The sequence below is a fragment of the Zootoca vivipara genome, chromosome 2 (genome assembly GCF_963506605.1).
Source record: "Zootoca vivipara chromosome 2, rZooViv1.1, whole genome shotgun sequence".
Taxonomy (NCBI): domain Eukaryota; kingdom Metazoa; phylum Chordata; class Lepidosauria; order Squamata; family Lacertidae; genus Zootoca; species Zootoca vivipara.
The window spans coordinates 4,375,499-4,434,102 of record NC_083277.1 but is presented as its reverse complement, the minus strand read 5'-3'; the positions used below and the strand labels follow the sequence as shown (position 1 = coordinate 4,434,102).

Sequence of the window (58,604 nt, the reverse complement as noted above, 5' to 3'; positions counted from 1 at the left end):
ACTCCTGTCTTCCACTGCCTCTCGCAGTTTGGTCAGACTCATGTTGGTAGCTTTGAGAACACTGTCCAACCATCTCGTCCTCTGTTGTCCCCTTCTTGTGCCCTCCATCTTTCCCAACATCAGGTCAGGGGACCTCCGTACAGGGAGCCTCCACCTCTCCTTCTGACTAGCACTTCGCGTAGCAGCAGCAGGTCAGGAGGGGGGAATGAGGAAGTCAGCGAGGTGGTGGAGGAAGGGCTCAGCGATGCTAGAGAGCCCATGGCTTGCAGGTAGAGGAGGCAAGACAGCCCCTTCTGGTGCCCGAAACGCTGTGAGCACCAAAACGCAGGGTCGGGGGGCGACGTTTTGGGGTGCCCTAAGCGGAGTCCATTGCCAGATTCTGCGAGTGACTAAGAAGGTCATGTTTTCAGATCTCTCTGCACTGTAAATACTATACACAATAAAACTGTTAAAGACAGCACGAACTGAAGGGTCGTTACTCGAGAGTAGTCGCAACAACACCCTGACACATGGGAAAAGTGAACTATTTCTGGATAAGTGGTTCCTTCTGTTAGGTGAGGGTAGAAAAAAAGACACTCATTTTTGTGGTCCCCCTTCCTTTTCTTTTGCCTTTCTTGGCCTCTGTGGATTGGAAGGTAGGGCAAGGCACAATGGTAATTTACATGCACCATCTTCCTTGTGCCATTCTTGCAAGAGTGGGGGAACTGGTAGCCTGATCTCACCTCTGATACAGCAGCTCCACTACTGAGGATAGCCAGAGAGCAGCAATACCATCTCTAGCACAGCTCTAGAATGTCTATGGCAGGCATCCCCAAACTGCGGCCCTCCAGATGTTTTGGCCTACAACTCCCATGATCCCTAGTTAACAGGACCAGTGGTCAGGGATGATGGGAATTGTAGTCCAAAACATCTGGAGGGCTGAAGTTCGGGGGTGCCTGGTCTATAGCTTGCTGGTAGATGCCATGTCTAGTCCCCAGAACCTCGAGGAAGGGCTGGGAAAGTTTCCTTGCCTGAAAGTCTGGAGAGCCATTGCTAGTTAATTTGCTAGACAATACTAAGCTACGTGCGGCAGTTTACAGACTCCGTATAAGGCAGCTTCATAGCTTCCAGCAGGGAATAAAAAATCTCAAGGAGCCATTGGCCCTGTTGAGCTGCCAGCGCCAGTCTGGATTGTCTTGGAAGGTGATTTGTGTAAATTGAGCTTCTTCATCATCAGCTCAGGTGTAAGAGAAACCAGCCGTTTTGCCTCAAGGCCATCAGTTTTTCCTCCAAATACGTTTTCTTCACGTTGGGGTGTACATCAAATCCAGTTCTTAAAAGAAAACATCATTTGGTGTAATTCTGTTCCTGCCAAAGACAGAGAACGCCACCCTCTTTGTTCTTTCAAAACTGCAAACTTTGTTACTTCAGCCCAGTTGTCGCATTTGCATTGTCCTGCCTTTTAGGCTTACCTTCCAAGTCCCGGACTGCAGAATCTGGGACCGGCAGCCATGTGACACCGGAAGTTGCGTCGACGTAACTTCCGGTGTCGCTTTGCACTTCTATGGGCACCAAAAATGGCCGCCGCCGGCTTCAAAAGTAGCTTCTACGCATGACCGGAAGTGTGTCGACGCAACTTCCGGTCTCGCCCCGCCCATCTATGGGCACCAAAAATGGCCGCCGCTGACACCGGAAGTCATGTCTACGTACTTCTGGTCATGCGTAGATGCGACTTTTGAAGCCGGCGGTGGCCATTTTTGTGCCCATAGAAGGGCAAATCAGGGGGGGGGGGAAGGCCGCCGGCAGGAGAAAATAACGAGAAAAATGGGAGGCGAAGTGATACGGGGGACCACCGGGAAAAGGTAAGTAAAAACAGGGGTTTCCCGGGGAAAACGGGGTACTTGGCAGCTATGCTTTTAGGGCACAGAGAAATATCTTTTTGTAGATGCCTAGGAATTGTGAATTAGTTGAAACATACTTGATTTACAAAATAAAAACAGAGTTCATTTAATGTATTTGTTTTATACATATATCTTTGCTCATTGCTCAGTGATTCACTAAGGGGGCAAACAACACACGATTGCTTTTAAAGTTAACTGCAATTCCTTTAACAGAAATGAGTGTCTTTTTATTTTTTAAATGCTTTATTGGTTTTGAAAGAAAAAAACATAGCACAATAAAGGAAAAACCAAATCAAATATGCAGTACCCAACAAAAAGCAATCTGTAAAAAAGTTGCATTTCTTACATCCAGAACTGAGTTAATTCTTCACTAATTCTACGTAACAGATTGGATAGATCACAGCATGATCTAGTCTCCTCGCCACCCTTTCCCTCCATTGCAAAGCTTTCCTGTGTACACGCTTTCTCTCCTCCCCACCCCTTACAGTGGTACCTCGGTTTTCGAACTGAATCCATTCTGGAAGAACGTTCGAGTTCCGAAACGTTCAAAAACCGAAAATTCTATACAGAAAAGTCAAACAGAAGTTCAACTTTGGAGACTGTTCGAAAACGGAAGCACAGTGGTCCCTCGGGTTAAGAACTTAATTCGTTCTGGAGGTCCGTTCTTAACCTGAAATTGTTCTTAACCTGAGACACCACTTTAGCTAATGGGGCCTCCTGCTGCCACCACACGATTTCTGTTCTCATCCTGAAGCAAAGTTCTTTTTTTTTTTAATTAAATAATTTTTATTGGATTTTACACAAAAAAGAATACAAAAAAGAAAATAATGCAATAGTCTGATTTCTTCAATATTCCTCAATTATATATGAAGAACAACAAAAATAAAAATAAAAGAAAGGAAAAAAAATATTATCATACTTCTCAACTTCAATTCTAAACATTTCGGACTTCCTCATACCCCCTTCTTGAGTTCTCAATAATTCATTAATTATTGCAGTTTCCAATTCTACCCACCCTTTCTTTCTTCCCAAATATAACTTCTTTTTAACCATTAACCCTTCATACTTCACATTGCTTTTATTACCCAATGTTCTCTACCCTTTTACCCAGAAATGTTCCAACTTAATTATCAGGTACTTTTACCCCCTTTTTATTCCCACTTAGCAAACTAAATCTACCCCCTTTCCTTGGAATCGGTGTCTCCAGAAGATACAGCCAGCTCCTAATACATTCCAAATTCAGACCATTTTTTATCAGTCCATAAAAATTTGTACAATTCTCATTCACCCCACTCCTGCTCTGTCCCAGTCTAAATTTTGCTGAACCCTTCCCCCCCCCTGCTGAATTCCCATCACTTTATTTCCATTCACATTCTCTTTCTGCCCCCTCCCTGTTTCCTTCTCCCCCTCTCTCAGGGAGTAGCCACCTTTTTGTTTTTCCCCTTTTTGTGGGGCATTATCACAACCCTTCCCTGTTCCACCTCTCCCACCGGTGGAACAGTGGTTTCTTCATCCTCCTCCTCTATCTCCAAAATCAGTTCTAATGGTTCAGCAGATTGTCCTTCAAAATCATAATTCTCTTCTACCCTCCTGAAGCAAAGTTCTTAACCCAAGGTACTATTTCTGGGTTAGTGGAGTCTGTAACCTGAAGCATCTGTAACCCGAGGTACCACCACATTTACTTCTGGGTTTATGGCATTCGAGTTCCTAAACCAGGGGTTAGCAAACTTTCAGCAGGGAGCCGGTCCACTGTCCCTCAGACCTTGGGGGGCGGCGGCTGGACTATATTTTGAAAAAATATATATAAACAAATTCCTATGCCCCACAAATAACCCAGAGATGCATTTTAAATAAAAGGACACATTCTACTCAGGTAAAAACATGCTGATTCCCAGACCGTCTGTGATTCCCAGACCGTCTGGATTGAGAAGGCGATTGGGCCGCATCCGGGCCCCGGGCCTTAGTTTGGGAGCCCCTGTCCTAAACATTTGTCAATGGAGATGTTCGAAAACCAAGGTCCCACTATACAGCCCTTCTCTTCCTCCTCTCCTCCCTTTCTGTTCTTATCTGGCACCACACAGTCAGGACCAGAACTGTTTCCACCAGGTTTTATTGGAAAGGAAGAGGCAGCTATGTCTCAGCAGGAAGAGTGGGGGGGGGGGCTAATCAGCAATGTGGGGGTAAGAACTTCTCTTAAATAGAAGGGAGTCAGTCAAGGGAAGTGGGGTGGGAAAACCTCTCCCCCCCCAGGTTGTGTATATTTGTGTGAGCCTGTGCATTAGTGCTCTCATTAAGCGATGCACATCACTTGTGCTCCATGCACGATGGTGTGCCCGGTTCCTAAGGGCCACACGCGGGGGGCCTTCCACTGCAACATTGTATTCATGAGACTTTCCTTGATGAATTTGTTAAAGTTTTCAGCTGGGGTCAAACAGGGTGGATGCCATCCTGACCAGAGAAGGATTACCACCACCTGTTAAAGCAAAGAGCTGATTGGCGATTTCATTCTTTCTTTCTCCTGCTTCCCCAGATGGCACAAATATGCCTTTAGTTCTGATCCTAAGGCTGTACGCACACTTCCAGTCCATGCATCATCGCAATGCCTGCCGTTTCTCCATGGCCTTGAGTTCCACAAGCTTTGGAGTTAATCCAGCCATGGAGTGCTTGAATGTTTTATCATGCTACTAATTTTTACTTCTCATTTACACTAACTATAAAGTATGAAGTTTATACATACAGTTGTACGTTGGTTTTCGAACAGAATGCGTTCCGGAAGTCCGTTCGAACTTCCGAAACATTCGGAAACCAAGGCGTGGCTTCTGATTGGTTGCAGAAGTGACCTGCAGCCAATCGGAAGCTGTGCCGGACATTCAACTTCTGAGGCAAAGTTCGCAAACCAGAACACCTACTTCCGGGTTTGCGACGTTCGAGTTCTAAGTTGCTTGTGAACTAAGCTGTTTGAAAAGCAAGGTACGGCTGCATTCATGTAATATTGCTTTTTTGTAAGGGTATATTTTTCTTCAGTAATCTTTTGTCTACATTACATTTACTAATTCCCCTGCCCACTGGATCGCTGGAGAGATTTGGCCAACATGGTTTTCTCCGCCCAGCCACCTGCAGAAAGAGCCACACAAATAATTCATGGTTCATGACAGAGGTAGAGGCAAGTCTTTCCCTTATCATTATGGAAATAATGGTGATTTGGCTCGCTAATTCTGCCAAAGCTCAAGGGATTTCTCTGAAGATCACATATGAGAGCATTGCAGAAATTGCCAGATTTGGGATTAAGAGGAGGCAATTTCTTGCATCAAGCCTGAAAAAGGTCGGGGTATAAATATGTTGCACTCCACTGAGATATTGGGTGGGGAAACAGCAGAATCGGGAATAACTGTACACAATTTTTTTGCATCCTGCCTGAAAAAAAATGTTGATTCTGCACTCTACAGAGAGCTTGGACTGGGGATTGAGGCGGGCAGGGATGCTGTCAGTTTGAAGCTTAATATCCGCCCCCTTGGGTGAGAAGCACTTAGTTGAACTCCATCTGTATTAACAAAGTCCCTCTTGCAGCTTTGGTCTTGCAAGAGGGCTTCCGCGATTTGAAGAGAACAGCCCCAAACAGGGTGGGTCACAGCAGCACCAATGCCCATCAAAATGTTGCTTCTGCTGCTGCTCAGGACAGCCTATGGGATGTCGAAGAGAAAATGCCCCTTGAATTTAGTGAGAGACAGATATGATCCCTGGGACTATTATAGAGCTGGAGACCATCTCATCGGTGGCATTATCCCTGCACTAACTGGAGTATCCCTGCCAGGCTCTTTCTCCCAGGTTCCTTTTTTCCACATAAGTGTGTAAGTATAGAATCATAGAATCATAGAGTTGGAATAGACTGCAAGGGCCATCCAGTCCAACCCCCTGCCAAGCACTCTACCACACTCCTTGGTGGCAAATTCCACTACTGAATGAGCTCTTACTGTCAGGAAGTTCTTTCTAATGTTTAGGTGGAATCTTCTTTCTTGTAGTTTGAATCCATTGCTCCGTGTCCGCTTCTCTGGAGCAGCAGAAAACAACCTTTCACCCTCCTCTATATGACATCCTTTTATATATTTGAACATGGCTATCATATCACCCCTTAACCTTCTCTTCTCCAGGCTAAACATACCCAGCTCCCTAAGCCGTTCCTCATAAGGCATAGTTTCCAGGCCTTTGACCATTTTGGTTGCCCTCTTCTGGACACGTTCCAGCTTGTCCGTATCCTTCTTGAACTGTGGTGCCCAGAACTGGACACAGTACTCCAGGTGAGGTCTGACCAGAGCAGAATGCAGTGGTACTATTACTTCCCTTCATCTAGATGCTATACTCCTATTGATGCAGCCCAGAATTGCATTGGCTTTTTAAGCTGCTGCATCACACTGTTGACTCATGTCAAGTTTGTGGTCTACAAAGACTCCTAGATCTTTTTCACATGTACTGCTTTCAAGCCAGGTGTCTCCCATCCTGTATTTGTGCCTTTCATATTTTTTTTTTGCCCAAGTGTAGTACTTTACATTTCTCCTTGTTAAAATTCATCTTGTTTGCTTTGGCCCAGTTGTCTAATCTGTTGAGGCCATTTTGAAGTGTGATCCTGTCCTCTGGGGTATTAGCCACCCCTCCCAATTTGGTGTCATCTGCAAACTTGCTCAGGATGCCCTCAAGCCCATCATCCAAGTCATTGATAAAGATGTTGAATAAGAAGAGAATAAGTAAATTATGTTGAATAAGTAAATTATGTGGGGATGAGTTTAATGGTACTCAATCGGTAATCTAATGCTTTAAGCCTCTTTAAAAGAGACAATGGGCATTTCCTTCCATCAGTCCCTGCTAAATCTGATATCTGGTATCTGGTATCTGATGAAGTGTGCATGCACACGAAAGCTCATACCAAAATAAAAACTTAGTTGGTCTTTAAGGTGCTACTGAAGGAATTTTTTATTTTGTTTATTTTGTTTCGACTCAGACCAACACGGCTACCTACCTGTTGCTAAATCCCAGTTTCTTTGTGTATATCTCTGTTTTACGGTAGGGATGTGATTCTGGAATGGGGCAATATGAACCCTCCAGCACCATGCAATCAGCCTGCTTTCACCAGCTGGTGAGGTTCATTTCAGACAATAATCTATGACCCATAAGAATTGTATCCTGATGTATGTGTGTGAATCCCCTGAATCTCTGCTTTATTTGCTTTTATATTGTTGTTCTTTCAGATTTAAGTTGCATTTTCATTTTAATCGATTGCTTTTATTTAGTTTATTTATTTTAAAATTCGTTCTTATTTGATTTTGAAAATATAAATTTATAACAAAACCAAATACATATCCATATAAAGAGATTTCATTGAATCTGGAGACTTCAAGCATTCCCTCCATGGGTTCTAATGTTGATGTTTTCAACTGCATATTATGCCATAGTCTGTCCATATTGTCCATAGTATTTGTAACATTACAAGTGAGTTTAAAATCCTGCTAATGTTTTCATTAAATTAAAAGACGAAATTAAAAGACACCTGCTTCTTGGGAGAAAAGCAATGACAAACCTAGACAGCATCTTAAAAAGCAAAGACATCACCTTGCCGACAAAGGTCCGTATAGTTAAAGCTATGGTTTTCCCAGTAGTGATGTATGGAAGTGAGAGCTGGACCATAAAGAAGGCTGATCACTGAAGAACTGATGCTTTTGAATTCTGGTGCTGGAGGAGACTCTTGAGAGTCCCATGGACTGCAAGAAGATCAAACCGATCCATTCTGAAGGAAATCAGCCCTGAAAAGGACAGATCCTGGAAGGACAGATTGTGAAGCTGAGGCTCCAAGACTTTGGCCACCTCATGAGAAGAGAAGACTCCCTGGAAAAGAACCTGATGTTGGGAAAGATGGAGGGCAGAAGGAGAAGGGGGCAACAGAGGATGAGATGGTTGGACAGTGTTCTCAAAGCCACCAACATGAGTTTGACCAAACAGCGGGAGGTAGTGGAAGAGCCTGGCATGCTCTGGTCCATGGGGTCACGAAGAGTTGGACACGACTAAACAACAACAATGTTTTAATCTGCTTACAGTGGTCTCCTAAGTAGACTATAAAATTCCCCCATTCTTTTTTGAAGTTTTGGTCTTCTTGGTCCCTGAGCTTTCCGGTCAGTTTTGCCATTTCAGCATAGTCTAAAAGCTTGAACTGCCATTCCTCTCTGATAGGAACTTTGTCTTCTTTCCATCTCTGGGCTAATAGCACCTGTGCTGCTGTTGCCGCATACATAAAAAGTATTTTCTGTTCCTTCGGATCTTGCTTTTAAATTGTACACTCTGTACATCACTTAGAGGTTCTCACACACATACACACACCCAAACACACAAACACCCTCTGTCTATTAAAGGTCATCTTCCTCCTTGGATTGCAGGCATTTACTAGGCAAAGGGAAAGTAACCTGCTACAGCCCACTTTGACTGGGAAAACACTTTGACTGGGAAACACTTATCTGGGTCTCCCATGGCAACAGTTGGTTATATCACTGATTCTTTGAACCCAACTCCTTAAAAAGTTACAGGTAGGTAGCCATGTTGGTCTGACATGGATGAAACAAACAAAAAAAATTCCTTCCCATAGCACCTTGTTGTTGCTATGGGATGGCTCACTTGGATCAGCCATCAGCAATTCCTGTGTTGGCCAATTCAGGGGGTTGGCCTAGACCTTGGGGTCGCTTCCACCTCTACCATTCTCTGATTCTATGACTTTGAAATACATTATTAAATGGAGGATGACGTGTGAAATGTATGTTTTGTTGCAGAACACAACAAAAAAATTTATTCCACAATCTGGCTTTCCTGCTCGCCATCCACGAGATCAACCAGAATCCCAGGCTCTTACCCAACTTCACCCTCGGCTACAATATCTATGAGAACTATTACAATACAAGAATCACATACGACGCCATGGTAGAGCTGCTCTATACCTGCCAAGCAAGTATTCCAAACTACAGGTGTGGAAGGCAGAATAACCTGCTGGCTGTTTTAGATGGCGCAGACTCTGAAATCTCTCTCCATATTTCAAACATGTTGGGGATCTACAAAATCCCACAGGTGTGAATTGGGGAACAGTCTAAGTGCACTTTGCTTTAAAATGGGTTTGGCTGTCTGAGGGAGAACATTTCTGTTAGTAGCAATCTTCCTTCCTTCCTTCCTTCCTTCCTTCCTTCCTTCCTTCCTTCCTTCCTTCCTTCCTTCCTTCCTTCCTTCCTTCCTTCCTTCCTTCCTTCCTTCCTTCCACCTATCCATCTGGATTGACAGAATCCTGCTATGGAGATGAAACCTGTATTTCAGGAAATTCAAACAAAGCCAAGCAAAACACTTTTCTCTTCCATTCCCATCCAGGTCAGTTATGGGTTTGTCTCCCATGACCTCAGTGACAAAACTCGGTTCCCCTTTTCCTACCGGATGATCCCCAAAGATGATCACCAATACAGAGGGATTGTCAAGTTGCTCCTGCATTTCAGATGGACGTGGATTGGTCTCTTTGCTCCAGACAATGACAATGGAGAAAGGTTCCTGAGGTCCTTGACCCCTATGCTCACCTTGAATGGGATTTGTGTTGCCGTCTCATACAGAATCCCAGAAATGACTCAGTCTGAAGTGAAAATTCAGGTTGATTCATTTCTCCCATGGAGACAAGTCAATGTATTTGTTCACTATGCAGAGACTCATTCTTTCTTCAGTGGAATATTCTTCGTAAATCAAATGCTCACATTGTGGCAACTGTCCACTGAGGGGAAAGTCTGGATCACAACAGCTTTGTGGGATATCACCCCAATGTTGTCTGACTGGGAGTTACATTTCGAGCACCGCCACTGGTTTTTTTCCTTCTTAATTCAGACAGAGATTGCCCTAAAACATGACGATTTTGACTTCAGTCACATAGTTCATCACTTGCTGACAACATTTGATTGTTTCTTTTCAAAGCACTTGTTTTCTGCAAAAGAACGTTGGAGATGTGAACAAAAAGGGGAATTGCCCCTGGATGTCCTCAAGCAGAGTCTTTCTCCAAACAACTACAACATCTATAGCAGTGTGTATGTTGTGGCACATGCCTTAAATGCTGCTTACTCATCCAGATCCAAGCAGGTGGCAATGATAGGTGGAGGAGACAGGCGGAGGCTTCAGAGGCTACAGCCATGGCAGGTATTCCCTTTGCCATCACAGATAGTACTAATGAAATGTGCAAAAGGGCTCTATCATTATTTAGAGCAGTCTTTGTGGAGATCCCACAACCACCCTTCACTTCTTCAATATTTATGCATTTTGGAAGGGTATCTCACCTGTAAGGGGGAGGGCTTATAGGGAACAGCCTCCACTCATCAGATCGAGTTCCTCTCAGAGCAGTAAGTCCAGCAGCAGATCAGATTACAGGAGGCAGGAAGCAGAGCGTGAGGGACAAGGCTCCAGCAGCGTCAAAGAGACTCCACTCCGAGTAGAGAGGGAGGCAGAGGGGTAGGAAATGAAGGGAAAGCAGTCAGGAGGACGCCGCTCCGCCCCCCCCCGATGCCTGAAGTGAGGCGAACGGGACCCCGTAGTACAAGGGGGAGGCACTTTGGCGTTCTCAAGCTGTTATGTTGGGCGCAAAACAGAAAGAAGCCATTGTGAGGTTCTGACTCAGACTGAGCAGACATGTTTTCCATAGACTTTGCACTGTAAATAGAATGCACCATAATAAACACCTTAAGACAAGGAGGCGTGGCGCGTCGTTACTCAAGAGTAGCCACAAAAACCTGTGACATCACCAATCAGGAGGATGTTTTTTGCGGGTTGGGGGTGACATTTGTTTTTTGCGGGTTGGGGGTGACATTGCCATAGAAAAAGCAACAACCTTTTCTTATATTTCTAACCTATGGTGGAGGAACTTCTGAGGCGGCCAAATTTAGCGTGTGTATGTGTAATAATAATACCTTTATTGTCAATGTACAACCTGTGTACAATGAAATTAACTGATCCCCCCCACAAACAGTCAATCCCAGTGCACTCTGTGTGCTTGTCGCACAACACACCAATTCCTAAAGTCAGTTGCACTATTTCCTTGCAAGCTCGATGTTTACCAGCTCTCTGTGTGAGTTGGTGAAGTCCATTCCTCGCACCACATTGCGCAAACACATCCATACACATATTATTCCAAATAGCACACACCCTTCTCAGGAGCTCAAAGCCGCAGCGTGTGAATGTGCCGTCATCCTGTGGCAAAAAAAATTATGAATGGGAACAGGGGATCATCACAGACATATCTTATAAGGAGAACAGGAAGACAGTTTTGGAATTCATAGAATCATAGAGTTATATGATTATATCTGGTGATCCAGGGCTGAAAAGCCTCCATGGCTGCCTCCCCAGAGTCAGAAGAGTTCTGTTCTCTGACAACACCAGCAATAACCAGGGGCAGCTGGAATCCGGTGCTAAAAGCTTGATCTCGGGAACCGTTGTGCAAGATTTGGTTACAATCAGAGCAACAAAACATTATTTCCAATAAAAGAACTTCACCTTTCGCCCCATCCCCAAATGGGAAGCACTGAAGTAATGTTCTTTTTATCCATGTGTCGTTCTAGTTCCACTCATTTCTGAGGAACTTTGGATCTCACAATGCCTCCATGGATGGGGATGGGGAGTTGGCAGCCAACTTTGATATTTTTGCCAGGGTGGTGTGGCCCAACACTTCTGTGGCTTCTGTGAAAATTGGGACTCTCGAGCAGCGAGCACCTCCAGACAAAAAGTTCAGCATTGACGAGGATGCCATTGTGTGGCTTGGGCTGCTCACTCAGGTGAGGAAAACCAAGGGTTAAGAATCCCAGTTCTTCAGTGCCTTCAGAACACTAGGTGGGTGTTATTTGCAGAAACACCCGGTGAGCCCCTCACCCTACTGCAGTAAATATTAAGGCTCTTCTCATCCTAAGGCATTTCATAGAATCATAGTATTGTAGAGCTGGAAGGGATCCCAAGGGTCATCTAGTCCAACCGTCTGCAATGCAGGAATCTCAGCTAAAGCATTCATGACAGATGGTCATCGAACTTCTGCTTTAAAACTGTCAGGGAGAGAGTCCACAGCCTCCCGAGGGAGACCAGAAAGTTCTTTCTGATGTTTCCTTGGAATCTCCTTCCTTGTAACTTGAAGGCATTGGTTCAGGTCCTTCCCTCCAGAGCAGGAAAAAAACAAGCTTGCTCCATCTTCCATGTGGCAGTGAAGCTTTGCATCCATCTCATCTGCTTAATTTGCCCCAGATCAGACTAGGTACTGATATCAGTTTAGAGCAGGCATCCCCAAACTTCAGCCCTCCAGATGTTTTGGACTACAATCTCCATCTTCCCCAAACTACTGGTCCTGTTAGCTAGGGATCATGGGAGTTGTAGGCCAAAACATCTGGAGGGGCGCAGTTTGGGGATGCCTGGTTTAGAGAATGCATTTACAACATTTCAAGGATAGGTGGTTTCCCATTCTGAGAAAGTAATGCTGGACCAGAGGGACCTGTGGTCTAATCCACAAGGACCCTTCTTTTGTGGGGGAGACGCTAGAGCAATTTTCTATTAAAACGAGGAGTGATTGTGTATTTTCTTTGCCTGTTACTCAGTTCTGTGGCTTATTCACCCATCCCTAACACTTTTTATTGGATATTCATTCATTTTATGGTTAGACTCTTCCACATTCAAGGTGCAGCAAAAGCTGCTCTTCTGGATACGTCAAAGTGATTCAAGAAGGAAAACCGCTTTGCTGCCATGCTTGTGCTCAATGTCCCAATGGGACCATCTCCACTCAGGAAGGTAAGGCATTCCAGAGGGAAACGAAGCCTTTATCTGACCAAGGCATGTCCCACCAACTAGAAGAGGCTGCCCCAAAAGGGTAGACAGAGTGAAGCCAGGAGTCTCAAGAGCATGATTTAGGACACTCTAGGCCTCTGGTAGGGGGTGCCACCCAATATATTCTTGAAGAATCGAGACTAATACAAATCATACATGTATGATACATGGAACAAAAATCATAGGACAATGAAGTCACTCTTTCTCATCTCATTGCAGATGCAGAGCATTGCCACAAATGTCCAGAAGATCAACACCCTAACAAGGACCAAGATCAATGTGTCCCCAAGATTATCACCTTCCTAGCCTATGAAGACACATTGGGGATCCTCTTGGTTTCCATTGCCCTTCTCTTATTTTTAATCACAAGCTTTGTCTTAGGAATCTTCATTAGATTCTGGGAAACTCCCATTGTCAAAGCCAACAATCGGGACCTCTCCTACATCCTCCTTGTCTCTCTCCTGCTCTCCTTTTTGTCCTCCTTCCTCTTCATAGGCTGGCCCAGGAAGTTGACCTGCCTTCTCCGACAAACAGCCTTCAGCATCATCTTCTCGGTTGCCATGTCTTCTCTATTGGCTAAAACCATCACTGTGGTGCTGGCCTTCATGGCCACAAAACCCGGGAACAAGGTGAGGAGATGGCTGGGGAGGAGTCTGGCCAACCCCATTGTCATTTCCTGTTCTGGTGTTCAAGTTATCATCTGCAGCATCTGGCTGGGGGTGTCTCCCCCATTCCCAGATTCTGACATACAGTCTCAGCCTGGAGAGATCATCATGCAATGCAATGAAGGGTCTGTGGCCATGTTTTATGGTGCCCTCGGCTACATGGGCTGCTTGGCTTCCATCTGCTTCACAGTGGCTTTCCTAGCCAGGAAACTGCCTGGGTCCTTCAATGAAGCCAAGCTGATCACCTTCAGCATGCTGGTCTTCTGCAGTGTTTGGGTGTCTTTTGTGCCCACCTACCTGAGCACCAAGGGGAAATACATGGTAGCCGTGCAGGTCTTCTCTATGTTGGCCTCCAGTGCTGGGCTTCTGGGCTGCATCTTCCTTCCCAAGAGACAAAGTCAGAAAAGCTAAAGCACAGAATGAACTCAGGCTCGCTAGAGAGGTTAAAAGCAACAAAAAGGGCTTTTATGGGTATGTCCGTAGCAAAAGGAAAAACAAGGAAACAGTGGGGTCACTCAGAGGAGAAGATGGTGAAATGCAAACAGGGGACAGAGAAAGGGCAGAACTCCTCAATGCCTTCTTTGCCTCAGTCTTCTCCAAGAAAGAAAACAACGCCCGACCTGAAGAATATGGAGCAGATGATTCAGCAGGGGAAACACAGCCCAGAATAAGTAAGGAGGTAGTACAAGAATACTTGGCTAGTTTAGATGTATTCAAGTCTCCAGGGCCAGATGAACTACATCCAAGAGTATTAAAAGAACTGGCAGAGGTGATTTCAGAACCACTGGCAATAATCTTTGAAAATTCCTGGAGAACAGGCGAAGTTCCAGCAGACTGGAGGAGGGCAAATGTTGTCCCTATTTTCAAAAAGGGGAAAAGAGAGGACCCAAACAATTACCGCCCAGTCAGCCTGACATCAATACCAGGAAAGATTCTAGAGCAGATCATTAAGCAAACAGTCTGTGAGCACCTAGAAAGAAACTCTGTGATCACTAAAAGTCAGCATGGGTTCCTGAAAAATAAGTCATGTCAGACTAATCTGATCTCATTTTTTGACAGAATTACAAGCCTGGTAGATGAAGGGAACGCTGTGGATGTAGCCTATCTTGATTTCAGCAAGGCCTTTGACAAGGTGCCCCATGATATTCTTGTAAAGAAGCTGGTAAAATGTGGGCTAGACAATGCTACCATTCAGTGGATTTGTAGCTGGATTACTGACCGAACCCAAAGGGTGCTCATCAATGGCTCCTCCTCATCCTGGAGAGTAGTGACTAGTGGGGTGCCACAGGGTTCTGTCTTGGGCCCAGTCTTGTTCAACATCTTTATCAATGACTTGGATGATGGGCTTGAGGGAATCCTGAGCAAGTTTGCAGATGACACCAAGTTGGGAGGGGTGGCTAACACCCCAGAGGACAGGATCACACTTCAAAATGGCCTCAACAGATTAGACAACTGGGCCAAAGCAAACAAGATGAATTTTAACAAGGAGAAATGTAAAGTACTACACTTGGGCAAAAAAAATGAAAGGCACAGATACAGGATGGGAGACACCTGGCTTGAGAGCAGTACATGTGAAAAGGATCTAGGAGTTTTGGTTGACCACAAACTTGACATGAGTCAGCAGTGTGATGCAGCAGCTAAAAAAGCCAATGCAATTCTGGGCTGCATCAATAGGAGTATAGCATCTAGATCAAGGGAAGTAATAGTACCACTGTATTCTGCTCTGGTCAGACCTCACCTGGAGTATTGTGTCCAGTTCTGGGCACCACAGTTCAAGAAGGATACTGATAAGCTGGAACGTGTCCAGAAGAGGGCAACCAAAATGGTCAAAGGCCTGGAAACGATGCCTTATGAGGAACGGCTTAGGGAGCTGGGTATGTTTAGCCTGGAGAAGAGAAGGTTAAGGGGTGATATGATAACCATGTTCAAATATATAAAAGGATGTCATATAAAGGAGGGAGAAAGGTTGTTTTCTGCTGCTCCAGAGAAGCGGACACGGAGCAATGGATTCAAACTACAAGAAAGGAGATTCCACCTAAACATTAGGAAGAACTTCCTGACAGTAAGAGCTGTTCGGCAGTGGAATTTGCTGCCAAGGAGTGTGGTGGAGTCTCCTTCTTTGGAGGTCTTTAAGCAGAGGCTTGACAGCCATCTGTCAGGAATGCTTTGATGGTGTTTCCTGCTTGGCAGGGGGTTGGACTGGATGGCCCTTGTGGTCTCTTCCAACTCTATGATTCTATGATTCTATGATTCTATGATTCTATGATTCTAAGTGCTACATTATTATATTCAGGCCTGATCTGAATACAAAGGAGCATCTCACAACGAAAACGAAAGACAGCACTTGACTCTTAAAATATTAATTTATGACTTCCGCTCGCGCTCGTCGGGAGTTATGGCTGACCCGTACCATCTTCCCGACCCCCATGGGGAATTCTGGTGGCTGCTAGGGGAGTAAAGCAGTCCACTTACTCTCCCGGGATGACGGGAGGGGCCGCTGGCCCGCAGATGCCCCTTAACCCACCCCAACCTGTTGAGGGGGTTTGGGGGGCCTGGGCTGAGCACCCATGGGAGCCGGAGTTCCTGGAGGCCACCCTATGCGAGCGCGATCTCCATGATGGCGGCTCCCTCGTTGCGAGAAGCCAAGTTGCAGGGAACTAGGCAGAGGGCCTTCTCGGTGGCGGCGACTACCCTGTGGAACGCCCTCCCAACAGATGTCAAAAGGAAAACAACTACCAGACTTTTAGGAGACATCTGAAGGGAGCCCTGTTCAGGGAGGCTTTTAATGTTTAGTAGATTATTGTGTTTTATTCTTCTGTTGGAAGCCGCCCAGAGTGGCTGGGGAGACCCGGCCAGATGGGCGGGGTATAAATAATATATTATTATTATTATTATTATTATTATTATTATTATTATTATTCAAAAGAAGGGGGATAATATACTGCCAGGACTTTATCAGTTTCTGAGCGAGAAGAGAATCGAGGGAGTATTTCATCAAGAAGAAAGTATGATTGGGACGGAACGATAAGGGAAGTGAACTTTTTATTTTTATAGTTTAAGATGTCTCCTTCCCGGACAGACTGTCTGATTATTTGGGACAAATGGGAAACGAACTGTGTGACATCGGAATTCATATAATTAGAGGATTGTCATCTGGTATGATTTTAGAAGTTGCTTTGTTAAACTGTTAAGAGTAAAAAACCTCCCAAATCATGCTTATTGGAATGGCCTGGAAGCCGCCGGTGAGTTGGATTTACGAGCTGTGGCGTATTTGGAATTTGAGAGATAATAGCAGCCTAATTGAAGTCTCGGAACGCAGAGGGCAGCTAAAAGGCGAGGAAAGCCATATATCATCTATAAGAGATTGTGCATAATGTGAACTGGCTGTTCTTCGCCAAAAAGCTGTACTCTTGCGATCGACGGACAGTTTAGAAGAAGATGGAATACGATCTGAGGCGTTCAAGATGGCGCTGGCTTGTGTCGGACTGTTGACGCGGCAAGAAAGGCACTCCAGATCAAGAGAGATTTATGGGGAGGTTGGACTGGACAAAAAACCCACACAGGAAGAATGGATATGTGTTAAATCTTGTTTGATGCCTATCTCAGAAGCTGCGACAAAAGACAAAAGAGAGAAGAAAACATCTAGAGGGACTCTTGGAAAAAAATTGGGACTATTGTGGACTATAGCAAGATTTTGATATCAGGATTAGGATGGCAGTGTGAACGGTGTGAAATTTGTTATGATTTGGCATAATATTTGGCTTAATCGATATGTATGTGTATAATTGGATATAATTGAAATAATTGAATTGTGTTTTAATTGGAAAATTTAATAAAAAGTATTAAAAAAATAAAAAATAAAATATTAATTTATAGTTGAACTGCAGTGAAGCAGTAATGGAACTGCAATACTTCTCATTTAAATGTAGCTTCACACATGGTAAACCCCATTTATTTATTTATTTATTTACATAAAATTTATGCTCCACTTCATTGTAGAAAAAAAATCAAAGTAGTTTCCAAAAGGATAAAGCAATAAAATTATCATTTTATTTAACAAATGGTAAAACCACAATAGAATAAACTAAAACAAATTAAAACTCTTACAAGCTTTATAAACATCTCAGTAAGGCAAAGGGTAAAGGGTAAAGGGACCCCTGACCATTAGGTCCAGTCGTGGCCGACTCTGGGGTTGTGCGCTCATCTCGCATTATTGGCCGAGGGAGCCGGCGTACAGCTTCCAGGTCATGTGGCCAGCATGACAAAGCCGCGGCTGGTGAACCAGAGCAGTGCACGGAAATGCCATTTACCTTCCCACTGTAGCGGTTCCTATTTATCTACTTGCACTTTGACATGCTTTCGAACTGCTAGGTTGGCAGGAGCAGGGACCGAGCAACAGGAGCTCACCCCGTCGCAGGGATTCGAACCGCCAATCTTCTGTTCAGCAGGTCCTAGGCTCTGCATCCCCAGTAGCACCTTAGAGACCAATTAAGTTTGTTCTGGGTATAAGCTTTCATGTGCCTGAACACTTCTGCAGATACTCTGAAACAGAAGTCGCCAGACCCTTATGTATAGTGAGAGGGTAGGCAGGGCTATTTCTCAGAAGGGTAGTGGGAATGTGTGATTGGCTAATGGGTATGGGAAACCTTGTATCCAAGATTGAGGGGGACCATCACGCATCACACGGGTGTGATGTCACACATGTGCGATGTCGGTTAGTCAGGAGGAGGCCGAGCAGGGAGCCCAGCAGCTTTAATGCCTGGCGGCTCCTCTTGTCATACTCCAGAGGAACTGGCCACTGAAGCCAAGCCACACTCAGCTTCCTCCACCCCCTCAACATTGTGGGGCCCTGCCCCCTGTCAACACATATTGTGGGAGCCAAAGTCAGCTTGGCCCCATAGAGTCAGTGCCCCTGGTGATTGGGCATCTTGACCATGAGACTAATAGTTCCTTCCCATTTAAGCAAACGATAAAGTGCCAGTATATCCTGTTTTCCCAAAATCTTTCTTTGTGGATGGTAGATTTTTCTCGACTATAATGCAGCCCAATTTTTCAAATCCTAACCTCCTTTTTTTGGACCATTGGTGAGTTTTTGCAAACAGGTTTTGATCCACCCAAGCACTTGTGTATGGAGCCAAACAGAGAGTTTGTGATCCATGGCAGAGGCAATTCTTCCCCTTATCATTGTGTAAATCATGGTGATTTCGTTCTCTAATTGTGCCAAAACTCAAGGGACTTCCCTGAATATCACATCTGAGACCGTGAGCAGAAATTGCCAGAACTGGGAGTGACAAGACGCAATTCCTTGCATCAAGCCTGAAAAAGGTCGGGGTATAAATATGGTGCACTCCACTGAGATATTGGGTTGGGGGTTTCAAAGTAGCAGGGATGCTGCCAGTGATACTATGCTCTTTGAATGAGAAGCCCTGGTGGGATTCCCATCTGTATTAGCAAAGTCACAGATTGTAGCTTTGTTCAGTTTTCTGTACTTCTTTGCAGCAAACAGGCAAGAGGGAAGTGAGTGACAGTCTCAGGCATGCCCATGATAATACTGCTGCTGCTCTACAATGTCTATGGGCAGCTGAAGGGGAAATGTCCCTTGAATTTAGTGGGAGATCAGTATTACGCCATGAACTATTATGGAGCAGGAGACCATCTCATCGGTGGGATTATACCCACACTAAATGGCTATTCCCACGCAAGCTCTTTCTCCCAGGTTCCTTTTATCAAAATATCTCCGTAAGTAAATTATGTGCGGATGAGTTTAATGGTAGTAAATCATAAATCTAATTCATTGTTGTTTTGTTGTTTAGTCGTTTAGTCGTGTCGAACTCTTCGTGACCCTATGGACCAGAGCACACCAGGCACTCCTGTCTTGCACTGCCTCCCACAGTTTGCTCAGACTCATGTTCGTAGCTTCGAAAGCACTGTCCAACCATCTTGTCCTCTGTCGTCCCCTTCTCCTTGTGCCCTCAATCTTTCCCAACATCAGCGTCTTTTCTAGGGAGTCTTCTCTTCTCATGAGGTGGCCAAAGTATTGGAGTCTCAGCTTCACGATCTGTCCTTCCAGTGAGCACTCAGGGCTGATTTCCTTCAGAATGGAGAGGTTTTATCTTCTTGCAGTCCATGGGCCTCTCAAGAGTCTCCTCCAGCACCATAATTCAAAAGCATCAATTCTTTGGCGATCAGCCTTCTTGATGGTCCAGCTCTCACTTCCATACATCACAACTAGGAAAACCATAGCTTTAACTATACGGACCTTTGTCAGCTAGGCGATGTCTCTGCTTTTTAAGATGCTGTCTAGGTTTCTCATTGCTTTTCTCCCAAGAAGCAGTCGTCTTTTAATTTCGTGGCTGCTGTCCCCATCCGCACTGATCAAACTTCTTTAAAAGAGATGGTGGGTCCTTTTTTGCATCGGTCCCTGCTAAATCCCAGTCTCTCCGTAAGTCTCTGTTTTGCAATGTGATTCTGGAATGGAGCAATATGTACCCTCCAGCTATTTTATTATTATTATTATTATTATTATTATTATTATTTTAAATATTCTTTATTGAAATTTATTTAAAAGTACACGGATGTACAAGAATATGTGTTTAAAAGAAAAAATCCATACATTTCAACTCATACACATAAGAATAAATAAATATTAAACAAAAAACTAAGTCATTTTCAAATTGTTTCATCTAAATTTAAACATATACTTCCAACCCATTTCATTATACCTAGTTACTTCTACCCTTATTATTTCACAGGTTTTTTTATTACTATATCTTCTTCTTTTCCCTCTTTTATATACTTTGTTTATTTTTCCTTTACAAATATCATTCCAGTTCTGACAATATGGGGTTGTTGATGCTATAGAGATTTAAATATTCTTTATAGGTAACCCACTCTCTTGAAACTTTCTGTTTTTCCAATCCTCGCACCCAACCCGTCAATTTCGCTAGTTGTAGGTATTCTATCATCAAAATCTGCCATTCTGTGATTGTTCGGAGTGTCTCACCTTTCCATTTTCTTGCTACCACAACTCTAGCTGCATTCAAACCATACATGAATAGTGTTCTTAAAGATTTCAGGCTTTTTATTAAATGTTGTTTTGAACAGTTTTTTAAATTCATCATAAATATCATTCCAATATACCTTCCTCATTCCACAGGTCCACCACATAAGGGAGTAGGATCCCATCTCTTTTTTGCACCTCCAACACATTGGATTTCTCCCCTTATACATTTTGGCAAGTCGTTGAGGGGGAAGATGCCACCTATAGACCATTTTCATGTTATGTTCTCTAAGGGTGTAACACGCAGAAAACTTCATATCTATTATCCCTAGCTGTTCCCATTGTTCCATGAGTATGTTATTTTTAAAAGCTTATTTTCAATAGCACAATATGAGAACACATTAAAGCCTTTAACTGACCCATAAGATTAGACCGTGATGCATGTCACCAAATCCCCTGGAACTCTACCTTATTTCCTCTTGCATTGCCGCTTTATTGGTTTTAAGTTGCATTTTTGTATTAGTGGATTTTCTTGTTGCACTGTATACCGTGTGCACAGCTTGGAGATTTAAAGGAAAGGTAAGTGGCAGATCCCAGCTCCTGCCCACCTAGCTATTCGAAAGCATGTCAAAGTAGATAAATAGGTACCACTCCGGCGGGAAGATAAATGGTGTTTCCGTGCGCTGCTCTGGTGTCGCCAGAAGCGGCTTAGTCATGCTGGCCACATGACCCGGAAAAACTGTCTGCAGACAAACGTCGGCTCCCTCGGCCAGTAAAGCGAGATGAGCGCCACAACCCCAGAGTTGTCTGCGACTGGATTTAACTGTCAGGGGTCCTTTACCTTTTTAAAGTGGCAGATAAGTTCTCTGGAATAAACAAATATGTATCAGGATTATTTTTTCCTAGTGTGCTTTTAAGAACAATAAGTGAACTCATTCTTGTTTATAAGAAAATCAAACAGGGAAGTAAGTTTCCTTCTGTTTGCCACCTCCAATACACACAAACACAGATGAACATCTGCCTTGGGTTGCAGCTGCTTAATAAAGAAAGGGGAGGTATCCTGCTACAGTCTACTCTGACTGGCAGCCACTCACCAGGCTCTTCCATGGCAGAGGTGAGCTTGAATTAACTACTGCAGTTTAAAAATCAGCATTTTTTGTTATCATTAGCATTATTATTGCTTTTTTTTTTTGCATAATCTTAGAAGGTTGTACACAACAAACACTGCCACTTCTGAATATACCACAACATTACTGGATAGACACATCTGTCTTGCCTTTGTGGTGAGGATTGTCCCAACATTTGTTTTTGTTTTATAGTAATTTTTATTAGAATTTTTTCTTAAAATAATCACAACAAAAAATGACATAACAAAAACTATAAAAAGACACTACAATAACAACAATAAAAAGAAAAATAAACACAAAAATTCAAATTACTTGTTCCTTTTTGCTTCACATTATATATGGGGAGCCCCTCGGGTTCCCGTCAACTGCGGTTCTTTACCAAATTAATTTTTTAGCAATTTCCAAAACATTTTAATCACATTTTCTAATCTTATTTTACTCCTTTATACTTAACACATTTGTACTAAATTTTTATTGCTTGGAAATGCCCTTCATGTTGCTGAATGTGGAACGTTACATGTGTTGTTAAATTGAGGGTGATGGTGCAACATATATGCTACCTTGCAGAAGACTAGACATGATTTTATACGACAATATTGCCTTCCTGCTCGCCATCCACGAGATCAACCAGAATCCCAGGCTCTTACCCAACATCACCCTCGGCTACAATACCTTTGACAACTATTACAATACAAGGATCACATACGACGCCTTGGTAGAGCTGCTCTATACCGGTCAAGCAAGTATTCCAAACTTCAGGTGTGGGAGGAAGAATGAACTGCTGGCTGTCCTAGAAGGTGCTGATTCTGAAATATCTGTCCATATTTCAAACATGTTGGGGAACTACAAAATCCCACAGGTGTGAAATGGGATGCACTTTAATTTCACTTTTCTTTGAATGGCCCTTTTCTCTGTCTGAGGGACAAAGCTACCCGGCCAGATGGCTAGCTGTCAGTTTCGAGCTTTATTTGTCCTTTCAACAGCCTTCCTTCTTTCTAAATCCTTCTAGATTACAGGGTGTTGAATTTCACTCCAATCCACACAGAATCAATGCAACAGAGAGTCTATTGACATAATGTTAGTATGACTAGGGTTTGGTCACCTAGTGTAGCCCAAGGCTGCAACTGAATCCAACTTACCTGGAGCTAATTCCCAAGAAATTCTATAAGACTTGCTTCTTAGCAAACCTGGTTAGGATTGTTCCTGGCACAATTTCACTATTAATAAATTACTGGATTACTGCAATGTGCTCTATGTGGAGCTACCTTTGAAGGTGACCCGGAAACTGCAACTAATCCAGAATGCGGCAGCTAGACTGGTGACTGGCAGCGGCCGCCGGGACCACATAACACCGGTCCTGAGAGATCAAAACTGGCTCCCAGTACGTTTCCGAGCACAATTCAAAGTGTTGGTGTTGACCTTTAAACGGCCTTGGTCCTGTATACCAGAAGGAGTGTCTCCACCCCCACCGTTCAGCCCGGACACTGTGATCCAGCGCCGAGGGCCTTCTGGCGGTTCCCTCATTGTGAGAAGTGAGGTTACAGGGAACCAGACAAGGAAATAAACAGTTATCCTAATTTCAAGGAAATAAACAGTTATCCTAATTTTAAAAGACATCTGAAGGCAGCCCTGTTTAGGGAAGCTTTTAATATTTAATGCTGTATTGTTTTAATATTCAATTGGGAGCCGCCCAGAGTGGCTGGGGAGACTCAGCCAGATGGGCAGGGTATAAATAATAACAGGGCCAGCTCTACATAGACCCCCGGTGGCGCAGTGCACCACGGCGGGGGGCTGGTTAGCTGGGCGCCGGCCTGGCAAACCAATTGCGTCCTGCGAGGGTGGGGCGGGCGGCGGAGCGATCTCCGCCCCTCAGCACCAGGGCGCGCGATCTGCTCAAGATGGCCCTGAATAATAATAATAATAATAATAATAATAATAATAATAATATTTATTATTATTATTATTATTATTATTATTATTATTATTATTATTATTATATACTTGATATGGACATTCTGTGATATGGAGATGAGAGATGCATACAAGGGGATTCAAAGGAAGCCAAGTGTGAGGGACAGGGGATATCGCGAAGTCCCTCCCCTCCTGAGTTCAAGCCCATCCCCGACCACAGGGGAAAGCAGAGGGAGCTCCGATTCCAGTGAGGAAGCAGGAAGTCGGGTCCGAGGCTCAGGCAAGGTAGCGGAGCCAGGGTCCCAGGTGGGACAGGAAGGGGCAAATAAGGGGGGTGACCCATCCCCCCAACTCCGGAATTACGCAGAAAGAGGAGGGGAAAGAGGATGGGTCTTCCAAGGCTTTTGTGTTGGGGAAAGACGCGCCAAAAGCCATTCGGAGGTTCTGCAACATAATGACCCAATCGTTCCGTGTAAATAGCAATGACTTCAGCACTGTAAATACGCAGCACCAATAAAAGGATAAAATGCAGAGCTGCGTAGCGTCGTTACTCTGAAGTAGCCTGCTCCGGCCACTGTGACAGCAACCTCCGAATCTTTTTTTGGGCTACTTTGGAGTTGCCGGGATGAGTGTGTCAGAGGCGGAGAAATGGCGGCAGATCGCGGAGAAAGCCCAGCAGGCGCAGGGGGAATTAAAAGCGGCTAAAGAAGAAACCAAGAAGGTCCAGGACGACCGGCTACAACTTGCGGAACAGGTGAGAGCGCTTCAGGAAAGAGAGCAGCAATTAAGGGCAGTGGCGGTAGACCTCCAAAACAAGCTGGATGCAGAGAAAAACAAGGCGGGAGGGGCCCACCAAGTCCAAGTGCTGCCGGGAAGGAGAGCCGGGACCCTAGTAAGCAAGTTCAATGGAGACCCGAGGGAATATCATGGCTTTGAGACTGAGATTGTGTATGCTCTTGAGCTGCACCATGATGACTTCCCTGATGATGAGCACAGGGTAGCGTTTATTGTGGAGCACCTTACCGGGGCAGCCAGGGAGTGGCTAAGACCGTTAATCGCAACAAAGATTCCTTGCATGAAGAATGTAAAACTATTTCTAGAAGGTTTGAAAACTATGTATTCGTCCGATAGTCATATGGACCAGACTAAGGAGGAACTTCATAATTTACGCCAAGGAAAAATGACAGTTCGCGAATATTGGGCGAAATTCACCATGCTGGTGCACAGACTGGGGTGGGAACTAGAGTCAGCCCCAATGCAAGCGGCGTTCTACTTGGGTTTGCATGAGGAGGTGAAAGATGAGCTCTCGAGAGGTCCAAAGCCCAGTACTATGGATCAGCTGAGCAAAGAGGCTCTGGCGGTGGGGGTGAGACAGGAGTCCCGGTGGAGCGACAAGCAAGCAACGCGCGCAAAGCGGGCTTGGTTCCCACGGTCGCAGGAGAAGCCACTCCCCCAACAACCCTTTCAAGCCACGCCTGGGGCCAGCCAGGACCAGGAACCCATGCAGATTGATAGCGCGCGCGGGGGGGCTTTTCAAACCCCAGCGGCGCCAAGACGCAAGGAGGGAAGGGGCGGGAATTGCTTTCTCTGCAACTCCCCCCAGCATCTGGTCAGAGACTGCCCACATCGCAGGGAGTGGCAAGGAAAGGCGGGAACGGTTGTGCCCTCCCCCACTGACGCAGCACCACAGCAGGGAAACGGGAAAGCCTGGCTGCAGGAGACAAGGGGCAGCAGCCAGGCACAGTCAGCAGACAACAGCCCCAGCCCGCCCACCCGCACAGCGTGGAGCAGAACCAGCCCACCCCTCCCAGAGGAGGAGTGGTTCTAGAAGTGACGCTAACGCTCCCAAATGGCTATCCCCTGACGGTCCTCGCCCTAATTGACAGTGGTGCCTCAGCCAACTTCTTCTCGAGAAACTTTGCAGAAGAGCACCAGATCCAGCTTCTGCAGCTGGATTTTCCCCTGCACGTAGCCACCATTGACGGCAGAGAGTTGCTGGGAGGGGCCATCACTCATCAAACCCCCCCCCCATGAGAATGACGGTGGGAAGGCACTCAGAGACACTGGCATTCAACGTCACCACCATCTCAGACCCCCCCATCGTCTTGGGCATGAGCTGGCTGGCGCGCCACGACCCCTCCATCAGTTGGCACCAGAGATGCATCACGTTTGGATCGGACTTTTGTCTGGAACATTGCATGCAGCACCAACCAGGGGAGGGGCCTCCGATAGCCACGGTGGCCACCATGCACGTCAAAGGGGGTGAGGCGATACCCAAGCCGTACTGGGACCTGCAGGAGGTTTTCAGCGAAACGGAGTCCGACCACCTACCCCCGCACAGGCCTTTTGACTGCCAGATCAACCTGGTGCCAGGGGCAACTATACCCCCAGCCAAGCTATACGCCATGTCAGATCAGGAACTGGAGGATCTGCGCGCTTTCATCGACAAGAACCTCAAGCGGGGGTTCATCAGAGAAAGCAAGGCAGCAGGGGGCAGCCCGGTCTTCTGGGTGGACAAGAAAGACACGCAACAGCGCCGTCTTGTGGTGGATTTTAGACGGCTGAATTCAGTGACAGAGCCGGTGGCTTTCCCCATGCCCAGAGTGGACGATCTCCTGACAGCGGCACGCAGGGGCAAGATTTTCACCAAGCTAGACCTGAGGGGGGCGTACAACTTGATCAGGATCCGGGAAGGCGATGAATGGAAAACCACGATGTTCACGCCTCTGGGCTCTTTTGAATATCTGGTGATGCCCTTCGGGTTGCAAGGGGGCTCAGCATGCTTCCAGGCCTTCATGCACCACGTCCTGGGGTCCCTTCTCTTCAAGAACTGCTTGGTCTTCCTGGATGACATCCTTATCTATTCCAATGACCCAGTGCAGCATGTGAAAGATGTCAGGGAGGTGTTGCAGCGCCTGAAGGAGAACCACCTGTATGTGAAGCTGGAGAAGTGCAAGTTTCACACCAAAGAGGTGGACTTCCTGGGCTACAAGCTGTCAGACAAGGGGTTAGCGATGGACAAGGACAAGGTGCAGGCCATCCTGGACTGGCACAGCCCCAGGACGCGCAAAGATGCCCAACGCCTACTAGGCTTCGCCAACTTCTACAGGAAGTTCATCAAGAACTTCTCTCGCATTACGGCTCCCATCACTGACTGCCTGAGAGGCAAGCAGAAGTTCAGGTGGACACCAGAGGCGCAAGCAGCGTTCGAAAGCCTCAAGAGGGTGTTCGCCTCAGACCAGAACCTGTTCCACGTGGTACAGGATGCGCCCCTTCGCGTGGAGACAGATGCTTCAGATAGAGCTCTGGGCGCCATTTTGTTGCAACTGGATGCCAACAGAGAGTGGAGACCCTGTGCCTTCTTCTCCAGGAAGCTGACCCAGCCAGAGCGCAACTACACGGTGTTTGATAGGGAACTTCTTGCGATCCACGCTGCGTTCCAGCATTGGAGACACTTCCTGGTGGGCGCCAAGCACCCCATCCAGGTGTGCACTGACCACAAGAACCTGGAGTTCTGGAGAACTGCCAGGGTGCTCAACCAGCGGCAGATACGGTGGGCAGAGTTCTTCTCGAACTTCAACTTCTCCATCCACTACATCCCGGGGGAGCAGAATGTCAGGGCGGATGCCCTCTCCCGCAAACCGGAGTACATGGAGGAGGAGGCGCCACCGGCACCCAGGCACATTTTTCCCCCGTCAGCATGGTCCTGCGGAGCAGCAGTGGTGAGCGAGGCAGAACTCACAGCACTGACAGCAGCGGATGAATTTGCCAACCGCATCTTCAGAGAACTGAGAGGGGGGAGGGAGCAGGCAAAAGACTTTGCAGAACGCAGGGGGCTGCTTTTCTACAAGGGTGCACTGTACCTGCCCACCACCCAGCTCAGACGTAAGGTCCTCAAGCAGATGCACGACAACCCAACGGCGGGTCATTTTGGAAGGGACAAAACCGCTCACCTAGTCATGAGACACTTCTGGTGGCCAGGGGTGCGGGAAGATGTTCGAGACTATGTACGGGGCTGTGACACCTGCCAGCGGGCGAAGGTGGTCAGAGCAGCGCCAGCAGGATTGCTGGAGCCCTTAGCCACACCACACAGGCCGTGGGAAGTGGTGTCCATGGACTTCATCACAGATCTGCCTTCTTCCAGAGGCAAGACCGCAGTGTTGGTGGTGGTGGACCTTATGTCCAAAATGTGCCACTTTATACCGTGTGCCAGAGCGGTCTCTGCAGAAGAGACAGCCAAACTGTTTGTTGACCACGTCTTCAGACTGCATGGATTACCTTTACGAGTTATTTTGGATAGAGGCCGCCAATTTGTTTCCAGGTTCTGGCGGCGGCTCATGAACCTCCTGCAGGTGGAGGTCAGCTTGTCGACGGCTAGACACCCGCAGACCAATGGACAGGCGGAGAGGGTCAACGCCATTCTGCAGCAGTACCTAAGATGCTACGTCAGCCAGAGGCAAACAGACTGGGTGGCTCGCCTGCCACTGGCAGAATTTGCCTACAATAATGCAGTGCACGTCTCCACAGGGGTGTCGCCCTTTAAGGCCAATTATAGGCGGGACCTCAGATCTTTCCCAGAGAGGGAGGGGGAGGAGGAAGAGGAGGGCCCGCAGGCTGAGGATTGGGCAGAGGAACTGGAGACGGTGCACCAGCAGCTCAGAGAACACTTGGAGAGAGCCAAGGAAGCGTACAAGAAGGGGGCAGATCGCCACAGGCGACAAGGGGAGGTCATCAGGGTGGGGGACAAGGTTTGGTTGTCCTCGGAGGGCCTTCCCATCAGAGGGAGGTGCAAAAAGCTGGCGCCCAAACGGTTGGGCCCCTTCACGGTCACGCAACAGGTCAACCCGGTGGCCTTCAGACTGGCACTGCCAGAGGACATGAGGGTGCACCCAGTGTTTCATAGATCGCTGCTGTCGCCGTACAGGGAAAGCAGCAGGCTCCGAGACAGCGAACAAACCCCCGAGGGAGGGGGGGAGAGGGAAGGCAGGGAGCAACTCAATGAGGCCACGGCCATCCTTGATTCACGGAGAGGGGTGGGGGGCCTGGAGTACCTCATGGCATGGGAGGATGCTCCACCGTCCCAAAATGAATGGGTCCCAGCCACTCAGATACAGGAGGAATTCTTGGTGGAAGAATTTCACGCCCTCTTTCCCCACAGACCCAAGCCCTGGCACATGGAAGGGGAGGGGGAGGAGGAGGAAGCACGGGAGAGCAGTTCACCATGGCGTTGGGAAGTGGAGTTTGAGGAACCAGAAGACAAGGTATGGGTGTCACCGAGATCCACCCAGTCAGAGGCAGAAGCAGATTGGCAGCACATTTTTACCCCCACTAGCTCGGACGCCACGGACTTTTTGGGATTCCAGTCCTCCCAGGCGGAAGGGGGGGGCTCGCAGGACTGGGGGGAGGTGTTCACACCAACGGGCTCGGAAAGTACTGAGTTCTTAGGCTTCGAGTCGTCCCCGACACCTGGGGGGGACTTGGGGAGGGGAGAAGGAGAGCTTGGGAGGGGGGTGGATGTGAGGGACAGGGGATATCGCGAAGTCCCTCCCCTCCTGAGTTCAAGCCCATCCCCGAGCACAGGGGAAAGCAGAGGGAGCTCCGATTCCAGTGAGGAAGCAGGAAGTCTGGTCCGAGGCTCAGGCAAGGTAGCGGAGCCAGGGTCCCAGGTGGGACAGGAAGGGGCAAATAAGGGGGGGAGACCCATCCGCCCAACTCCGGAATTACGCAGAAAGAGGAGGGGAAAGAGGATGGGTCTTCCAAGGCTTTTGTGTTGGGGAAAGACGCGCCAAAAGCAATTCGGAGGTTCTGCAACATAATGACCCCATCGTTCCGTGTAAATAGCAATGACTTCAGCACTGTAAATACGCAGCACCAATAAAAGGATAAAATGCAGAGCTGCGTAGCGTCGTTACTCTGAAGTAGCCTGCTCCGGCCACTGTGACACCAAGCAAGACACTTTTCTTTTCCATTCCCATCCAGGTCAATTATGGGTTTGTCTCCCATGACATCAATGACAAAACTCAGCTCCCTTTTTTCTACCGAATGGTACCCAAAGATGATCTCCATTACACAGGGATTGTCAAGTTGCTCCTGCATTGCAGATGGACGTGGATCGGTCTCTTTGCTCCAGACAATGACAATGGAGAAAGGTTCCTGAGGTCCTTGACCCCTATGCTCACCTCAAATGGGATTTGTGTTGCCGTCTCATACAGAATCCCAGAAATAACTCAGTTTGGAATGACAATTCTGACTAATTCATTTCCCAAAAGGAGAGAAGTCAATGTATTTGTTCTGTATGCAGAGACTCGTTCTTTCTTCATGGACATATACATTGTAAATCAAATACTCACATTCTGGAAAATGTCCACTGAGGGCAAAGTCTGGATCACAACAGCTTTGTGGGACATCAGCAAAACGTTGCCTGACGGGAGGTTAGGTTTCCAGCACCGCCACTGGTTTTTTTCCTTCTTAATTCAGACAGAGATTGCCCTAAAAGATGACAATTTTAACGTCAGTCGCTTAATTCCTTACTTTCGGACATTTGATTGTTCCATTTCAAAGCACTTGTTTTCTGCAAAAGAACGCCAGAGATGTGAACAAAAGGCGGAATCGCCCCTGGATGTCCTCAAGCAGAGTCTTTCTCCAGAAAACTACAACATCTACAGCAGTGTGTATGCTGTGGCACATGCCTTACATGCTGCTTACTCATCCAGATCCAAGCAGGTGGCAATGATGGGTGGAGGAGACGGGCAGAGGCTACAGAGGCTACAGCCATGGCAGGTATTCCCTTTGCCATCACAGATAGTACTAATGAAATGTGCAAAAGGGCTCTATCATTATTTAGAACAGTCTTTGTGGAGATCCCTTTACCACCCTTCACTTCTTCAATATTTATGCATTTTGGAAGGGTTTCTCACCTGTAAGGGGGAAGGCTTATAGGGAACAGCTTCCACTCATCAGATCGAGTTCCTCTCAGAGCAGTAAGTCCAGCAGCGGATCAGATTACAGGAGGCAGGAAGCAGATAGTGAGGGAAAAGGCTACAGCAGCGTCAAAGAGCCTCCACTCCGAGTGGAGAGGGAGGCAGAGGGGCAGGAAATGAAGGCAAAGCAGTCAGGAGGACGGCCCTCTGCCCCCCCCCCCAATGCCTGAAGTGAGCCGAACAGCACCCCGTAGTACAAGGGGGAGGCGCTTTGGCGTTCCCAAGCTGTTATGTTGGGCGCGAAAGAGAAAGAAGCCATTGCGAGGTAGACATATTTTCCGTAGACTTTGCACTGTAAATAGAATGCACCATAATAAACACCTTAAGACAAGTAGGCGTGGAGTGTTGTTACTCAAGAGTAGCCGCAAAAAACTGTGACATCATCAATTAGGATTTGTTTGATTTTGCGGGTTGGGGATGACATTGCCAAAAACAATGCAACAACCTTTTCTTATATTTCTAACCCATGGTGGAGGAACTTCTGAGGCAGCCAAATTTAGCGTGTGTATGTGTAATAATAATACCTTTATTGTCAAAGTACAACCTGTGTACAATGAAATTAACTGATCCCCCCCACAAACAGTCAATCCCAGTGCACTCTGTGTGCTTGTCGCACAACACACCAACTCCTAAAGTCAGTTGCACTATTTCCTCGCAAGCTTGATGTTTACCAGCTCTCTGCGTGAGTTGGTGAAGTCCGTTCCTCGCACCACATTGCGCAAACACATCCATACACATATTGTTCCAAATAGCACACACCCTTCTCAGGAGCTCAAAGCCGCAGCGTGTGAATGTGCCGTCATCTTGTGGCAGAAAATTATGAATGGGAACAGGGGATCATCACAGACATATCTTATAAGGAGAACAGGAAGACAGTTTTGGAATTAAATTACGTTGTATTACATTGTATTAAAATGAAACAATTCGGCAAGATTTGTAATAATTTGGAAAAATGATTAAAAAATAATAGTTGGGAAATGAAGCAAGAAGCACAGGGTAACAGTGGGGGAATCGCTCAGGTGCCTTCCAACCAGCAGGTGCTTTCCCCATTAAGCCCAAATAGCAAGCAAGCAAAAAGGAGATAGAGAAGAGAGGGAAAGGGGCTGTCCATTCAAGCAGCAGGAAGAGTGGAGGGAGCTTTCGAGGCAGTATTGGTATATCTGGTGATCCAGTGCTGAAAAGCCTCCATGGCTGCCTCCCCAGAGTCAGAAGAGTTCTGTTTCTCTGACAACACCAGCAATAAGCAGGAAGAACAACCAGGGGCGGTTGGAATGCGGTGCTAAAAGCTTGATCTCGGGAACCGTTGTGCAAGATTTGGTTACAATCAGAGCAACAAAACATTATCTATATATATATAAACGTAAAAAAGGTGAAACTGTGGGCTCCACTTTTCTCTAAATCCGCTTGACCGATTTTCCTGGAATTTGGACACAACGGTCCATGCCACTACCTGAGTGTTCGCACAACCTCAGATTGCTCACATCTCATACCTGCGCAGGTAAAAACCTGCTTTTCCACAAACTAAAACAGCACCCTCAAGTGGCGTTATTCCCACAGCTCCTCCTCCACCTCCTCCTCCCTCCCCATGGAGTCTAGCCCACACCCACAAACCCCGCCTTCACCATGAGAACTTGTAAAACAGGGGGACTCTGAGACTCAGGGGGATCTGAAGGGGGGCTATTACCCTCCATTTGACAGACTAACGCACAGCAACGCATGCAGGGCCAGCTAGTTTCCAATAAAATAACTTCACATTTTGCCCCATCCCCAAATGGGAAGCACTGAAGTAATGTTCTTTTTATCCATGTGTCGTTCTAGTTCCACTCATTTCTGAGGAACTTTGGATCTCACAATGCCTCCATGGATGGGGATGGGGAGTTGGCAGCCAACTTTGATATTTTTATCAGGGTGGTGTCGCCCAACACTTCTGTGCCTTCTTTGAAAATTGGGAGCCTCAAGCAGCAAGCACCTCCAGACAAAAGGTTCAGCATTGACGAGGTTGCCATTGTGTGGCTTGGGCTGATCACTCAGGTGAGGAACACCAAGGGTTAAGAATCCCAGTTCTTCAGTGCTTTCACAACACTAGGTGGGTGTTATTTGCAGAAACACCCAGTGTGCCCCTCACCCTACTGCAGTAAATATTAAGGCTCTTCTCATCCCAAGGCATTTCATAGAATCATAGTATTGTAGAGCTGGAAGGGATCCCAAGGGTCATCTAGTCCAACCCCCTGCAATGCAGGAATCTCAGCTAAAGCATCCATGACAGATGGCCATGAAACGTCTGCTTTAAAACTGCCAGGGAAAGAGTCCACAGCCTTCCGAGGGAGACCAGAAAGTTCTTTCTGATGTTTCCTTGGAATCTCCTTCCTTATAACTTGAAGGCATTGGTTCAGGTCCTACCCTCCAGAGCAGGAGAAAACAAGCTTGCTCCATCTTCCATGTGGCAGTGAAACTTTGCATCCATCTCATCTGCTTAATTTGCCCCAGATCGGACTAGATGCTGATATCAGTTTAGAGCAGGCATCCCCAAACTTCAGCCCTCCAGATGTTTTGGACTACAATTCCCATCTTCCCCAAACCACTGGTCCTGTTAGCTAGGGATCATGGGAGTTGTAGGCAAAAACATCTGGAGGGCCGCAGTTTGGGGATGCCTGGTTTAGAGAATGCATTTACAACATTTCAAGGATAGGTGGTTTTCCATTCTGAGAAAGAAATGCTGGACCAGAGGGACCTGTGGTCTAATCCACAAGGACCCTTCTTCTGTGGGGGAGACGCTAGAGCAATTTTCTATTAAAACGAGGAGTGATTGTGTATTTTCTTAGCCTGTTACTCAGTTCTGTGGCTTATTCACCCACCCCTAACACTTTTAATTTGATATTCATTTATTTTATGGTTAGCCACTTCCACATTCAAGGTGCAGCAAAAGCTGCTCTTCTGGATACGTCAAAGTGATTCAAGAAGGAAAGCCGCTTTGCTGCTATGCTTGTGCTCAATGTCCCAATGGGACCATCTCCACTCAGGAAGGTAAGGCATTCCAGAGGGAAAGGAAGCCCTTATCCGACCAAGGCATGTCCCACCAACTAGAAGAGGCTGCCCCAAAAGGGTAGACAGAGTGAAGCCAGGAGTCTCAAGAAGAGACATTTTAGGCCTCTGGTAGAAGCTGCCACCCAATATATTCTTGAAGAATCGAGACTAATAAAAAGACCTGAATGATACATGGAACAAAAATAATAGGACAATGAAGTCACTCTTTCTCATTGCAGATGCAGACCACTGCACCAAATGTCCAGAAGATCAACACCCTAACAAGGACAGAGATCAATGCATCCCCAAGATTACCACCTTCCTAGCCTATGAGGACACATTGGGGATCCTCTTGGTTTCCATTGCCCTGCTTTTGTTCTTAATCACAGGCCTTGTTTTAGGAATATTCATTAAATATCTTGACACTCCCATAGTCAAAGCCAACAACAGGGACCTTTCCTACATCCTCCTGGTCTCCCTCCTCCTTTCCTTTTTGTCCTCCTTTCTGTTTATAGGCCGGCCAAAGAAAGTGACCTGCCTTCTCAGGCAGACGGCCTTCGGGATCATCTTCTCAGTTGCTGTCTCTTCTTTGTTGGCAAAAACTATTACCGTTGTGATGGCCTTCCTGGCCACTAAGCCAGGAAACAGGGTGAGGAGATGGCTGGGAAAGAGTCTGGCTAATTCCATTGTCATTTCCTGTTCCAGTATCCAAATTCTCATCTGTGTCATCTGGCTGGGTACCTCTCCTCCATTCCCAGACTCTGACATGCACTCCCAGGCTGGAGAGATCATCCTGCAATGCAATGAAGGATCTGTTGCCATGTTCTACACTGTCCTTGGCTACATGGGCTTCCTGGCTGCCATCTGCTTCATGGTGGCTTTCCTAGCCAGGAAGCTTCCGGGATCCTTCAATGAAGCCAAGCTGATCACCTTCAACATGCTGGTCTTCTGCAGTGTTTGGGTGTCCTTTGTGCCCACCTACCTGAGCACCAAGGGGAAGTACATGGTGGCCGTGCAGATCTTCTCTATGTTGGCCTCCAGTGCTGGGCTTCTGGGCTGCATCTTCCTTCCCAAGTGCTACATTATCATATTCAGGCCTGATCTGAACACAAAGGAGCATCTCACAACAAAAACTAAAGACAGCCCTTGACTCTTAGAATATTAATTTATATTTGAACTGCAGTGAAGCAGGAATGGAACTGCAATACTTCTCATTTAAATGTAGCTTCACACATGGTAAATCCCATTTATTTATTTATTATTTCTTTATTTGATTTCATACAATTTACGCTCAACTTCATTGTAGAAAAACCCCTCAAAGTAGTTTCCAAAAGGATAAAGCAATAAAATTATCATTTTATTTAACAAATGGTAAAACCACAGTAGAATAAACTGAAACAAATTAAAGCTCTTACAAGCTTTATAAACATCTCAGTAGGCCTGTCTAAATAAGAATGTTGGTAACAATAAAAAAACCAATGCATGATAACTCACCACTAGCCACAGACCTTTTGGACTTAATGTTTTAGAAGTGCTTGTTTATTGCACTGTGATCCATCAAACAGGCCATTGGCAGCTGCTGGTCTTGACTTATTGGCTGCGGTTGCTTTTGCATTTTGGAAATAAGGATGCTGGAATGTACCTGTGTTGGAAACCTAGCTCTTCCCTCTGTAATGGGACTAGACACTGGCCTGAGTCCTACAGAAAGGGAGGGGTTTGGTTTGGAGGAAGGCTGCTCAAGGATACTGGGCTAGAGGTTTCCAGCATCATGCAAACTGGGTGAAAGTTACTTCCTTTGCAAACCACTAGGTCATCTTAACCCCAATTTTTGCCCGGACATGCCTTTATAAGGAAAATGGGTATGAAAATGGGTTCCGGTTCCCGCCTGCAGGAATGGCGGACCTGTTTTCCATCCCTCCGACCTTCGTAAGGAATTTGGCGGTTGCTAGGGGAGTAAATGGCAACCCCCTACTCTCTCCGGGGGTTACGGAGAGGGGCCGCTGGCCCGCGATGCCCCCAGACCCACTCCGACTGTTTTTGGAGTGGGGGGAGCTTGGGCTGAAGCACTTACGAGAGCCAGGACTCCCGGACGCTAATCTGCATGGCGGGGATTTCCATGGTTAAAGAAGATAATTAGGCTTAAATCTATGGACATACTTCAGAAGGAGGGGAAGAAGCGCTGTTTACTGCTGAGAAATTTATGCTGCTGAGGGAGAGGAGTCAAAGGCTGTATTTCATCTGGAAGAAGGATTGATGGGGACGGAGCGATAAGGGAAGTGAGTTTTTTTTTTTTCTTCATATGAGTTACTTCGTACCTTCCCAGACGCGATGTCCTGGCTTGTTTGGAGTGAAAGAGAAGCAAAAGACTGTGTGAGTTGAACTTTATAAACTGTTGTTACTGAGCATATTTTTTAAAGATGTGGAGTTGCCGACGAGAAAAGCCCCCCTCTAGTTGGACGGAAGGAGTGCCTGGACGCGTTCGGAGGATTTATGAGCTGTGACGCACTTTGAATTGGAGCAGCGACCTGAAGCTAAGTTCAGCTATAGGGCAAGGAGATCCATTAATTTACCAAGAGTCTTTGATGTCTGGATCTTCTGCCTGGAAAAGCTGTAAATTTTACAAAGATCGTTAATCTACATGGTTATGAGAGAAAACGAAAGTGATTTGAGTTTTTTAAGATGGCGCTGCTTCGTGTTGACGACGCAACAGGGAGCTCCAGACCAAGAAGATTTATGGGGAGGCTGGACTGATTAACCCACACAGGAGAAAGAACATTTGTGAAACCTTGTTTGATATTTATCTCAGCAGCTGGGAAACAATCGGTTGAAAGAGGAAAACATCTATGTGACTGTAAGGGATAGATCTGGATTATTATGGACCCGGAGAGACGATTTGAATTTTAGAAAAAAGACGGCAGTAGACGGTTGCGAGGAATCCCCAATTTCTTGAAGCATGGGAACCCCCAAAAAATTTTAGATGATTTGGTATAACATTCGGTTTGATTGATATATATGTGTATAATTTGAAATAATGTGATATAATTGGTTTTAATTGGAAAAATTAATAAAAATATATTTAAAATATAAGGAAAATGGGTATGCCATCCTTGTGAGGTAACTGGAGATGTACAATTTTTGTCAAAGGTGAGCTTTCCTAGAATGGGGTTGTCAATTCCTAGAATGAGGTTGGGTTTGCTCATATTTGGTGAATCGGAACTGGGCCTTGTCTGAAATGATTGGCTTCTCTTTGTTCTCTTATGGCAGAACAGAATTTAGTTGGTTGTACTGTGTGGCAATGTATGGTCCAAGGTATAAAATGAATTGACGATCTATGTTCTGAGCCAGCATTTTGGGAAACCTATGCTGAGTCACTTTCTTGCATGCTTGCAATAAAGTATTTTTCTACTTTCAAACCAATTCCACGTTTCTGGAAGTTTTCTTCACCTTTGCAGCAGCTTCACAGTTTTGAATCCCGAGTTCTCTTGTTAGGATACAACACTCCCACTGGCTGAACCCAGCTCTCCTTTCGCTTGGTCTCCAACAACATGCAGAGGAATGAAGTAGGCTGAACAAAGGGCACAGTTTCAAACTGCTTGGGATAGACCCTGGAGAGGAGTAGCATTAGTGGGCATTGGGATGGTGGGAGCCTTCAGTCCTTACAACTACCCCATCAGGGCAAGAGCTGCAGAGAAGGGTTGCTGGGACCACTAGGCCAGACTGCTTCTGTTTCACTTGGAATAAAGAGTTAACTTTACTGACTTCTCTGTTGTTCTAATTGCTGACCTACGCCTCATCCAAGCCCTGACATAGCTGGGCTTTGGGGAGAGGGTTGTCTGTATCATGAAAAGCTTAAAAAAAAAAATCTTAATGGGCACAAAAGCGCCTCCCCCTCCCACCCAGTGATACTGATGTAAAATAGAATGTCCCTTATAAAGCCTTATAGGTCAAAGCCAGCATTTTTAATTGGGATAGGAAATAATTGAAGAAAGCAGAGTCATTTGTCACAAGGAAAACACGTGATGAATTATTCTGCAATTTGCAAACGTGGACCCCAATAATGTTCAGCCATTTCAAGTGATCCCTGGGGATAGAAAATGTGATACCTAGGGTAAGGACTGTTTATTTGGGGGGGGGGGATAAAATGCAATCAAAAGATATTTCATAATTAGATTTAAAGGGTGGTTCCCTATTTTTGAGTAAAACAGTTTTACCCAGCCCAAATCACATCTCCTCACCTACAGGACACTAAATATATTTCCGGATTCGGGACTCAAAGCACATGGAAGCTACAGCTGGAACTGCAGTGGACATTCCACATTTGGGAGGGATCCATTTTTCCTATGAATACTGCTGTCTTCCATCTTCCCTAATAATTGTCACATAACACATATGGTCAGGGAAGGGTAAGGTACATTTCATGACTGTAGTCATTATTGCTGATCAGTTCCATATGTGCCTTAGTACATTACTAAAGAGTGATCACGTAAACTATGTCCTTTTTTATTTTTATTTTTTAATACTTCAGGTTACACTTTTAGAGTAGATTATCTGAGATTCGGTACCAAGAAAATAGGTGTCAGGAGCCAGGCTGCCGTGTTGATAGCATGACACGCAAGTTGTAATTAGCATCAAGATTTATTGCAATACAAGCACTCAGGCTCAGACACCTGTCCACACACCTGTGACTTATGAATCAGTTGACCCTATGGGAGTGACTCCGGGTACGGCCGAATATCCGGAACATATGCCCTTTCCGTTTCTGGCTATGTTTTCTGTCTAAGACCCTTAGCATACATCTGCTAGTTGAATGAATTAACTACCCTTCCGGTGTGGAACTGCTCCCCCCACCCCCACCTTCTGACATTGCCTGTGTCACTTGAAAGAGTTAGTTTCTCTCTAGCACACTCTACACACACTGCATTCCTGTCATTCTCACAGCAACAGGGAATTGAAAAACTACTGTCTGGGAAGAATGCGAGCCTCGCTCTTGTTGGCCGCTTCCCAACTCCTCTGGAGCTCTTATACTGTGTGCAGAAATGTTAATGACAATAGGCAAATATATAATTTCTCCTGTGGAACCATCTCACATAACAGAGAATTCTAAGAAACCCTGAACTTGTTTAAATACTTTTTTAAAAAACTGTTTCAGCATCAGATTTGTACTTTTGTTTTATTGTTAAATATGCCTTTGTATTCAGATCAGGCCTGTATAGAATAATGTAGCACTTGGGAAGGAAGATGCAGCGCAGAAGCCCAGCACTGGAAGCTAAGATAGAGAAGACCTGCATTGCTACCATATATTTCCCCTTGATACTCAGGTAGGTGGGCACAAAGGAGACCCAAACACTGCAGAAGACCAGCATGCTGAAGGTGATCAGCTTGGCTTCATTGAAGGACCCTGGAAGCTTTCTAGCTAGGAAAGCCACCATGAAGCAGATGGCAGCCAGGAAGCCCATGTAGCCGAGGACAGTGTAAAACATGGCAACAGACCCTTGGTTGCATTGCAGGACTATCTGTCTAGGTTGGGAGTGCATGTCAGAATCTGGGAATGGGGGAGAAATTCCCAACCATGTGGTGCAGATGACAACTTGGAGATTAGAGCAGGAAATGATAGTGGAGTTGGCCAATCTCTTCCCCAGCCATCTCCTCACCTTGTTCCCTGGCTTTGTGGCCATGAAGGCCAGCAGCACAGTGATGGTTTTAGCCTCTCACCTGCGCTAAATCTTGACTCAATCTGTCTCAGGGACAGGAATTGTTCTCTGCATCCACTTGGTGGGTGTCTGAGAAGGACGCAGTTGCTCTGGTGGTATTCCCCACCCATGGGAGAATAAACCCCTAGTGTGATCACAGACAGCAATGTCCCTTAAAGTCTGATCTAAAACTGTGTAGGGACATGATCCAGAGCTTCTTTTTCATTGTTTGTGATTAATGAAAGGTAAAGAAAGATGTATATTTAAGTATACATATTCCCACGACCACTGTGTGGTTTTCATTACAACTGTAGTGGGAAACAGGGGTCAAAACTGAATATGTGAAGAATTAGAAGCCATTTTTAGCTTTAGCCGTCAGCTGTCCCTTTGTATTCAAATCAGACCTTAGTATAATAATGTAGCACTTGGGAAGGAAGATGCAGCCCAGGAGCCCAGCACTAGAGGCTAAGATAGAGAAGACCTGCACGGCTACCATGTATTTCCCCTTTGTGCTCAAGTAGGTGGGCACAAAGGACACCCAAACACTGCAGAAGACCAGCATGCTGAAGGTGATCAGCTTGGCTTCATTGAAGGACCCAGGCAGTTTCCTGGCTAGAAAAGCCACTATAAAGCAGATGGCAGCCAGGAAGCCCATGTAGCTGAGGGAGGCATAAAACATGGCAACAGTTCCTTCATTACATTTCAAGATTATCTCTCCAAGCTGGGAGTGCATGTCAGACTCTGGGAATGGGGGAGAGATGCCCAGCCAGATGGTGCAGATGACAACTTGGACACTGGAGCAGGAAATGACAATGGAGTTGGCCAGACTCTTCCCCAGCCATCTCCTCACCTTGTTCCCTGGCTTTGTGGCCAGGAAGGCCAGCACCACAGTGATGGTTTTGGCCAACACAGAAGAGACAGCAAAGGAAAATATGATGCTGAAGGCTGTTTGTTGGATAAGGCAGGTCACTTTCCTTGGCCGGCCGATGAACAGGAAGGAGGACAAAAAAGAAAGCAGGAGGGAGATGAGGAGGATGTATGACAGGTCCCTGTTGTTGGCTTTGACTATTGGGGTTTCTTTATATTTAATGAAGATTCCGAAAATGAAGCCTGTGATTAAAGACAAGGAGATAGCATTGGAAGCCAGCAGGCTACCCAAAGTGTCTTCATAGGCCAGGAATGTAATAACTTTGGGAACTCATTGATCTCGGTCCATGTTTGAGTGTTGATCTTCTGGACATTTGGTGCAATGTTCTGCATCTGAGGAGGAGAAAAAGGGTGCCTTAGTATCGTTTAGATATCTCCATAGCCTTCTGTGCTGCGTTACATATCTTTTTTTTATGTATTTCATTTAAAAAAAATTAAAATAGCTTTTTTAAAGTTCAGATCAATACAATAAAATCAAAAATCACACAAATAACCATAACATCCAAAACTTACAAACAGAACAAGCAAAACAAATAAACAAACAAATTTATCCTCTCCCGCCATACGACTTCCACTTATCTTCATCTCAGGTTAATTAAACTAAACTAATTACTGCTTCCATTATCATAATAAACTTCTCTAATAATTCCTCATATAAACTTGATTTAGAAACAGTATTAAACATTAAAAAAACTTCCCTATACAGGGCTGCCTTCAGATGTCTTCCACAAGTTGTATGGTTACTTATCCCCTTGGTTGGGCAAGTCACATAACTCCATACCATCCAACATTTCTCTGATGAAAATAGGGACGTCCTAAGGAAAAGAGGGGCATTCTGAAATCAAATCAGAAACTGGGACGGTTTCTGTAAATCCAGGACTGTCCCTGGAAAATAGGGACACTTGGAGGGTCTTGTGCTTTTGGAATTATTCAGCAAATGATTTGAGCTTACCAGATGTCACATCAATAAAGTTTCCTCTACCTTGTTAAACCATTTGGGCCACACTATGGCTTCCAAGTTAATAGTGAACTTTATCTCAGTAGAAGTCTCTCTCTCTATACTCCCAATTTTCACTCTAACACGAGACTTATTGGGAAACATCACCCAATTCTCAATATCATACTTGGCTGGCAGCTCCCCATTCTCATCCAAATACAGGCTCCCCATGGAAGTATTCAGAAACTGGACCTCTCTTAGGAAAGAGTGCAGCTGGAATGACAAGGAAAGGCCCAGTACAAAAAAAGTATGAAACCCTATTGAGTATCTCAGCCCTACACATTTTGAGCTCCTATGAATTGGGGCCAGTGTGCATCTCATCTGTTCTGATAAGCCCTTATAAGCATTCCATTTTATTTATTTAACCATTCAAATACCACCTTTTATATAGAACAGGCATCGGCAACCTCCGGCCCATGGGCTGGAAATGGCCCACAGAGGCTATTTATCCAGCCCACGAGCCACCCGGTCACCAAGCCACCCACTTGGCAAGTCCCCGTGCGCGCCCCCCACTCTAAACCCGCACGGCGCGGCGCGGGGACTCACCAAGTGGTGCCGAAAATGGCATCTGGGCACACGCATATTCCAGAAACAGTGTCTGGGCATGCCCAGACGCCCGAAATAGCTTCTGCGCATGTCAGGGCATGCACAGAAGTGATTTCTGGCGCTCCAAAAATGGGTAGCGCAGCACCGGAAATCACTTCTCTGCCTGTCCGGCGCCTGTCTGGCCCATGGACCAACGTCAGTGGAAATGATCCGGCCCACGGCCGGAAAACTTTGCCGATGCCTGATATAGAATAACAAGGTGCTGTACAGAATAAGATCAATACAAAAATGGCTTGATTTAAAACAGATATAAAAATGCTATAAAATGTATTCCAACACAATTTAGCATTGACTTCGGATAGTAGATCTACAATCAGTATTACACCTGAGTGCATGGGAAGCCTTTCTGAATAGTTTTGTTAGAAGTAGCTGGTGAGACACCATTACCCCGACACCCTCTGTATCTCTGTAGAAGTTATTCCATGGTACGGGAGCCACTATGGCAGGCATCCCCAAATTTTGGCCCTCCAGATGTTTTGGACTACAATTCCCATCATCCCTTACTACCTGTCCTGTTAGCTAGGAATCATGGGAGTTGTAGGCCAAAACATCTGGAGGGTCACAGTTTGGGGATGCCTGCACTACAGAGAAGACCCTCGCAGGTCTACTCACAGTCAAGAGTAGCATATGAAAGGGATCTGTGGTTGTATTAAGCAGTGTTTCTCAACCTTTTTTGGGCCACGGCACACTTGTTCCGTGAAAAAAATCACGAGGCACACCACCATTAAAAAAGTTAAAAAATTTAACTCTGTGCCGCCCTATATTGACTATAATTATGACTGTAAGAAACACTTGCCAATTGCTGTGTTGGTTGCAATCTCCTGTAATAAGGCTTCACAAGCCGTCCGGCGGGTTAGTGGTGCGTATTGGCGGCCACCAGGCTCGTTTGCACTGAGCTTTGGGAAAGAGGAGGAGAAATATTGCTTTCCGGTGGGTAAGCATTGGATATTGGCGGCCGCCAGGCACGTGACAATGCAAATCGCCCTTCTCGTCGCGGCACGTCGCGGCACACCATACAGTGTCTCGCGGCACACTAGTGTGCCGCGGAACAGTGGTTGAGAAACACTGGTATTAAGCATCCCCACTGCCTGGGGAAAGGAAGGGAAACTTTTACACTTGCATACTTCCATGTGAAATGGAACATTGATCACTAGATCACGTGGAAGCCTGAAGATATGAAATCTCTCCCTTCCGTTCAAACAGCAGCAGCTTTTGGTAGAACTTGCACAACTCCACAAGGGAGGACGCAGTTAAATTTATCATTTAAATAAAACTATGTGTGCATTCTAGAAACAGTTGAAGGTAATTTTGTTCCAAAAAGATGTTACAGAAAGATGAAAGGTTCTCTGCTTTTCATGCTATTTTTACATTGTTGCATTGTGTTTTATTCTATCCACAGCTGTTTTGTAATGTTAAACCACCTTGAGGATTTTTTTTGGGGGGGGGGGGAGGCACAGTGTTATATAAGGCTTTTAATAGAAAAGTGCTATTTTCTAGAGCAGGCATCCCCAAACTGTGGCCCTCCTGAGTGGAGATGGTCCCATTGGGGCATTGAACACAAGCATAGCAGCAAAACGGTTTTCCTTCTTGAATCACTTTGACGTATCCAGAAGAGCAGCTTTTGCTGCACCTTGAATGTGGAAGTGTCTAACCATAAAATGAACGAATATCAAATAAGAAGTGTTAGGGATGGGTGAATAAGCCACAGAACTGAGTAAGAGGCAAAGAAAATACACAATCACTCCTCGTTTTAATAGAAAATTGCTCTAGCGTCTCCCCCACAGAAGAAGGGTCCTTGTGGATTAGACCACAGGTCCCTCTGGTCCAGCATTATATTCTCAGAATGGGAAACCACCTATCCTTGAAATGTTGTAAATGCATTCTCTAAACCAGGCATCCCCAAACTGCGGCCCTCCAGATGTTTTGGCCTACAACTCCCATGATCCCTAGCTAACAGGACCAGTGGTCAGGGATGATGGGAATTGTAGTCCAAAACATATGGAGGGCCGAAGTTTGGGGATGCCTGTTCTAGAGCCATAGCTATGGGCTGGGGGAATAAACAGGGTTTTTTTTGCCCCAGCTGAAGCTTCCAGGGGGGGCGCCATGTGGCTCCTAACCTGTGCATGTGTGTATGCAAATACACATGGAGGTGTGCCAAACTGGGTCTTTGACCCAAGTGAAATAAAGCCTAGTTTCACCCCTGCCAGAAAGGGCAGAAATGTTTACCTTCCCCATGGGACTTACTAATTAGAATTTTCTCCAAAATGGAGATGGGTAAATTTCATTCTGGAGTTGGGAGAATGGTTTGCAGTTTGCAAAATGGGGAAAGGGAATACCTGCCATGGCTGCAGCCTTTGATGTTCCAACCTGTCTCTTGCACGCACCGTCAACATGGATTTTGATCTGGCTGAATATGTGGCCTTTAAGGCCTGAGCCACAGCTTGGATACTGAAGTAAGTGATGTAGCTGTCTTGAGACAGGGCTCTCTCCAGCTCCTCTTGGGGCAGCGTCTCCAGTTTCTCCTTCTCTCTGCATCTTGTCCGACCTTTTACAGCCAACGTGTGCTTTGAATATGAGCAACGGAATGCTTTATTGATAAACTTCCCAAGAAGAGAGGATTCTGGTCCATAGTATTGATATTTTCTCCTTATTTGGGGCTTCATTATAAAGGACAAAGAGCCATGGATGTAGTGGAAGTAATTTGGAGGAGCAGACAAATTCACATTAATGTCCTGAAAACTTGTCGAGATCCAGACTTTTGCTCCAATTTCTTTCTCAAATTTTTCTTGAATTTTCATGATTGGATTCCATCCCAAGCGAGTGATTTCGTAGTAAACAAATACATTGACTTGTTTCCATATGGCAACTGGTTTACTCAGGCTGAACATTTCAAGCAGATTGTTTTCTGGTATTTGTTTTTTTTAAGGCAATGCAAATTCCACTATTAATAGTCAGAGATGTCAGGCCACTCACAAACCTTTCTCCATTGTCGTTGTCTGGAAAAATGAGGCCGACCCAAGTCCATTTGAAATGCAGGAGCAACTTGGCAATCCCCTGGTACTGAACATCTTCTTTGGGGATCATCCGTGTCACAGTGGCCGGAGTAGGCTACTTCAGAGTAACGACGCTACGCAGCTCTGCATTTTATTCTTTTATTGGTGCTGCGTATTTACAGTGCTGAAGTCATTGCTATTTACACGGAGTGATGTGGTCAGTCGGTATCAGAACCTCCGAATGACTTTTGGCGCGTCTTTCCCCAACACAAAAGCCTTGGAAGCCCCATCCTCTTGCCCCTCCTCTTTCTGCGTAATTCCGGCGTTGGAGGGATGGGTCTCCCCCCCTTACTTGCCCCTTCCTGTCCCACCTGGGACCCTGGCTCCGCTACTTTGCCTGAGCCTCGGACCCGACTTCCTGCTTCCCCACTGGAATCAGAGCTCCCTCTGCTTTCCCCTGTGGTCGGTGATGGGCTTGAACTCAGGAGGGGAGGGACTTCGCGATATCCCCTGTCCCTCACATCCACCCCCCTCCCAAGCTCCCCTTCTCCCCTCCCCAGGTCCCCCCCAGGTGTCGGTGACGACTGGAAGCCTAAGAACTCAGTGCTTTCTGAGCCCGTTGGTGTGAACACCTCCGCCCAGTCCTGCGAGGCCCCCCCTTCCGCCTGGGAGGACTGGAATCCCAAAAAGTCCGTGGCGTTCGAGCTGGTGGGGGTAAAAATGTGCTGCCAATCTGCTTCTGCCTCTGACTGGGTGGATCTCGGTGACACCCATACCTCGTCTCCCGATTCCTCAAACTCCGCTTCCCAGCGCCATGGTGAGCTGCTCTCCCGTGCCTCCTCCTCCTCCCCCTCCCTTTCCATGTGCCAGGGCTTGGGTCTGTGGGGAAAGAGGGCGTGAAATTCTTCCACCAAGAATTCCTCCTGTATCTGAGTGGCTGGGACCCATTCATTCTGGGATGGTGGAGCGTCCTCCCATGCCATGAGGTACTCCAGGCCCCCCACCCCTCTCCGTGAATCAAGGATGGCCGTGGCTTCATTTAGTTGCTCCCTGCCTCCCCTCTCCCCCCCTCCCTCGGGGGTTTGTTCGCTGTCTCGGAGCCTGCTGCTTTCCCTGTACGGCGACAGCAGCGATCTATGAAACACTGGATGCACCCTCATTTCCTCTGGCAGTGCCAGCCTGTATGCCACCGGGTTGACCTGTTACGTGACCGTGAAGGGGCCCAGCCGTCTGGGTGCCAGCTTTTTGCACCTCCCTCTGGTGGGAAGGCCCTCCGAGGACAACCAGACCTTGTCCCCCACCCTGATGACCTCCCCTTGTCGCCTGTGGCGCTCTGCCCCCTTTTTGTACGCTTCCTTGGCCCTCTCCAAGTGTTCTCTGAGCTGCTGGTGCACCGTCTCCAGTTCCTCTGCCCAATCCTCAGCCTGTGGGCCCTCCTCCTCCTCCTCCCCCTCCCTCTCTGGGAAAGATCTGAGGTCGCGCCCGTAATTGGCCTTAAAGGGCGACACCCCTGTGGAGACGTGCACCGCATTGTTGTAGGCAAATTCTGCCAGTGGCAGGCGATCCACCCAGTCTGTTTGCCGCTGGCTGACGTAGCATCTCAGGTACTGCTGCAGAATGGCGTTGACCCTCTCCGCCTGTCCGTTGGTCTGCGGGTGTCTAGCCGTCGACAAGCTGACCTCCACCTGCAGGAGGTTCATGAGCCGCCGCCAGAACCTGGAAACAAATTGGCGGCCACGATCCGAAATAACCCTTAAAGGTAATCCATGCAGTCGGAATACGTGGTCAACAAACAGTTTGGCTGTCTCTTCTGCTGAGACCGCCCTGGCACACGGTATAAAGTGGCACATTTTGGACATGAGGTCCACCACCACCAACACTGCGGTCTTGCCCCTGGAAGAAGGCAGATCTGTGATGAAGTCCATGGACACCACTTCCCACGGCCTGTGTGGTGTGGCTAAGGGCTCCAGCAATCCTGGTGGCGCTGCTCTGACCACCTTTGCCCGCTGGCATGTGTCACAGCCCCGTACATAGTCTCGAACATCTTCCCGCACCCCTGGCCACCAGAAGTGTCTCATGACTAGGTGAGCGGTTTTGTCCCTTCCAAAATGACCCGCCGTTGGGTTGTCGTGCATCTGCTTGAGGACTGTACGTCTAAGCTGGGTGGTGGGCAGGTAGAGTGCACCCTTGTAGAAAAGCAGCCCCCTGCGTTCTGCAAAGTCTTTTGCCTGCTCCCTCCCCCCTCTCAGTTCTCTGAAGATGCGGTTGGCAAATTCATCCGCTGCCGTCAGCGCTGTGAGTTCTGCCTCGCTCACCACTGCTGCTCCGCAGGACCATGCTGACGGGGGGAAAATGTGCCTGGGTGCTGGTGGCGCCTCCTCCTCCATGTACTCTGGCTTGCGGGAGAGGGCATCCGCCCTGACATTCTGCTCTCCCGGGATGTAGTGGATGGAGAAGTTGAAGTTCGAGAAGAACTCTGCCCACCGTATCTGCCTCTGGTTGAGCACCCTGGCAGTTCTCCAGAACTCCAGGTTCTTGTGGTCCGTGCACATCTGGATGGGGTGCTTGGCGCCCACCAGGAAGTGTCTCCAATGCTTGAACGCCGCGTGGATCGCAAGAAGTTCCTTATCAAACACAGTGTAGTTTCGCTCTGGCTGGGTCAACTTCCTGGAGAAGAAGGCACAGGGTCTCCACTCTCTGTTGGCGTCCAGTTGCAACAAAATGGCGCCCACAGCTTTTTCAGAAGCATCTGTCTCCACGCGTAGGGGCGCGTCCTGAACCACGTGGAACAGGTTCTGGTCTGAGGCGAACACCCTCTTGAGGCTTTCGAACGCTGCTTGCGCCTCTGGTGTCCACCTGAACTTCTGCTTGCCTCTCAGGCAGTCAGTGATGGGAGCCGTAACGCGAGAGAAATTCTTGATGAACTTCCTGTAGAAGTTGGCGAAGCCTAGTAGGCGTTGGGCATCTTTGCGCGTCCTGGGACTGTGCCAGTCCAGGATGGCCTGCACCTTGTCCTTGTCCATCGCCAGCCCCTTGTCTGACAGCTTGTAGCCCAGGAAGTCCACCTCTTTGGTGTGAAACTTGCACTTCTCCAGCTTCACATACAGGTGGTTCTCCTTCAGGCGCTGCAACACCTCCCTGACATCTTTCACATGCTGCACTGGGTCATTGGAATAGATAAGGATGTCATCCAGGAAGACCAAGCATTTCCTGAAGAGGAGGGACCCCAGGACGTGGTGCATGAAGGCCTGGAAGCATGCTGAGCCCCCTTGCAACCCGAAGGGCATCACCAGATATTCAAAAGAGCCCAGAGGCGTGAACATCGTGGTTTTCCATTCATCGCCTTCCCGGATCCTGATCAAGTTGTACGCCCCCCGTAGGTCCAGCTTGGTGAAAATCTTGCCCCTGCGTGCCGCTGTCAGGAGATCGTCCACTCTGGGCATGGGGAAAGCCACTGGCTCTGTCACTGAATTCAGCCGTCTAAAATCCACCACAAGACGGCGCTGTTGCGTGTCTTTCTTGTCCACCCAGAAGACCGGGCTGCCCCCTGCTGCCTTGCTTTCCCTGATGAACCCCCGCTTGAGGTTCTTGTCGATGAAAGCGCGCAGATCCTCCAGTTCCTGGTCTGACATGGCGTACAGCTTGGCTGGGGGTATCGTCGCCCCTGGCACCAGGTTGATCTGGCAGTCAAAAGGCCTGTGCGGGGGTAGGTGGTCGGACTCCGCTTCGCTGAAGACCTCCTGCAGGTCCCAGTACGGCTTGGGTATCGCCTCACCCCCTTTGACATGCATGGTGGCCACCGTGGCTATCGGAGGCCCCTCCCCTGGTTGGTGCTGCATGCAATGTTCCAGACAAAAGTCCGACCCAAACGTGATGCATCTCTGGTGCCAACTGATGGAGGGGTCGTGGCGCGCCAGCCAGCTCATGCCCAAGACGATGGGGGGGTCTGAGATGGTGGTGACGTTGAACGCCAGTGTCTCTGAGTGCCTTCCCACCGTCATTCTCATGGGGGGGGGTTTGATGTGTGATGGCCCCTCCCAGCAACTCTCTGCCGTCAATGGTTGCCACGTGCAGAGGAAAATCCAGCTGCAGAAGCTGGATCTGGTGCTCTTCTGCAAAGTTTCTCGAGAAGAAGTTGGCTGAGGCACCACTGTCAATTAAGGCTAGGACTGTCAGGGGATAGCCATTTGGGAGCGTTAGCGTGACTTCTAGAACCACTCCTGCTCTGGGAGGGGTGGGCTGGCTCTGCTCCTCTCTGTGCGGGTGGGCGGGCTGGGGCTGTTGTCTGCTGACTGTGCCTGGCTGCTGCCCCTTGTCTCCTGCAGCCAGGCTTTACCGTTTCCCTGCTGTGGTGCTGCGTTAGTGGGGGAGGGCACCACCGTTCCCGCCTTTCCTTGCCACTCCCTGCGATGTGGGCAGTCTCTGACGAGATGCTGGGGGGAGTTGCAGAGAAAGCAATTCCCGCCTCTTCCCTCCTTGCGTCTTGGCGCCGCTGGGGTTTGAAAAGCCCGCGCGCGCGCGCGCTATCAATCTGCATGGGCTCCTGGTCCTGGCTGGCCCCAGGCGTGGCTTGAAAGGGTTGTTGGGGGAGTGGCTTCTCCTGCGACCGTGGGAACCAAGCCCGCTTTGCGCGCGTTGCTTGCTTGTCGCTCCACCGGGACTCCTGTCTCACCCCCACCGCCAGAGCCTCTTTGCTCAGCTGATCCATAGTACTGGGCTTTGGACCTCTCGAGAGCTCATCCTTCACCTCCTCGTGCAAACCCAAGTAGAACGCCGCTTGCATAGGAGGCGACTCAAGTACCCACCCCAGTCTGTGCACCAGCATGGTGAATTTCGCCCAATATGCGCGAACTGTCATATTTCCTTGGCGTAAATTATGAAGTTCCTCCTTAGTCTGGTCCATATGACTATCGGACGAATACATCGTTCTCAAACCTTCTAGAAATTGTTGGACATTTTTCATGCAAGGATTCTTGGTTGCGATTAACGGTCTTAGCCACTCCCTGGCTGCCCCGGTAAGGTGTTCCACAATAAACGCTACCCTGTGCTCATCATCGGGGAACTCATTATGGTGCAGCTCAAGAGCATACACGATCTCAGTCTCAAAGCCATGATATTCCCTCGGGTCTCCATTGAACTTGCTTACTAGGGTCCCGGCTCTCCTTCCTGGCAGCACTTGGACTTGGGGGGCCCCTCCCGCCTTGTCTTTCTCTGCATCCAGCTTGCTTTGGAGGTCTACCGCCACCGCCCTTAATTGCTGCTCTCTTTCCTGAAGCGCTCTCACCTGTTCCGCAAGTTGTAGCCGGTCCTCCTGGACCTTCTTAGTCTCTTCTTTAGCTGCCTTTAATTCTCCCTGTGCCTGCAGCGTCAGCTGCTGCAGCTCTTCCTGGGCTTGCTCCGCGATCTGCCGCCATCTCTCCGCCTCTGACACGCTCATCCCGGCAACTCCAAAGTAGCCCAAAAAAAAGGATTCGGAGGTTGCTGTCACAGTGGCCGGAGTAGGCTACTTCAGAGTAACGACGCTACGCAGCTCTGCATTTTATTCTTTTATTGGTGCTGCGTATTTACAGTGCTGAAGTCATTGCTATTTACACGGAGTGATGTGGTCAGTCGGTATCAGAACCTCCGAATGACTTTTGGCGCGTCTTTCCCCAACACAAAAGCCTTGGAAGCCCCATCCTCTTGCCCCTCCTCTTTCTGCGTAATTCCGGCGTTGGAGGGATGGGTCTCCCCCCCTTACTTGCCCCTTCCTGTCCCACCTGGGACCCTGGCTCCGCTACCTTGCCTGAGCCTCGGACCCGACTTCCTGCTTCCCCACTGGAATCAGAGCTCCCTCTGCTTTCCCCTGTGGTCGGTGATGGGCTTGAACTCAGGAGGGGAGGGACTTCGCGATATCCCCTGTCCCTCACAATCCGGTAGACAAAAGGGAACTGGGCTTTATTATTATGAAGCTGATGTGTAAAGCCACAACTGACCTTGTGAGGAAAGGAAGGAAAAACCGTGTGATTGCCAATCAAAATAGGGAAGATATATTTATTTACCTGAAATGATTTTAAAAATGTGCTGGCAGGAGCTGATGGGAATTTTGGTCTGAAATATCTTGAGGGTGCCAGGTTGGCAGAGGGTAGAAGAAAGGTTCCTGGATCTAGTACCGTATTATGCTATAGCTAAAGATTCCCCACTTTGCGATGCTCCTTCTGGACCCACATGAAGAGTAAGTGGAATTCTATGCTGTCAAAGTTGTCCTCTACAAAAAAAGTTTTTTTAAAAAAATCCTTCCAGTAGCACCTTTGTTGTTGTTTAATCATTTAGTCATGTCTGACTCTTCGTGACCCCATGGACCAGAGCACGCCAGGCACTCCTGTCTTCCACTGCCTCCCGCAGTTTGGTCAAACTCATGTTGGTAGCTTTGAGAACACTGTCCAACCATCTCATCCTCTGTCGTCCCCTTCTCCTTGTGCCCTCAATATTTCCCAACATCAGGGTCTTTTCTAGGGAGTCTTCTCTTCTCATGAGGTGGCCAAAGTATTGGAGCCTCAGCTTCAGGATCTGTCCTTCCAGTGAGCACTCAGGGCTGATTTCCTCCAGAATGGATAGGTTTGATCTTCTTGCAGTCCATGGGACTCTCAAGAGTCTCCTCCAGCACCACAATTCAAGAGCATCAATTCTTCAGCGATCAGCCTTTATGGTCCAGCTCTCACTTAGAATTACTTACACTAGAAGCTTCGGTGAGGGGGTCTGGGAAAAGTTGTATGGCCACTGTTTATAAATATTTCTTGGAGATATAATCCCATTAATGAAGAAGTCACCAGGCCGGTAGAAATTGAATGCTTCATTTCCCCCCTTGATCAGATTCAAGGAGCATGTTGCCTTCAGTTTCCCGCATACTTCATGGGGGATTAGCAGCAGCAGCAGCAACAGCAGCAGGACTATCATTCTACCTCTGTGGTTGCTTTCACCTCCAGAGACAGTTAAGCAGAAGAAGCGAAAAACTCTTGCAAGATCAAAGCTGGTGTGGTTTCACCAATACGCCTGCTTTTTCAGCTATGGCTTCAGAGCCACTAAACCCCAGACAGGAATACATCCCACTTCCCCTTTGGGAAATATTGAGTCAATCTGACACTTTCCAAAAAAACCACAGCGCAGCAAATAACCACTTGCTTCTATTCTTTCTGATGCTTTGGAAAGTTACAGAAACACCTTTGGCAAGAACAAATCACTATGATTTGGATAATTATAAAGCAAAGAAGTTTCATCTCTGCAATATTCTGGAGTCTCTTGGTGACTTGAGAGGCAGATCAGAGAATCATAGAATCATAGAGTTGGAAGAGACCACAAGGGCCATCCAGTCCAACCCCCTGACAAGCAGGAAACACCATCAAAGCATTCTTGACATATGCCTGTCAAGCCTCTGCTTAAAGACCTCCAAAGAAGAAGACTCCACCACACTCCTTGGTAGCAAATTCCACTGCCGAACAGCTCTTACTGTCAGGAAGTTCTTCCTAATGTTGAGGTGGAATCTTCTTTCTTGTAGTTTGAATCCATTGCTCCGTGTCCGCTTCTCTGCAGCAGCAGAAAACAACCTTTCTCCCTCCTCTATATGACATCCTTTCATATATTTGAACACGGCTATCATATCACCCCTTAACCTTCTCTTCTCCAGGCTAAACATACCCAGCTCCTTAAGCCGTTCCTCATAAGGCATCATTTCCAGGCCCTTGACCATTTTGGTTGCCCTCTTCTGGACACGTTCCAGCTTGTCTGTAACCTTCTTGAACTGTGGTGCCCAGAACTGGACACAGTACTCCAGGTGAGGTCTGAGCAGAGCAGAATACAGTGGTACTATTACTTCCCTTGATCTAGATGCTATACTCCTATTGATGCAGCCCAGAATTGCATTGGCTTTTTTAGCTGCTGCATCACACTGCTGACTCATGTCAAGTTTGTGGTCTACCAAGACTCCTAGATCCTTTTCACATGTACTGCTCTCAAGTCAGGTGTCACCCATCCTGTATTTCATTTTTTTTGCCCAAGTGTAGTACCTTACATTTCTCCTTGTTAAAATTCATCTTGTTTGCTTTGGCCCAGTTGTCTAATCTGTTAAGGTCATTTTGAAGTGTGATCCTGTCCTCTGGGGTTTTAGCCACCCCTCCCAATTTGGTGTCGTCTGCAAACTTGCTCAGGAAGCCCTTAAGCCCATCATCCAAGTCATCGATAAAGATGTTGAATAAGACTGGGCCCAAGACAGAACCCTGTGGCACCCCACTAGTCACTACTCTCCAGGATGAAGAGGAGCCATTGATGAGCACCCTTTGGGTTCAGTCAGTGAGCCAGTTACAAATCCACTGAATGGTAGCATTGTCTAGCCCACATTTTACCAGCTTCTTTACAAGAATATCATGGGGCACCTTGTCAAAGGCCTTGCTGAAATCAAGATAGGCTACATCCACAGCGTTCCCTTCATCTACCAGGCTTGTAATTCTGTCAAAAAATGAGATCAGATTAGTCTGACATTACTTATTTTTCAGAAACCCATGCTAACTTTTAGTGATCACAGAGTTTCTTTCTAGGTGCTCACAGACTGTTTGCTTAATGATCTGCTCTAGAATCTTTCCTGGTATTGATGTCAGGCTGACTGGGCGGTAATTGTTTGGGTCCTCTCTTTTCCCCTTTTTGAAAATAGGGACAACAGATGCAGAGCTGGAGAAAAAAAACATATTTGCAAAAAGTCACAGATGTGGCTCCAAAGTTTGAGGTATGATCTAGCATGCCTCTTAGTTGTCTCTCAGCAACGTTTACGCCAAACTCCACCCCCCCCAAACAAACACATAGACTCATAGAATTTGAAGGGATCCTGAGGGTCATCTAGTGCAATTCCCACATTGCTTCAGGTCCTAGTCTCCAGGGCAGGTGAAAGCAAGCTCGCTCCATCTTCCATGGGACAGCCCTTTAGATATGCCTATCATATCTCCTCTCACTGTCTTCTTCTCCAGGCTAAACATAGCCAACTCTCTCAACCATTTATCATAAGGCTTCCAGACCCTTGATCATCTTGGTTGCCCTCCACTGCTCATGTTCCAGCTTCTCAATATCCTTCTTAAATTGTGGCACCCAGAACTAGACACAGTGTTCCAAGGCAGAATAGAATAATACTATTGTTTCCCTTGTTTTGGGCGCTATACCTCTGATGATGCAACCTAGAATAATGTTAGCTTCTCCACTGCTGCATCATACTGTTGACTCATGTTAAGCTTGTGGTCCACTAAGACTCCTAGATCCTGTATTACTGGCAAGCCACATGTCCCCCACCTTAAAGTTGTGCAGCTGGTTCATCCTGCCTAAGTTTCGAACCTTACATTTGCATGCCAAGGCCCCATGACCAAATCACTCCTTATGCATTGAGTCACCTGATAAGACACTAGCATATAGATTTTGGGTTCAAAGAGGTCACAACTTTATTGTCCTGAAGTCAGGGGCCTAAAAAGTCCATAGCAAGGTCGTAGCAAGAAAGAAAAAACATATGAAAAAAGAATTGGAGGGTGGGATATACAACGGAAAAGCCAAGATTCCCAAAGCAAGAGACCGATCTGTCATTAATCAAAAACTATAGGCTACTTTCATTATTAAAAAAATGATTATAAATTATTAGCAAACGTATTAGCCAATAGAATGAAAGGAATATTGTTAGATATAATACATCATGACCAAGCAGGATTTCTTCCAGGTCGTCAAATGAAAGATAATATAAGGAACATAATTGATGTTATAGAGTGCGTGGAGGTAAGAAATGAAAAACAAGCAGCCTTGATGGTTATAGACCCTGAAAAGGCATTTGATAATATTTCTTGGTCCTTTATGCATAAGGTTTTAGAAGAGATGAATTTCGGGGAAAGGTTCAGAAGACTGAGAAGTGCAAAATTTTGAAAGAGGCAAGACAAGGATGCCCCTTGTCACCATTATTGTTTATCTTGGTATTAGAGGTTCTGGTGAGAAATATAAGAGTAGAAGAAACCATCAGAAGAATAAAAGTAGGAAATAAAGCATATTAATTTAAATCATTCGCGGATGACCTTGTGATAACAGTTGACGATCCTATAAGCTGCTTGTCCACCAGGTTTCTCTTATGCACAGCAACTCGGGTCATATGGGGGAGGGGGGGTTGCAGTGATTTTTAGGAAGTCACTAGCTTGCATCAGGCGTCCTACTGGGAAGACCCAGTTCTCTGAGTGCATGTTCTGGAAGTTGGGCAATAAGGGCAGTACAGGATTCCTTTTTGGTGTACCGACCTCCCCGCTGCCCCAGGGATTCCCTGCCTGAGCTGCTTCAGGTCGTGGCGGACGTTGTCCTGGAGACACCTAGTTTGGTTGTCCCAGCGGAGGCAGAGGAAAACCACAGCTGGCAGTGTTCCTGGCCATCAGGCCGCCCCCTGCGGCTACCCTCCGCTCCTGGCCCTGCCCGGTGAAGCGCAACTCTGGCAGTGTCGGCGTCGGCCCTGCCCAATGCGGGCAAGAAGCAGAAGGGATACCGTGGTGGCATAGGGTGTATATTTAGTATAGCGTTTGTTCCTTTTATGTCCACCAGAGGGCGCTGTTTTTTGGAGAAAATCATGTTTTTACCTTTGACAGGTGTGACATCTATATAATATAGTTATATAAAAACATGCGCATATTCGAATGCAACGTTGTGTCAAAATTACAAAGCAATCGGTGAAGAACAGCTCACGGACAGCTCACGGAAACACCGTTTACCTTTCCGCTGCGGTGATACCTATTTATCTACTTGCACTTTGATGTGCTTTTGAACTGCTAGGTTGGCAGGAGCAGGGACCGAGCAATGGGAGCTCACCCCATCACGGGGATTTGAACCGCCGACCTTCTGATCGCAAGCCCTAGGCTCTGCGGTTTAACCCACAGTGCCACCCGCGTCCCCAATAGTACCTTAGAGACCAATTGTTCTGGGTATAAGCTTTCGTGTGCATGCACACTTCTTCAGATACTCTGAAACAGAAGTCGCCAGACCCTTATGTATAGTGAGATGGTGGGGAGGGGTACTTCTCAGAAGGGTAGTGGGAATGCGTGATTGGCTAATGGGTATGGGAAACCTTGTATCCAAGATTGAGGGGGACCATCACGCCTCACACAGGTGTGATGTCACACATGTGCGATGTCGTTTAGTCAGGAAGAGGCCGAGCAGGGAGCCCAGCAGCTTTAATGCCTGGCGGCTCCTCTTGTCATACTCCAGAGGAACTGGCCACTGAAGCCAAGCCACACTCAGCTTCCTCCACCCCCTCAACATTGTGGGGCCCTGCCCCCTGTCAACACATATTGTGGGAGCCAAAGTCAGCTTTGCCCCATAGAGTCAGTGCCCCTGGTGATTGGGCATCTTGACCATGAGACGAATAGTTCCTTCCCATTTAAGCAAATGATAAAGCGCCGGCATATCCTGTTTTCCCAAAATCTTTCTTTGTGGATGGTAGATTTTTCTCCACTATAATGCAGCCCAATTTTTCAAATCCTAACCTCCTTTTTTTGGACCATTGGTGAGTTTTTGCAAACAGGTTTTGATCCACTCAAGCACTTGTGTATGGAGCCACACAGAGAGTTTGTGATCCATGGCAAAGGCAATTCTTCCCCTTATCATTGTGTAAATCATGGTGATTTCGTTCTCTAATTGTGTCAAAACTCAAGGGACTTCCCTGAATATCACATCTGAGACCATGAGCAGAAATTGCCAGAACTGGGAGTAACATGACGCAATTCCTTGCATCAAGCCTGAAAAAGGTCGGGGTATAAATATGTTGCACTCCACTGAGATCTTGGGTTGGGGGTTTCAAAGTAGCAGGGATGCTGCCAGTGTGATACTACCCTCTTTGAATGAGAAGTCCTGGTGGGATTCCCATCTGTATTAGCAAAGTCACAGACTGTAGCTTTGTTCAGTTTTCTGCAGTTCTTTGCAGCAAACAGGCAAGAGGGAAGTGAGTGACAGTCTCAGGCATGCCCATGATAATACTACTGCTGCTCTACAATGTCTATGGACAGCTGAAGGGGAAATGTCCCTTGAATTTAGTGGGAGATCAGTATTTTTCCTGGAACTATTATAGAGCAGGAGACCATCTCATCGGTGGGATTATACCCACACTAAATGGCGAATCCCAGGCAGACTCTTTCTCCCAGGTTCCTTTTATCAAAATATCTCCGTAAGTAAATTATGTGGGGATGAGTTTAATGGTAGTAAATCATAAATCTAACTCATTGTTGTTTTGTTGTTTAGTCGTTTAGTCGTGTCCGACTCTTCGTGACCAGCCTTCTTTATGGTCCAGCTCTCACTTCCATACATCACTACTGGGGAAACCATAGCTTTAACTATACGGACCTTTGTCAGCCAGGTGATGTCTCTGCTTTTTAAGATGCTGTCTAGGTTTGTCATTGCTTTTCTCCCAAGAAGCAGGCGTCTTTTAATTTCATGACTGCTGTCACCATCTGCAGTGATCAAACTTCTTTAAAAGATATGGTGGGTACTTTCTTGCAAGGGTCCCTGCTAATTCTGTTTTGCAATGCTTTCTTGCAAGGGTCCCTGCTAATTCTGTTTTGCAATGTGATTCTGGAATGGAGCAATATGTACCCTCCAGCTATTTTATTATTGTTGTTGTTGTTATTATTGTTATTATTGTTATTATTGTTATTTTAAATATTCTTTATTGAAATTTATTTAAAAGTACACGGATGTACAAGAATATGTGTTTAAAAGGAAAAAAACATACATTTCAACTCATACACATAAGAATAAATAAAAATTAAACAAAAAAACTAAGTCATTTTCAAATTGTTTCATCTAAATTTAAACATATGATACTTCCAACCCATTTCATTATACCTAGTTACTTCTACCCTTATTATTTCACAGGGTTTTTTTATTACTATATCTTCTTCTTTTCCCTCTTTTATATACTTTGTTTATTTTTCCTTTACAAATATCATTCCAGTTCTGACAATATGGGGTTGTTGATGCTATAGAGATTTAAATATTCTTTATAGATAACCCACTCTCTTGAAACTTTCTGTTTTTCCAATCCTCGCACCCAACCCGTCAATTTCGCTAGTTGTAGGTATTCTATCATCAAAATCTGCCATTCTGTGATTGTTCGGAGTGTCTCACCTTTCCATTTTCTTGCTACCACAACTCTAGCTGCATTCAAACCATACATGAATAGTGTTCTTAAAGATTTCAGGCTTTTTATTAAATGTTGTTTTGAACAGTTTTTTAAATTCATCATAAATATCATTCCAATATACCTTCCTCATTCCACAGGTCCACCACATAAGGGAGTAGGATCCCATCTCTTTTTTGCACCTCCAACACATTGGATTTCTCCCCTCATACATTTTGGCAAGTCGTTGAGGGGGAAGATGCCACCTATAGACCATTTTCATGTTATGTTCTCTAAGGGTGTAACACGCAGAAAACTTCATATCTATTATCCCTAGCTGTTCCCATTGTTCCATGAGTATGTTATTTTAAAAAGCTTATTTTCAATAGCACAATATGAGAACACATTAAAGCCTTTAACTGACCCATAAGATTAGACCGTGATGCATGTCACCAAATCCCCTGGAACTCTACCTTATTTCCTCTTGCATTGCCGCTTTATTGGTTTTAAGTTGCATTTTTGTTTTAGTGGATTTTCTTGTTGCACTGTATACCGTGTGCACAGCTTGGAGATTTAAAGGAAAGGTAAGTGGCAGATCCCAGCTCCTGCCCACCTAGCTGTTCGAAAGCATGTCAAAGTAGATAAATAGGTACCACTCCGGCGGGAAGATAAATGGTGTTTCCGTGCGCTGCTCTGGTGTCGCCAGAAGCGGCTTAGTCATGCTGGCCACATGACCCGGAAAAACTGTCTGCAGATAAACGTCGGCTACCTCGGCCAGTAAAGCGAGATGAGCGCCGCAACCCCAGAGT

At 46.7% G+C, this 58,604-nt stretch overlaps 3 protein-coding genes across 3 annotated transcripts; 2 read left to right on the top strand and 1 right to left on the bottom strand.

Annotated features, from left to right (window-relative positions):
- The first annotated feature begins 9,332 nt into the window (after positions 1–9,332).
- LOC132591800 (vomeronasal type-2 receptor 26-like) lies at positions 9,333–15,741 on the top strand. The gene is made up of 4 exons (XM_060272238.1): positions 9,333–10,073; positions 12,566–12,692; positions 12,948–13,784; positions 15,668–15,741. Exons 1-4 carry the CDS (start codon positions 9,333–9,335, stop codon positions 15,739–15,741), a joined length of 1,779 nt encoding a protein of 592 aa, XP_060128221.1.
- Positions 15,742–29,473: 13,732 nt separating this feature from the next.
- Positions 29,474–34,585, top strand: LOC118080175 (vomeronasal type-2 receptor 26-like). Its single transcript, XM_060272237.1, has 3 exons — positions 29,474–30,211; positions 33,309–33,435; positions 33,675–34,585. Exons 1-3 carry the CDS (start codon positions 29,474–29,476, stop codon positions 34,583–34,585), a joined length of 1,776 nt encoding a protein of 591 aa, XP_060128220.1.
- Positions 34,586–39,427: 4,842 nt separating this feature from the next.
- LOC118079418 (vomeronasal type-2 receptor 26-like) lies at positions 39,428–44,642 on the bottom strand. The gene is made up of 5 exons (XM_060272236.1): positions 44,633–44,642; positions 44,040–44,200; positions 41,115–41,262; positions 39,682–40,235; positions 39,428–39,433 (listed from the first exon to the last, which is right to left on the bottom strand). The coding sequence occupies exons 1-5, from the start codon at positions 44,640–44,642 to the stop codon at positions 39,428–39,430; spliced, it is 879 nt and encodes a 292-aa protein (XP_060128219.1).
- Positions 44,643–58,604: the final 13,962 nt, after the last annotated feature.

Excerpts from the sequence above, each read along its gene's own strand:
- LOC132591800 (XM_060272238.1), top strand. The coding sequence starts at position 9,333 with ATGATCCCCAAAGATGATCACCAATACAGAGGGATTGTCAAGTTGCTC. Across the intron at positions 12,693-12,947 it reads GACCATCTCCACTCAGGAAG|ATGCAGAGCATTGCCACAAA; the intron begins GTAAGGCATTCC and ends ATCTCATTGCAG. Across the intron at positions 13,785-15,667 it reads CTGCATCTTCCTTCCCAAGA|GCTACATTATTATATTCAGG; the intron begins GACAAAGTCAGA and ends ATGATTCTAAGT.
- LOC118080175 (XM_060272237.1), top strand. The coding sequence starts at position 29,474 with ATGGTACCCAAAGATGATCTCCATTACACAGGGATTGTCAAGTTGCTC. Across the intron at positions 30,212-33,308 it reads AGAGGCTACAGCCATGGCAG|CCACTTCCACATTCAAGGTG; the intron begins GTATTCCCTTTG and ends TTTTATGGTTAG. Across the intron at positions 33,436-33,674 it reads GACCATCTCCACTCAGGAAG|ATGCAGACCACTGCACCAAA; the intron begins GTAAGGCATTCC and ends TTCTCATTGCAG.
- LOC118079418 (XM_060272236.1), bottom strand. Across the intron at positions 41,263-44,039 it reads GATCAAAATCCATGTTGACG|CTGCACTCTTTCCTAAGAGA; the intron begins GTGCGTGCAAGA and ends TTGTCATTCCAG. Across the intron at positions 40,236-41,114 it reads TGTTAGAGTGAAAATTGGGA|GCTTCATTTTCGGAATCTTC; the intron begins GTATAGAGAGAG and ends CTTTAATCACAG.